This window comes from Bos javanicus, chromosome 4 (genome assembly GCF_032452875.1).
Source record: "Bos javanicus breed banteng chromosome 4, ARS-OSU_banteng_1.0, whole genome shotgun sequence".
Lineage (NCBI taxonomy): Eukaryota > Metazoa > Chordata > Mammalia > Artiodactyla > Bovidae > Bos > Bos javanicus.
The window spans coordinates 114,182,787-114,244,882 of NC_083871.1; the positions used below are offsets into that span (position 1 = coordinate 114,182,787).

A 62,096-nucleotide genomic window follows, 5' to 3' on the forward strand; every position below is an offset into this window, starting at 1 on the left:
TATTCTGACTCCTTGCTTCCTTCTCTGCATGTGTGAGGGTTTGGGGCTTTTTAAAAAGAAGCTCAATTATCGGGATTCAATGGTCGAATGGGAAGCACAGAGCAGTTCTTTTTGGCTTCCCACCCACTGGGTCCAGAGATAGAAGGCTTTTCTTTGACAGCTTCTCTTTGACGTCCTTTCCTCCTGAAAGGACGGCAGGGAATTAGGCCCCAGCCTCGTGCAAGGTCCACGTGGCGATTAGCCCAGAGGAGACCTCCACGGGCACAATGGAAACTCAGGAGGAGCCCAGAGCCGACCTGGGGGCTCTTGACCCCCAGGCCCCAGCTGAGTCATGAGGCACATGCTTTTGCTTGATGAGGACATGGAAAGAGCTTAAATCTTGTCACTCCACTCTGTAGGAAACATTTTTCTTTCTCTTTATCCAGGAAATCCTCCTATTATACATGTATTTAGCCTACGACCCTTGTATTGAGTTGAATAATGTTCCCCAAAGTCCAAGTCCACCCCATGCCTGGGACAGTGGCTTAATTAGAAATGAGGTCTTTGCGGATATAATTGTAAAATGAGGTCATAAACTGGATTTGTTGTTGTTTAGTCACTAAGTTGTTTCTGACTCCTTGTGACCTTGTGGACTGTAGCCTGCCAGGCTCCTCTGTCCACGGGATTTCCCATGCAAGACTACTGGAGAGAGTTGCCATTTCCTTCTCCAGGGGATCTTCCTGACCCAGGGATCGAACCTGCGTGTTCTGCTTGGCAGGTGGATTCTTTGTCGCTGAACCACCACAGAAGCCCCATCTTGGGTTTGTTGCTGTTCAGTCACTCAGTCACGTCCAATTCTTTTCGACCCCATGGATGGGAGCACGCCAGGCCTCCCTGTCCTTCACCATCTCCCAGAGCTTGCTCAAACTCATGTCTACTGAGTCGGTGATGCCATCCAAGCATCTCATGCTCTGTCATCCCCTTCTCCTCCTGCCTTCAATCCTTCCCAGCATCAGGGTCTTTTCCAATGAATTGGCTCTTCACATCAGGTGGCCAAAGTATTGAAGCTTGGGCCATAATCCAATGGCTGGTGACCTCAGGAGAAGAGACAAGAGAGAGAGAATGCCATGTGAAGACAGAGACAGAAACAGGAGCCACGCAGCCACACGCCAAAGACTGCTGGTCACCACTACAGCCAGGAGAAGAAATAAGAGACCCTTCACAGGGAGCGCGCCCTGCCAGCACCTTTGGGCTTCCAGCCTCCAGAACTGTGAGAGAATAAGTTTCTGTTGCTTTAAGCCATCTGCTTTAGGGTGCTTTGTTACAGCAGCCCCAGAAAAGTTAACACAACCCCTAATCTTTGTTACCTGTGTTCAGTGCATGTCTTTTTAGACACATTGCTCTGGAGAGGACATTTCTGACACACAGGATGCAGTGACTGGTTAGCTCTTCACCAGGTTATTTAAAATTTCTTAATAATTTCAACTAATAAAAAGTGTAGGAGATGAATATTAACAGCCTATATATTTTTAACATCCCCAAAGTGTTTGTGTTAGCCCCTCAGTCATACCTGACTCTTTGCAACCCTGTGGACTGTAGCCCACCAAGTTCCATCCATGGAATTCTCCAGACAAGAATGCTGGAGTGGGTTGCCATTCCCTTCTCCAGGGGATCTTCCCAAGCCAAAGATTGAACCCAGGTTTCCTGCACTGTGGGCAGATTCTGTACTGTCTGAGCCACCAGGGAAGCCCCAAGTCTCCACATAAAAAGAGGACAGAACTGGAGTAACAAAACCAAAACTTGGTGGGTGACATCTGCAACAAAAACAGTGACAAGGTCTCCACACACCCAGAATGTGTCTAAAGCCAAACGGCTAGTAGCTGCGGGGCAGTGTGAGACAAACGAGTGTGCAGAAGGATGCTGAGGAAAATCGGCTGGTCCTCTCTCTGCGGGTCCTGAGAATCACAAAACACAATTTAGGGGCATCCCTAAAAGCAGCAGTTAGGACTCTGTACTTCCACTGCAGAGGCCTGGGTTCAGTTCCTGGTTGGGGAACTAAGATCCCACGTAGCCTCACAGTGCAGCCAAAAGACACACACACACACACACACACAATTTACCTGATACTTTTCTAGGTACTCACTGTGGTCCATCTAGTCAAGGCTATGGTTTTTCCAGTGGTCATGTACGGATGTGAGAGTTGGACTGTGAAGAAAACTGAGCGCTGAAGAATTGATGCTTTTGAACTGTGGTGTTGGAGAAGACTCTTGAGAGTCCCTGGACTGCAAGGAGATCCAACCAGTCCATCCTAAAGGAAATTGGTCCTGAATGTTCATTGGGAGGACTGATGCTGAAGCTGAAACTCCAATACTTTGGCCACCTGATGTGAAGAGCTGACTCATTGGAAAAGACCCTGATGCTGGGAAAGATTGAGGGCAGGAGGAGAAGGGGACGACAGAGGATGAGATGGTTGGATGGCATCACCGACTCGATGGACATGAGTTTGGGTGGACTCCGGGAGTTGGTGATGGACAGGGAGGCCTGATGTGCTGCGGTTCATGAGGTCGCAAAGAGTGGGACACGACTGAGCGACTGAACTGAACTGAACTGTGGTCCATCTGAGGAAAGCAAGCGAAACTGAGAGGGGGATCTTGAAGGCTCCAAGTCACGGGTGAGAAGAGGAGCCACAGCACACCAGACGTGCCCAAGATGTGAACTCACACAGTTAATACCAGAGGCCCCTGAAAACCGAGACCCTGTGCTGAGCAGAAAACTGCTGCGGAAAAAGTCTGAACTGATGAGGTCAAGCCCACAGGGGCAGAGGGAAGAGAAGGCCCAGTGAATAGTGAGGAAGGCGTGAGACATCAGAGCCCAGCAAGCCATATTTTATAAAACTTCATAGCAAGTAAGAGACACAAGAGCTCTGGACTCATGAAGTTCGGGACCTCTCTCTCGGCCCAAGCTTCTCCCCTAGAAGTACAGGAAATTATTTTACTTAAACACAAGCAGCTGAAAAGAATTTCTTTCAGATATCACAGTAAGTCAACTTGAGGGAAAAGAGATGAGAGGTAATGTGAGACCACCATGGCCCAGGAAGACACAGCAGACTGACATGGCCAGACACAGATGAAAACGGGTCACTTCATATTTCAAAATGGGCTATAAAAAATAATAAAATGTAAAGAATATGAAAGAACATCACGAACTCAGAATTAGAAAAGCTCAGAAAGGAGGTGATTAAAGAAAAGGATAGCGTGGGCCCTTTCCTGGCAGTCCAGGGGTTAAGAGTCCACACTTTCAAAGCAGAGGGCATGGGTTCAAATCCTGGTCAAGGAACTAAGATCCCACACGCCATACAGCATAGCCTTAAAAAAAAAAAAAAATCAAAAAAATAATAATGTGGAAAAAGAGGGGAAGGAGGTTAGGTACGAAGTTAAAATGACTACTAAATGAGGACTAAGCCAGAATCACAAATACAAATACATGCAAAAGACAATGTCTTAAGTGAAACAGGTGAAAAGGGGAAACATTTTAGTCAAAAGGAAAGAGTAAGAAAATGGAAAGATTTCCAGAAAAAGTGGCAGGAGATAGCCAAGAGTCAAATCTTCATATAATAGGAAACCTCCAGAAGAAAACCAAAGCTATAAAACAGGATAATACTCAAAATTAAAGTTTAGAACATGTTTCCTGAAGCAAAAATACTTGAAACTTCACTTCAAGGGCACACCGTCCCACCCAGCACAGTCCACATATAGTCGAGATACATGCTAGTGGAGCTATCGAACTTTCAGGAAGCAAAACATCCTCAGACGTTGGTTACATAGTCCAAATCACTTATAAAGGAAAATGTGTCAGGGACTTCCTGGTGGTGCGGTGGTGAGGAATCCACCTTCCGATGCAGGGGATGTGGGTTCAGTTCCTGGTTGGGGAGCTAAGATTCCCACATGCCACACAGCAACGGACTCACAATGAAGAGCCCAGGCACAGCAAAGGAAACCCAGTGCAGCCAAAAAAAGAAAGAAAGAAAAAAGTATCAGATTGCAGTTAGACCTCTCAGCAGCCGTACTGTAGGCCAGAAAGCAATGGAGCAGAATATTTGCTAGGCAAGGAAAGAAAACAGGAGCCAAGCCAACCTGTAAGTGTCAAGACCATAGATAGATTGCTGTAAACAGTCAAGAGTCCAGGAGGCTTGTATTCTCACGAGCTCTTACTAAGGATCGACCCGAGAGCAAGCTTCAGACAACACTGGCTGGAAGGAGCTGAGGGGTCGGACAGCAAGCTTGGCGCCAAGACCAAGTGACAGTAATACGGGGCATCCCCAGGAAGGCGATGGCTGTGCCCTGACGCTGTGGATGCAACACAGTACTCACAGATGGGGGAGGGAAAGAGTGGGAAAGGTACATAAAACGCAGGACCAGCTTGCTAATTGCCCGATAGGAAGTGAACACGTCGGACTTCAAATTACACGCTGCGGGAGACTCAGGGGAGCAGGAAGAATCCACCAGCTCATTTTAATATTGCTCCTCGAAGGAAAGAGACATAAAATAGGCAAACTGTGGAGAACAGTATGGAAGGTCCTTAAAAAACTAAAAACAGAGTTGTCATACGATCCAGAAATCCCACTCCTGGGCGTATATCTGGATAAAACTATCATTTAAAAAGATATACGTACCCCTCATTTAAAAGTGAACATTAATTTCCAAATATATGGAATTTTTAAAGTATCTTTGATATTAGCTTTAATTTTTCACTTTGATATTAATTTCTCATTTAAATGCTTTCTTCTCTGCAATCACTCTGTTTTTTTCTTTTTTCAGTCTTCCGACTTTGCAGTTTTCATTGCCTAAGCTAAAGATGTCTCTAGGTAAATGTCCCGAATTTGTGGGTTATTTACAAATATCTTTTGATATTGATCTCTAACATAATACCACAATGAAAAGAGAACAGACTCTGTATGATTTCAATACCTTCAGACCATGAAATTTTTGTACCTGGACTTATGTCCCTGGGTATGTTCCAGTGTCTCCTAGTTTATAGTCTATGGGAACTTGAATTGAATTTGTACTCTACTATTGTGTGAAAATTATGTAAATCTTAATTATATTGAATTGGTTCACAGTACTTTTCAGGTCTACCATATCCTTCTACTTCTCTGTATATTCATTCTATTAATTTTTGAGAGTTTGATATTGAAACTCCAACTAAAAATCTTAATTTATCTACTTAACAATAATTGCAGTATATAGTGGAACTATATGTAACTTTGATCTATATTTTCCAAGTCTCCTGTAAATTTGTTTCATTTTCATAATTTAAACAATAAAAAATACCCAGGGATTGAACCCAGGTCTCCTGCATTGCTGGTGGACTCTTTACCAGCTGAGCCACTAGGGAAGCCAAAAAATATATATATATGCACACTCCAATGTTCATAACAGCACTGTTCACAGTAATGAATATATGGAAGCAACCTAAGGGTCCATCCAAAGATGAATGGATAAAGAAGGTGTGATGTATACATACAACAGATTACTCAGCCATAAAGAAAAAAAGAATGAAATAATGCTGTTTTCAGCAGCATGACTGAACCAAGAGATTGCCATACTAAGTGAAGTAAGTCAGACAAAGAAATAGCTATAATATCACTTACATGCAGCCTAAACAGGTGGCTCAGTGGCAAAGAACCCGCCTGCCAATGCAGGAGACGCAGGTTTGATCCCTGGGTCGGGAAGATCCCCTGGAGGAGGAAATGGCAACCCACTCCAGTATTCTTGCCTGGAGAACCCCATGGACAGAGGAGCCTGGTGGGCTACATACCCAGCAAGGTAGAGTTCAGGCCAAAGAGTGCTGAGTAAAACAAAGCAGACACTATAATCCTGAAGTCTGCAGGGCGATGACATTTTAACAGTAATATTGAGTATGCCTGCAGTGACTGAACAACAACTTTCACAAAGCAGAAACTGTAAGAGATGACAAGAGAAATACGTAGAAACGCGTTTGTTAAAAACCAAGACTATTTAGTACGCCTATCTCAAACTGAGACAGATCAACTAAATAGATAGACGAGAGAGAGAGAAATAAGACTGCACGCAGAAAACTTGAGAGAAGAAAAATCACCGAGGCGGATCTTATAGATAAACTGACAGACAAAGTGGGTGCTGGGACGTGCCACCCATTTTCCTTCAGAAAGGAGAGGTTTCGTTCCCCACCCCCCACCTACTGCAAGTGCCACCAGGAGATGGCCCTCAGCTGTCAGCACTCACGCGGGTTCATCTCAGCAGGAGAAAATTGCCTGGTCCAAGGTCACACCTCCTCCCAGAGCAGCCCTCATTCTACGACAGACGAACGTGGAGGATGAGCAGCCCTGCCGGTCATCCCAACTCAGAGCATCCCTGAAGGGCCTTCCCAGCTCCACGGCCCACTGCGGCCTCAGCCTATTCCGAAGCGTCGTGCGCATGCGCGGGCCGCGCCGGCCGCGTGGAGCCCCGGAACCTTTGTGCGGGGTCGCACGGGCCCGGCGGACAGGAAAAGCCACCAGGGTGGGCGGCGAGCCTGGGATCACCAGAGCTGTGATGTCCAGGATTCAGGTGTGTGAGCGGCCGCTGATGTTTCTGCTCGACACCCCTGGGGTGCTGGCTCCTCGGATTCCAAGCGTGGAGACGGGCCTGAGGCTGGCCCTGTGCGGAACCGTGCTGGACCACCTCGTGGGCGAGGAGACCCTGGCTGACTTCCTTCTCTACACCCTCAACAGGCACCAGCTCTTGGGGTATGTGCAGCACTACGGCCTGGGTGAGGTCTGTGACGACATCGCCAGCGTGCTGAAGCGGGTGGCCGTGAAGCTGAGAAAGACCCAGAAGGTGAAGGTGCTGACGGGCACGGGGAACGTGAATGTCATCCAGCCCGACTACCCTGCAGCCGCCCGAGACTTCCTGCGGGCCTTCCGCAGCGGGCTGCTGGGCCCCGTGATGCTGGACCGAGGCCTCCTGCAGGGCCGCTCTGCAGAGGAGTCGTGAGCTGGTCTGGCGGGAGGGCCTGGCCCCTGCCCTCAGCTCTGCAGCTGGGGTTGGATTCCCAGAGTCCCCACGCTGCTCACCGCACTGGGTCTCTGTTCCAGGAAGGAGGCCGAGTCGTCCTGCCCCACAGCTGGCCCCTGGTCCCAGCGGACAGGCCTGGGTGTGAGCGTCAGGGCGGTGGGCATCCCGTGTGCCAGGCCCGGGGTGGGGGGACACTCTCTGGTGTTCAGTGTCTCTCAGCTCCTTTCCTAAGGAGAAGCTGGCGTTTTCTCAGGAGTTGAAACCATCATCTGTAATTTTAAAATTTTAAATTAAAAGGCCTATCTCTGAATTAAAAAAAAAAAAAAAAAATACACTGAGGTACAATTTGTTAACCTATCAAATTGGGCACAAGGCCAAATGTGTGACTCCACGCTGTGTCGGCAATATAAGGTGAAGAAGCACTCCTACATTGTTGGTGGGAAATGTAGTATTACCTTACAAAATTACATATGCACTGACCTTTGGACCCAGCAAATCTGGGAATTTATCCCAAAGATATATTACATTAGCAGATATATGAAAAAATACATGCCCGAAGATTTATTGGAGCACAACTTTATAATAATAGCAAAGGACTAGAATACAATGGCAATCTGTAAGAGGCTGGTTAGGTAAACCAAGTATTATTATATCTGCATGATGGAGTCCTACATAGCCATGAAAAGGAGTGAAGGATATTTCTACATACAAACATGGATGCTTTCCAGATGACAAGTGAAAAAGCAAGGAAGGGAAAAATATGCCAAGAATGTTTTCATTCATTTTATTTAAAAAAAGGAACCAGATAGATAAATACAGATGAACAGACATTTGCTTATTTAAAAAAAAATATGGAAGTATGCACAAAAATACCGTAATGGTAGCATAAGAGGAAAAGGGAGACAGAATAGAGGGGATGAGGAGAGAAGCTAGACTTCTTTGAACGTACCTTGCTTTGTAAATTCAACCTCGGAATTAAACTTAAAAAGCAAGCCCTAAAAATGAAAAGGGGAATTATACAAATGAACCATAATTATGTAACATAACCACCGGTTGGTAATTTAACTACCCAAGAAGGAATTATTCCCACTGACTTAAACACAGTAATTTGACTATATATCCCTAGTGGCATACAGTCTCAGGACAAAAAGAACCTCAAAAATATCGCTGTTTCCTGTAATCATATTGTTATCGGTAGTGTAGGTTCGTATTGTTACTCAGAGACTGTTGTGTGTGTGCTGGTTGTGGCATAAAGCAAAGGAGTAATTACACTGGTACCATTTAGAGTCAGGATTTTCAGTGTGAGAAAAAGATAAAGATGTAAGGTCAATGAGGTTCAGTTAAAACTCTGCAGCTCTGAATTTGAATTAGTAACATCAGTAGGAACACACTATATATTTTGTCTTTTAAAAGTAATACATGTTTCCTAGCTATAGCCACTGAAAGGAACTAGAAAAAAACAACCAGGTTAGTAGCAATGAGCATCTCTGTCTGTAAATACACTTTACATTAAAAAGAAGCAGGATTCGTTAGAGAAATGGCTATTCCCAAGACCAGGACAGGAGTATACTGAGTAATTGGTTTGGAACGTCTTGTCAAATTGTAAAACAAGGAAACTATCAAGAGTACTGGGTTATATCAAAATAACTCAGGAACCAACCTGAAGAAGTTCCCACTGGCCAAAGATGGAAACATGTAAACATCAATAAGAATAATAACTACAAAAGATTGAAGCTTTTTCTGTGTCCATAAGTTTATAACGCCCCTAAAGGAAACCATTCATCCCTTTGGGGGCATGCCAAGGAGCCATATTTGGAAAAGACAGCAAAGAAAGAGAAAGAATCAAGGGCTGATAGAGCCTTTAACCTGTGCACTGTAGCTCTGGGTAACCAGAGAGGTGCTGAGTGTGTCTCTAATAAAAGAAGTCCAGCTAATAAACGGAAAGGGAAGGTAGAACAAGAACATCACCGCTTTGCAACCTGTGACGAATGAATGGATGTAAGCGTTGGTCATGAAAGGCTCTAATATCACAAAATGAGAGGCAAACAGCTATTTATGTGCCTGCTGTTGGAATAACACACCACTAACTAGGGAAGAATCCTGTCAAAAAATTAAATGAGTCTGATAAAGGCTATAACTTAATTACCAACTTACAATAAGAAAATATAAAGGACGGGAAAAAGCATTGAGTGGCCAATCTGATTTGCTAAGGACTTCTGGATTTGAGCACAGAGAAAACTGGCTCGATGGGTCACCCTACGTTATTGATCACCTTCGTTCACAAGGGCGAAATCAGCAAAATCCAGTTTTAGAAATTTCCAAAAGATGAACAACCTAGATCCTTCGATCAAAACCAAAAAAGTGAGAGAAAAATATAGAAGATTATCCTGTAGATTAAAAGGGACTTAAGAACCCCATCAATGAGTAGGCCTTATTTGGCTTCTGATTCAAATAATTTTTTTGCAAATGTGTATAAAAACTGAAGAAGTTCAACTACTAACCAGACATTTATTATATCGAGAAATTTTTATATTTTCAGTGTGGTAACGCAGTTGTGGTTGTTTCTCTTTAAGAGGCCTCATCTTTCTCTACTGCTGAGCGGCAGTAGAGAGGGAGAAAGTTGCTGGTTATCCAGGCAGATATCGGTCCAAACAGGGTCCACAGCCCTGTCTCCTCAGAGACGGGGACACCTCCAGGAGGAGTGGGTGGGAGGGGCCCAATCCTTCCCTGATCCCAGAGAAAGACCTCCAAGCACAGGCCATCCATCAAGAGTCTAGTGTGTTACCTTCATGTCCAAAGAGCAGCTGGGTTTTACCAGAGTGTGTTTCAGGGGTTGGCAGGGTCATGGGCTGGGCAGCCAGAGGGGTGGGGAGGGCAGGAGCCCCGTGTCCCAGACCTGCACTTATTCCCTGTCTGAACTTGACAGGCTGCATGTTCTCCCGGGACCTCAGCTGATTGTCTCTGTCATGAATGGATGGAACCAATGCTCTCCAAAGAGTCCTCTGGCTCTGACCTGCTGGCCCCACACAGCTTAACGTTTTCTATCAGCTACTCAGCCTATGCCACTCAGCGACAAGTGACAGTCACAAAAATGTACAAAATGAAAACATCTATTTCTCCTTCCTATCCTCAGGGGCAAGGGATGCAGGATGAGAGACACCCAGGTCTGCCATGGCCTTTGGGGCCTCCTCTGCTAGGAGACTTTCTCAGACAGCCTCCCACTTCATTTCAACTCCAATCTCAGCTCCATCGTCAAGGAATTTATAGTTGTGTTAGGAGGCAAGACTAACACACGTTTCTACTTTATTTGGCCAAAGGTGAAAAATGCCACCTTCTCTAGCAGAGCAACCAGTAAGATGTATCCCCAGAATAACTTGGCTTATATCAGGTCTGTTTCATAATTGTTAACCCTTAACATGGGCTTTTAAATTCTGCTTTAAATAGACACAGACATAGAAAACAAACTTGTGGTTACCAACAGGGAAAGTGGGGTAGGGGGGAGATAAATTAGGAGTTTGGGGTTAACAGATATACACTACTACATATAAAATACAATAAAGACCTACTGTATAGCATGAGGAACTATACTCAATATTTTATAATAATATAGAAAAGAATCTGAAAATTTATATACATAGATATAGATATAAGTATACTTTGGCCACCTGATGCCAAGAGCGGACTCATTGCAAAAGACTCTGACGCTGAGAAAGATTGAAGGGCAAAGGAGAAGAGGGCTACAGAGGATGAGATGGTTAGATAGCATTACCGACTGTGTAGACATGAATGTGAGCAAACTCCCAGAGATAGTGAAGGACAGGGAAGCCTGGCATGCTGCAGTCCATGGGGTCACAAAGAGTCGGACACAACTTAGAAACTGAACACTTTGCTATATACCTGAAACTAACATAGCATTGTAAGTCAACTAAACTTCAAATTTTTTAAATTTACCCCCCCACCAAAAAAAAAGATTTACCAAAAAAATAGGACAAGAACAAATTCATTATCGATAGTTCATCCCTGCTACCCTTTTTTCCTCCTCTGGGCTTCCCTGGTGGCTCAGAAGGTAAAGAATCTGTAATGCAGGAGACCCAGGTTTGAACCCTGAGTCGGGAAGATCCCCTGGAGGAAAGCATGGCAACCCACTCCAGTATTCTTGCCTGGAGAATTCCATGGACAGAGGAGCCTAGCAGGCTACAGTCCAGGGGGGTCACAAAGAGTCAGACACAACTGAGAGACTAACACTTCTTCCTTCCTGATGGAGAAGCAGGTATCTATCTGGTCCATATAGGGGGTACCATTTGTTCTAACTGGACTTCCTGCTCTGGTTAGTCCATTCTGCTGGAACTGAATATTTGTGTCCCCAAAATTCATATATGGAAACCTAATCCCCAAGGTGATGGTATTAGGACGTGGGGGCTGTGAGAGGGGATTAGATCATGAGGGTGGAGCCCTTGTGAGTGGAGTTAGTGCCTTTGTGAAAGAGGCCCCAAGACCTCCTTCACATCTTCAGACGTGTGAGGACAGCCACCAGGAGGCAGAACTCGACAGAAAGATCTGCCAATGCCTTGATGTTGGACTTGTCTGTCTCCACAACTGTGAGAAATAAACTTCTGTTGTTCACAGGCTACCCCGTCTGTGGTGTTTTTGTTACAGCAGCCTGAACAGCTGAGACTCCTCTAGCCCCTGGCAGTCCTCGGGGGCTGTTGTTTCCACATCTCTTCCCCAGGTGCCCTCACAGAGCCTTCAGGGCTGCAATTCAAGTGACCCCACACACACACACATGTGCAGGTGCCATCATGCATCAGAGTGTGACTTCAGGTGAACTGTCATCAGACTAGTCCCATCTGAGGAGCTGGGGGACAAATGGGACCCTGCCAGGTTCAGACTCCAGCTGTAGAGTCCTCCCCTATGTGGGACTCTTTGTGTCTGAAAGATTCAGAAAATGATTGAGCATTGCTGTAACTACAGAAGCCCCCCTTTCACGCTCTCCTTTGGAGTAAAGAGAATGCACCATCTGCCCAGAAAACTTCCACCCCGGCTGTCTCTGCAGCAAGAAGTGAAAGTTCAGTCCTTTCAAGAGTCATCTGGAGCCATCATCTGGGCATGGGGGTGGCAGGTGAGACCAGAATCTCAGGTAACCAGGTAGCACATGGGTGGCTCTGAAAGGAGGTTGCTTCTAACTCGAGTGTACCTCGATCCCAAGCTGCAATTCACACAGACCCCTGGTCCCACGGGAGAAAGGGACCTTGTGGGGAGAAAGGGTGGCGAGGACTTGGAATCAGAGACCCGACAGTCATGGGAGTCTCTGCTGCTGAAGAAGGGGTGAACACACCCCACAAATTACCAGCTGCACATGACCAGCGCAGAGCCTGAGGAAGAATAAGGCACAGATGCATCTGCCCACAAGTCAGGGGGCGTCCTGAATCCAGGGAGGAAATCAGGAACTGAGAATGTGAACGGGCCACACTGTGGATAGGCTGAACGAGGGGACTAGCGGAGGGGGCAACAGCCCTTTCTTGCTAGACAGCTAGCATCCCTATCTCCATCCGTGAAGACTTCACAGGGACTTCCGTCATGCATCAGGGCTGAAAAGATGTGCCTGTGTTTGGGAAAAATGTCAAGAGAGTGGGACTTCCTTGGTGGTGCAGTAGATAAGAATCTACCTGCTTATGCAGGGGACACGGGTTCAATCCCTGGTCCAGGAAAATTCCACGTGCCGCGGGGCAACTAAATTCACGCACCGCAACTACTGAGTCCATGCTCTAGAGCCTGTGCTCTGCAGCAAGAGAAGCCACCGCAATGAGAAGGCTGTGCACCGCAACTAGGGAGGAGCCCCACTCACTGAATCTAGAGAAAGTGCACAGGAAGCAAAAAAAACCCAGCACAGCCAAAAATAAAATAAATAATTTTTTAAAAATTCGGGGAGTGGGGAACTTCCCTGGTAGCTCAGTGGCTAAGACTCTGCACTCCCAATTCAGGGAGCACTCCTAATGCGAGAGGCCTGGGTTCAAACCCTGGTCATGCTGATCCCACATGCCACCCAGTGGAGCCAAAATAAATAAATATTTTTTTTTTAAGTCAGGGAGTGGACAGGTCATCATGGAGGAGAGTGTCTCCACCCCCATCAGAGGTGTCCCCTTAAACCCCAGCTCTGCTTGACCAACATACAGCTCTTACAACTAAGAGTCATCACAGCCCGTGCAGCATGTCCGTGCAGAAACGTCACGGACAAGCCTCCATGGAGCGGCCAACCATGAGGCGGGTCTTGGAGAGTGAGAAGGACTTGAGAAGGAATGAAAGAAGCTGTGTTGGGCACTCTGAAAGGGGAGCTTAATTATGTTCTTCTGCTTCTCCCAACAGTTTCCAAACTGAAATACAAGATCACTAAAGGGCCAGGTCTCATACAAGCGCTGTTGTGATCAACACGGCACCCAGCTTGCAGCGGGCTGGGGGTCAGGAAGCTGTGTTGCCCTTAACTCTCTAGCTCTTGGCCACATTGGGCCTCGTTCTCCTCCCCTGAAAATTAAGGGGGGTGCACTCTGTCTTCTAAGGAACTTTCTTGACTTTCTGCCAGTCTAGGGGATGCTCAAGAGAAATATTTTACTTGAAAACTATCCTGCTTTTGGTTGAGGTCAAGATAGGGGAGCGCAGGGTGGGAAAAACCACTACAGACAGTCGAGTTTGCTCTGCTTGGAGTCAGGTCAATAGGGTGGGACCCTCAGCAATGCAACCCAGGACCAGGATGGGGCTAAGCAGGGTCCGGAGCCAGGGAGACACCACCCGGCCACCCAGTGAGGACAGAGTTGGGAAGAGAAGTGCTGGTCCCATGGGCATCCGTTCCTTCCCCCTCATCCAGCACTTAGTCCACGGAGCTGCCCCTCCACCAAGGTCAGTCACAGCTCTTCTGCAATTTATTCCTTTCCAAACCACGAATTTCAGTTACCCAGAATATTCAATGTTGGTAAAAAACTAGCAGGAAGCCATGAAGATTCCGGCTTCAGCAAGCAGCCCTCTCCCTCAGGGCCGTGTCCGGTGTGAGGTGGATCTCTGATAAGGAGTGACTCCCACTGTCCCTTCCGGACCTGATCCTCCACCAAATGCCCGAGCTCTCACAAGCCTGGGCCTCCACGAGGGGAAGCAAATTGGCTCGTGGAGCAAATTTCCTGAGACCTGGGCTGAATGGCCCAGCCCCAAACCAAGCATCAGCCCCAGTGGCCCAAACCAAGCATATCCCCCAACCAAGCATCAGCTCCAAACCAAGCATTACCTCTGTGCCCTTCAGGACGCCTGCCTGGAGGGACAGTGACGGGAACCCCTGGATGGAGCCGAGCAGTCCTCAGACCTGCCCCTTCTGGCTCCCAGCCTCCCTCTCTGCTGTTTCCTTTGCGTTTTCCTCACCTCCTCTCTAACCGCCATCTCTGCCCCTGTTGTGTGCCCAGTCGTGTCCAACTCTTTTAAACCCCATGGACTGTAGCCCATCAGGCTCCTCTCTCCATGGGATTTTCCCGGCAAGAATACTGGAGTGGGTGGCCATTTCCTCCTCCAGAGGATCTTCCCGACCCAGAGATCGAACCCATACTCTTGCATCTCCTGCACCGGCAGGCAGTTTCTTTTCCACTTTGACACCCAGGAAGCTCAGATCTCTGCCCCCAGGTGCCTGACTGCTGCTAAGTCACTTCAGTCGTGTCCGACTCTGTGCGACCACAGAGACGGCAGCCCACCAGGCTCCATCCCTGGGATTCTCCAGGCAAGAACACTGGAGTGGGTTGCCATTTCCTTCTCCAATGCATGAAAGTGAAAAGTGAAAGTCAAGTCGCTCAGTCGTGTCCGACTCTTAGCGACCCCATGGACTGCAGCCCACCAGGCTCCTCCGTCCGTGGGATTTTCCAGGCAAGAGTACTGGAGTGGGGTGCCATTGCCTTCTCCAGGTGCCTCACTAGCCATTACTAATTACTATTGCAGGAAAACTGCTTACCAATCCAAAACAAAAAACAAAAAAAAGGGAAGGAAGAAAGGGAGGGAGGGGAATTCTCTGGCGGTACAGTGGTTAGGACTCTGCACTTTCACTGCCCAGGGCCTGATTTCCCTCCCTGGTTGGGGAAGTGAGATTCCGCAAGACAGGCAGTGCAGACCAAAAAAAGAAAGGAGGAAGAGAACAAGAAAGCCAGCTTTACCAGGGCCCCCTCTCCCTACTAGGGCCATGGTCAGCTCACTCTGAGTCCATCAGATACACATCTGGATCATGATGTCCTATAGCCTGCAAGAAGGAGAAGGGTGGAGCCCCGGGCAAGGTCAGCTAAGAGCTGACCAGAGACTCTTGAATGGATCTGCCCAAGGCAGTGAGGGGAAGCCTAGGGGCAGCCAGGGAAGTGGAGGAAAGAAGAGGCAGAGAAGGGTCTTCAGGAAGCAGAAACTGACCAAGAGGGTCTTGGAAGGACTTGGAAAGAGGTCAGCCAGTGAGAAAGGCACCAACGTGGAAACAGACAAGAATCCAGGACTAGGATGTCTAAGGTCATCTTTCAGGTTGTTTTCTGGCCTGAATGACTTCCCCAGCACTCACAATGACCCCCAACATCTTCACTAATCATCCACCATGGGCGACACCTCGGGTTAGTGGTACTTTGGGGAACAGGGTCCATCTGGAGTCAGGGTGGTCTGGAAGAGAGGTGGCAGCAGGCACAGGAACTATCCCTCGCTTACAGGACAGGTGTCTGCAGAGACAGAGGTCACAGGGGCATTAGCCCAGAACAGAAGCCTCACCCCCGCAGCATCCACAGAGACCCAGGGAAGCACTGGGCACACCTTCCTCTTCCCTGGTTGGGGCTCCAGCCACTTCTCAGCTTCCTACCGAAAGGGCCCCCCCCCTCCGGGGGACTGGTGGATAGAGGGCAGCTGGGTCATGGCGCTCACTGCTGTTTAACCTCGTTCCCCCACGCTCCTCCCATCGGCCCCGAGTACACTTCTTTATGGCCACTCAGAGTCGCAAGTAAAACCAAACATCCCTGCGGAACAGTTACAGGTCCAGGGGCCTAAGGCAGACTGACATGAAATAAAGCCCTCTAGGCTCACTTTCCCATCTGTTAACAGTTTCCTTTCACCTAGGCCTCTTAAATTAAAAGACACTTGCTCCTTGGAAGAGAAGCTATGACCACTCTAGACAGCACATAAAAAAGCAGAGACATTACCTTGCCGACAAACGTCCATCTAGTCAAAGCCATGGTTTTTCCAGTAGTCATGTATGGATGTGAGAGTTGGACCATAAAGAAAGCTGAGTGCCGAAGAATTGATACTATTGAACTGTGGTGTTGGGAGAAGACTCTTGAGAGTCCCTTGGACTGCAAGGAGATCCAACCAGTCCATCCTAAACGAAATCAGTCTTGAAAATTCATTGGAAGGACTGATGCTGAAGCTGAAGCTCCAATACTTTGGCCACCTGATGGGAAGAACTGACTCACTGGAAAAGACCCTGATGCTGGGAAAGATTGAAGGCAGGAGGAGAAGGGGACAACAGAGGATGAGATGGTTGGATGGCATCACCGACTCGATGGACGTGAGTTTGAGCAAGCTCCGGGAGTTGATGACGAACAGGGAAGCCTGGTGTGCTGCAGTCTGTGGAGTCACAAAAAGTTGGACCCGACCGAATGACTGAACTGAACTGACTGAAATGAGGCCTCTTAAGAAGCTTCCCAAGTGGCACTCGTGGTAAAGAACCCTCTGCCAATACAGAAGACATAAGAGATGCAGGTTCAATTCCTGGGTCAGGACAATCCCCTACAGGAGGAATGGGAACCCACTCTAGGATTCTTGCCTGGGGAATCCCATGGACTGAGGAGCCTGGCAGGCTAGAGTCCACAGAGTCACGAAGAGTCAGATGTGACTAAAACACAACACATGCAGGCCTCTTAAGACCATAAGATCAGACTCATTTGACCTTCCGAGTGTCCCTGGCCATCACGTTTCCTCTGATTTCCCAGTTGTCATCACCAGGCAGCGCAGAAAGAGGAAGCCAAGCCGTTATGTGCGGCTGCCCTGTTGCGGGAGCCTCTCCGAGATGTTTCCCTAATGACTGATTTTCTTGCCAGTTAGCATCTCAGCTTTTTGCAGCCAGGCCTTATGCTATTGCTAATTTTAAAATAATGGTAGGACAGTTGAGCTAAATTCTCCTGTTTGGGTTTCTAAGTGCTGGCTCTTGTTGACTTCCAGCTCACTTGTAAGGTGTGATTATAAAATAATGAAGCTAATTAGTTAATAAATGCCTTGGAACTAATTTGTTTTTGTTGTTTTTTTTTTTTTTTTTTGAAAGACAAAAGTTAGCTAAAAAAAAAATTCTTGACTTACACTTTTAGGAAATAAAGTATCAAGAATCACTTTATTTTAAATTCTACCGCAATAAGATGACCAAATTGAGCCTTTATAGCGTTTGATATCATACACCCATGCAGCTTAAAGAAACCTGTTACTATTCAATCTTTTACTGAATCCTCACTGATTTTTACACCAACCACTCTTTATGATATACAATTACCTGAAAACTGCTGCCAAATAGTCACTTTGAAAGGCTTTATGCTTCAAATTTGTTTCCGTGTTTTTGAGAACTTAAGATAGACTACACTCACTGCTTGTGTGCTTTCCATGACCCTTGTCCTGGTGGGATCACCAGGACTCCTACTCAGAACCTGTGTGAGCAATGGAGGCCACCCTGAGCAGCCAGGACGAGTGCCCTTCGGTTCCCACTGGACTGGCCACCACCTGGGGGATTGTGGGTACTGCAGACCTGAAGCTGGAACGGAAGAGCCCAAGGGGGACTTTCTCTCAGCCTTGACCATCAAAGGACAAATGAGCAGTCACAGAGGGCGGCGGGCAGGAGCCATCCACACAGAAGCCAGTTGGGAAGTGGAGACAGAGCAAGACACGCTGGCAAAGTGCCTGCCACCTCCCTGGCCCCACAACAGAGGCCTCCAGGAGACACACAGACCGCCAGTACTCTGCCAGTCCTTTCTCAGACGACAGACAGGAGAACGATGGGAGGTTTAAATCCACCAAGACACCTAGAGAGGGCCTCCTGGAGGAGATGACGTCTAAGCTAGGACTTGAAGTGGAAGGCTTTCTCTCCAGGCCGGGAAGGATAGAGTTTATTTCCAAAGAGAGGGAAAGATGGAAAGATGCAGGGAGAACTCGAGCACAGTGAACAGCACGGAATCTCACATGGCTGGAGCATCGGGCGTGTGGCAGCAGCAGGCAGAAGAGCAGGTGAGTCTGGAAAGGAAAACGAGAACCCTTGGTGCCAAGCTGACGAGGAGGGCTGCGTCCTACGGGCAAAGAGAAGGAAGCCATCTGTCTCTTTAGGACCTGGGCATGCTCCAGCCATCTGCTCCTGCGACGTGGGCAGGTGGGCTGCGGAAAGGGCCTCCTCGCCTGCCCTGTGGCAGAACAGAGCCTGGAAAAGTCAGGGAGCTACTGTGCTTGGAGCTACACCCAGGCTGAGGACCCGGCATTTGAGAGGGCGATGAGCTTGCTGTGATAAGAAGCAGAGGCGGGCCCTCCCCAAAGCCCAGGTGAGCAGTGGCCATCATGGGATACCCAGCTGTGCCCCCAAGATGCCCATCAGGAGGGATTCCAGCCCTCCAGAGCACCAGACTATTCCCTAATGCTAACTCAGACCAAGGGCGAGCCCCGCCAGCCCAGCGGAGCCAGCGGAGTGGGGCAGAAGATGTAAGCCACGTGGGCCTTCTGGGGTCATCCCAGGGGTACGAGAACCCGTGTCTGCCTATGGGCCGAGGAGGCTCAAGGGGTGCCAGTTACCCCAGAGTCCCTTCTTCAGCCCTGGCTGCCCAGGAAGTCACAGGCCCCCAAAGTCAAGCACACAGGCCCTTTGGAGGGTAAGGATTTTACTGCCAAAGTGTGAAAGTGAAAGTCACTCAGTCGTGTCCGACTCTTCGAAACCTCATGGACTATACAGTCCCTGTAATTCTCCAGGCCAGACTACTGGAGTGGGTAGCCTTTCCCTTCTCCCGCATTGCAGGCAGATTCTTTACCAGCTGAGCCACATTACTCCCTAAATCCAGAAATGCTCATTAAGTGAATAAATTATAGAGTGCTTGCTCTGGGGGAGCCACTGTGCATGGTGTTGGGGGACACAGAGGTGACGAGCCCCAAGACTCCGCAGTCTAGGGTACGGAGAACAGGCTGGGGAAGGCAGAAAAGGGTCCCAGCCCCGGTAGGGGGCGCACCCCAGTGTGTCCAAGGGTCACCCGAGGACCGGCAGGAAGTCACTAAACAAAGGGCCGGGAGGCAAAAGGGGCAGAAGGCACAAAAGCCTGCAGGGGGAAGAAGGTTCTAGAAATCTCAGACATGGGCAAAGTTCTGCCGGCGTTCACGTTCCAGCTCCTCCTTCGGCAGCCGTGGACCCAGCAGCTTCCGCCAGCCTCTGGGCGTCGGACTTCAGGCAGGCCGTGAGAACAAGGCTCACGACAAAGGATGAGCCCCTGTAAGATCCATGATTCTTATTTGAGACTGAAACGTGAGCTGCTGGGGCGGGGCAGGGGCGGAGTCCCGGTAAGGACAGGGCGGGGCGAGTTTGCACCTGGACCCCGCGCAGCGAGTCACGAGGCCGGGACACACCCAGAGTGCTTCTCTTCTCTCCGCTCCTGGATCTTTAGGAGCAGTGGTGGGGGTCGGGGGAGGCAGCCCAAGCCTGGCCACAGGCACCCCTCCAGGTCCCGCCCCACCCCTCTGGTCCTCTTGGTTTGGGAGAACACTGAGCTCTAGACAACAGCCCCCAGCAGTGGGTGGCCGGCCCTGCAGGAGACAAGGGAACTGTTCCCCACCACTCTCCGCCACCAGAGTCCTGTGTCCCTGGGAGCCCAGGTGACAGGGAAGGCCAGGGAGCGGGTCTGGAGCAGCAGGCAGTTGCCACAGAGCTGGGCAGCACAAGCTTGAGGACAGGCATGGAGGAGAAGGTGGTGACCTGCAGGCCCAGGGTGAGGGCCCAGAGCCCTGGGCAGAGGCCCACTTCAGCTCTGCCAGCCACTGGAGGACTTCCCCACCCTGCCTGCACAGCCCAAGGGTCTCTATCCAGCCCAAGGGTCTCCATCCAGCCCGAGGGTCTCCGTCCCAGGGCGAAAAGCAGTGTTTGCATTCCTTCCTTCCTGCCTTCCTTCCCTCCTTCCTTCCTTCCTTCCTGCCTTCCTTCATTCGGGAAGCACTGAGCATACCCCAGTGCCCAGCACTGTTGGGTCCCTGCAAAGTCAAACAAGCCTCCCTGCCCCTCCTTCAACAGAGCTAATACTCATAGCTCATTGCCTTGGGCCAGCAGGGAACGTGATTCACTCCCTCAGCTGTGGGACCGGCCCCTGGGGGCAGAGGGGTGCACACTGGTTCCCACACCTCCCTCTTTCCTCTCTTCCTGAGCCCCCCAGTAACAAGATGCCCCTCAGGCTCACAGGCTACTGGCTTCTGAAGGTCCTTCCTCTCCTGTCCAAAGCATTTTCACTGATGATTTCTATTAAAAAAAAAAAAAAAAAGATGAAGTTGGACCTTAAAGGAGTGGGTAATGCACGGTGGTGGAAAATAGCCTGCCATACCCCCAGCCAGCCCCCAGAATTGCCCCCCACACGACCTAACACACCTGAGAACCTGGCCAGAGACACAGCAGGACCCCCTTGAGGTGCAACCAGCCTAGAGTGGGGGTTAGGGTTAGGGTTCATATGGTAAAGCATCTGCCTGCAATGTGGGAGATCCGGGTTCGATCCCTGGGTCAGGAAGATCCCCTGGAGAAGGAAATAGAAACCCACTCCAGTACTCTTGGCTGGAAAATGCCATGGACAGAGAAGCCTGGTGGGCTACAGACCATGGTATCGCAAAGAATTGGACACAACTGAGCGACTTCACTCACTTTAGGGTTAGGGTTAGGGTTCTTGGGCAGGGCCTGAAGGCTACCCCACTGCTACCCCACTGCTCTAGGAAGCCTTCAGCCTTGACCCTACCCAAGAACTTAATGCAGCCCAGCAGAGAGTTCCCAGAACACAGGCATAGCTTGGGTTTATGCACTACTGGGTTGGGTGGAGCCTGGCCTCCTGACTATCAGGGGGAGAGTGCTACCACCTGGCCAGGGGTGGGGAGGACAGAGCAGGCTGAGAATGGACAGTCTCTGTGCTGGGCTCCATGCTGAGCTGTGATGCCCATTCACAGCACCCTCGCCGGCCTCTCAGGCCCCTCCAATGCCCAGATCTGAGCCCACACCCTGCAACTGGCCAGTGTTGGCCCCAGTGTTGCATCTGAGGGTCACCGCCACCCTCCTGTGCAACCTGGAGCTTCACAATGCCATCTGCCTGCAGCATGACCCCTGGCCAGTCACTGACCACCCTGAGATGACTATCCTCACGTGGACTAGTGACACCTCCCTCTACAGGCTGTCAGGGGTTCAATGATGCAGCTGGACAGATGGAGCTGTCAGGAGATGGAGCCACCGTGGCTGTCGTCCCCCACCCAGCCTCTCAAATCTCAGTGGCGGCTCCTGGCAGGGACCTGGGCCTGGTGTTTCAGCCACGCTGGAAGCTCCTTCACCCGGACGGAGTGGACCGAGCCCTGGGCACCCATGTGCTTTCACTGAGGACAAGCACTTAGAGGTTCTTCTCTGCTGGCCCCGCCCCCACCCTGAGCATAGACATGTTCACTTGCACGCACACACACACACACACACACACACACACACACTCATCCTGGAAGCGCATACATCAGGACTCCAGGCCAGGCAGCTGACCGTAGGCAGCTAACCAGGGGGTTGGCATGTGCTGAAGAGAAATAACCACCATTCAAACCTGATACAAAGCCCAGAGAGCACACGTGAAGTTCTCCTCTCCTCTGCTCATCAGCACACAGTGCTGATGCACTGGGCTGGCCCCTAGCCTCTGTCCCAGGCCCCCCCGGGCTCCCCCAGCCCTTGCCCCCCATCCTTGGACAGAGTGCTGTGGATCGGGCTGAGCTCCCAGAAGAAGGTGCTCTAAGGACAGGGGAGATGGGAAGAAGGACGGAGGCAGGGACTCGGCCCAGCGCTTTGGCCCGTCTGGGCCAAGCAGAGTGAGCTTCGTCTGCACCTTCACTTCTCGCCATCGGCCTCGCAGCAGCCTCTGACCATGTCTGTGTCCTGCCCTGGGCTGAGATCCTGATGCCACCCGCTTGTGCCCGAAACCCGTGATTGAGGGCATTGCCCCAGCTAGAACTCCCACCCTGCACCCACGCACATCAGTCCACCAGGGAGGCCTGCGTGTGAGCCACGAACAGATGCGTGCTCATGTTTCATGTGTAGACCCCTGAACACGTGTGCCAGATCCTGTCACACAAAGCTACCTTTTCTGCCTGGCTCCCTTCTGTGTCACCCCTCCCCACACCCCAGAGGTCTAAACCTTCTCCCCACCTCTCTGCCCCATGCCCATCTTCCAGGTCCCGAACCCCAGGGCACACTGAACTCACAGGGGCCCCTTGCTGGTCACACGCTCTGGGAGGGGAGCCTGGGCCCTGATGCAGGACCACTGGGAACGTCTCTCCTACCCCATCTGGGCAAAGGGCACCTTCAGGTGGCTCAGAGACCAGGGTCTTCTCCCAGTAGCCTCCTGACCCCAGGCCTGAGATATAATGCGTTTTCTTCAAAGCAAGGTTAACCAACCCAGCTCGAAGGCTCGGGGGTTGTAGGATTAAGTGGCCCTGGAGGCCTTGGGCAGCAATGATGCCCATCAGCTCCTCCTGCTTGCTGCAGCTGCCCTGACTCGGCCACTGAATGGCAGCTCCTCTGAGAGGCTGTGTGGTCCCACAAGACCAGCAGCACGTGCACACACAAGCACAGACGCACATGCCCTCCACCCTTCACTGACCCCAGGACATCTGACTTCTTCCTCCAGGGATGGGAATGAGCCACCCTGAAACTTCCAGCTCCTCTGGTCAAGGATCACGGGTGACCAAGGGATGCAGGTGGATGAGGCCCGTCTGCAGGCAGACATCAGTGGGCCTCTGATAGGGGCTGAGAAAACCAGCGTGCCCAGAGTCGGTTCACTGTGGGAGCCCAATCATACAGGATCCACATGAGGCTGAGTTAAAGGTCAGGATAAGGGTTCCCAGGTGGTGCTTGTGGTAAAGAACCCACCTGCCACTGCAGGAGACATGAGAGACTCGGGTTTAATCCCTGGGTCAGGAAGATCCCCTGGGGGAGGAAATGGCATCCCCCTCCAGTGCTCTTGCCTGGAGAATTCCATGGATAGAGGAGCCTGGCGGGCTACAGCCTATGGGATGGCAAAGAGTCAGACACGACTGAAGGAACTTGGCATGCATGCGAGGCCAAGTTGGGGACATGGCCAAATATAACAGCATGGGCTGGGCTCAAGAGCTGTGTGTAGGGGAGAGCATGGCTGCATCAGCCGTCATCGTGGGGTCAGTTTCAGGGGCCAGTGTGCCAATCCATTAGCCACCAAGGCTCTGAAGTGTGGGACCCCAGGCCCGGCATCTCATTAGGACAACCTCTACATTCATTGCAGTCCAGGTAACTCTTTGCCATCCTGAATCCAGGACCACAGGGAAGCAGGGCCCTCCGGAGGCAAGAAGCCCTGAAGGTGATGTGTATCAGCCCCAAGGGAGCACCCCTCACTGCACCCACCCCACACCCATATGTTGGAGCTGCCCCTGCAGGCCCGGCGCACACAGACGGACTGGCCCATGCCCACAATGCTATGGCCACGAACACAGGATACAGCAGGTAGCTATTACACTTCCCAGCACCACTGGAGTCTCCTCAGGATAATTATTTATTATTCATAGTCATCAGCATCTTCATTAATTATTCATATGATCCTTAATTATTATCCTTAACAATAAGAGCAGTAAATAGCAGAAAAGTCCTTGAGGTGCCTAAGGCCCAGGGCCGGGTGCCTCCGGGCAGTTAGACCAGCTACTGCCCCAGGGCAGTGGGGGGACCACAGACCCCCATCCACTGCCCGGCCCTGTCCCTGCCCCTGTGCCCCCCCACACCGGGGCCCCTGGGGACCTCAGGAGGAGGTGGGCCCCCAAGGGCTGGGGGAGGGGCCGTGCCTTCCTATTCCTCTCCCGTCGGCGGCCAGGGCCTCCCGGGCAGGGCCTCCACGGGGAGGGGCCCAGGCAGTGCACTGAACCCTGGGTGAGCCACGTGTCCACACTGGGCAGCCCCACTAACTTCCCGGGTCTGAGCCGTGTCTGTGCAGGGGCTGGGAGGTTAGGGCCCCCAGCTGGCCCGGCAGGGAGAGGCGTCGAGCGGGTCCGTCTTGGGGCAGCTCCTCGCACGCCATGAACTGGGAAACCTGCGGAGAAAACAAAGAGTGTGGGGGGCCCAGAGTCGAGGAGCGGGAGAGGGAAAGGGTCAGAGAAGAGAGAGGGTCTGGGAACTCTGGGGCCAGACAGGAGGGGGTTTGGAGGAGACAGGAGAAGAGCTGAGGGAGACAGAGCAGGACTCCAACTGCCAAGGGAGGGGGGCAAGACTGGACGTGGAGGTATATGGTCTGGGTGGACAAGAGCCAGGCCGGGCAGCTGGGGACCCCGAGGCAGCATCTGTCTGATCCTGCAGGGAGCCCCAGACCTCAGCCACTTCCCTCCTCAGGGAACCTGGCCGCTGGATTCAACGCCGACGCAGAATAAGGGGCCCTGAGCTGGCACCAAAGCTAGACAGAAAAAGAGACAAGGTTCCTGCCTGCAGTCTCGAAAGGACTCCGGGACCTAGAAACAGAGGCAGGCTGGCGGCCAGGCTTCGGAAGGCCAGGGAGAGTGCCAGGGCAGGCGGGAGGGGCTTTGTGGGTGCTGACGAGTCTGCTGTGAGATCTCTGCGGGGGAGGCTGTGAAGGGAGACTGGCACATTTGCTGACGTGGGCCCTGGTGTCGGCAAACAGGAGCAGGCACCATATGGGAGGGGAGCAGATGCCGGGCTGGGGGGCGGGGGGCAGCGGAGTCCAGGCCACCTCGGGGTGCCCGAAGGACCCCCAGCTTGAGACCCAGACACCACTGCCCTATCAGGAGGCCAGGAACACACAGGTCCATTCAGGAGAGGACAAAGGATGACAGAGGCCCACCTCTAGCAGTGGGGGAGACAAGCCGACCGGAAAGGCCACCCTGGGGCTTAACCAAAGCCTCCGGGACAACCCTGCAAAGTGCCAAGCATGAAAGTCATGGATCGAGTGGAGAGTCAGACCCGGGGGTGTCAGCAGGGCCGTGAGACTCTGTCCCAAGGGCGCACTGGCACCCAGCACCCACCACCAGCCCCCCCAGGGCTCAACAGTCTCCTCCACATGCAGCCATGGACACAGGCACCCTGAGTAGACCCGGCCCTTCAGGTGACCCCAGGGGAACGCAGACCACTCGGCCTGCGGCCTGCGGGCTGCCTTGTCCCAGCCTCTGCGTGCTTTGTGCTCTGTGCTCACAGCTCCTCCTCCTCCAAGAATACTGCCTGGGAGGAGGGCAGGGATGGGGGAGGGGAGGAGGCTGGGGCCCAAGGCCACAGAAGGGGCAGCAAAGCAGGCCTGGGGTGAAATCAGTGTAGAAAAGGCAAGGCCGGGGGTGCTGGGAACTCACCTGAGAAAGCGAGTCCAGGGTGAGGGTGGGGATGGGGCCTGCGGGCAGCAGGGGGGAGGTGGAGGCGGGGCCGGGCCCCGGGGTGGTCACAGCACTGTAGGCTGGCGGGACCAGCGTCATCTGTCTCTGCAGCAGCTGCAGGACGGTGGCCATGTCTGCACTCAGCCGGGTCTCCAGCCTGGGCGAGAAGGAGGAGGATGCTCTGGGTCTCAGAGAAGTGGAGACACCAGCAACTGTGACTTCAGGACCGCCCTGTGGACAGCCAGCTGGTCAACCCTCAGGCCAACTCTCCGTCCTAGGTGTGGCAGCCCCAGCTTGTCTCCGAACAGAAAGAGAGGGCTAAGCCGCTGGGACACATGCACAGGTCTAGATGGAGCAAACAACCCCCACCCCACCGGCACCCGACAACACTGCCTGAAACCCACAGATCACACTGCAGCACTCCCCTGTCCAACACCTCCTAGCCTGTCCCCCTGGACACTCACCTATTGAGCTGCCTCTGGAGGGCGTCCAGCCTGGTCTCCACGTCTCCCCGCGGCCGACGGCCAGGGCTGGAAAGGGGGATGTTGAGGAGGCTGGGGGCGGGGGCAGGACAGCGAGGCAGCTCCTGGTACTGGCGGCCACGGCTGTCCCCCCAGAAGCTGAAGATGTTGGACACTCCTGAGAAGGCGCCTGCAGCCAGAGAGCAGGGTTGAGGCTGGAAGAGAAGCCCATGCCCCACCTGCCGAGCAGAGGTAGGGGGGTGGGGGGGCTCACCCTACCTGATAGTGGGTTACAAGTGTCGCTGCTCTTCTCGCCATCCTCGGTCAGGGGGTCCCCACCCGGCGGCTCTCCGGGGGGCCTGGGGCTGGAGAAGGGCACCAGGCGGAGGGGGCTGGAGCTGCGGCCTGGGCCCTCATCCTCACTGCTCTCGGAGCTGGAGGGGCCGCTGGACAGGCTCTCCCCCCACGGCCCCCCCTGCCGGCCCCGGCCACTCGGCCCTGCCCCCGCCCGGCTCGGCCCCAAGGCCGACACCTCCCCTGGCTGCTCCGGGTCTGTGGGAGACAGAGAACGGGCCTCAGAGAAGGCAGGAGGTGGCACAGAGAGGAGGGGAGGGCCGGAAGGGGAGGGGAGGGGACCGGGGGCAGGACGCCCTGGGTTGTCCCCAATCCTGTCTTGTGCTCTCACCCACTTCCAAGAGGACTGAGAACTCCGGGGGCGGGACCAGATGGGCTGTGACCGCTGGCTGCCCGAGCTGGGTCAGTAGCACTGCTGGGCGGGGCTCTCTGGGACCCCGGGCCCTAGCCCTCCCCTGCCATGCTGGCCACCTCTCCCTCCTTTGCCCTGTCTTTCCTCCCCTCGTTGGTTCAAAGCAGCGCCCATCAAGACGCCAGCCCTGTGAGGACCCAATATACTCAGGCGCGCCCCTGCCCTGGAGTGTGGAAGAGGGCTTCCTGGAGGAGGTGACATTTCAAGTTGGCCTGAACGGATGGAGTGAGAAGGGAACGCTGATGGTAGGGGACGGAAGGTCTGTGGGGCCTGGGAGGAGCAGACCCACCGGCCCCGCCCTCTGCTCCGTCCCCCTCTGGGCCACGCCCCCGCCCGCCTTCCGGCTTGCCTGGGCCCCGCCCCCTCCCCTCCCCCGCCTCACCCTTGTCCGTGCGCCGTCGGAAGGACAGCTTGCGTTTGCGTTGCCGGTTGAACCCGCCCTCCAACTCCGCGCTGCCCGGAGAGCCGGGGATCATGTTGGTCTGAAACCCAAGAGCGGTGTCAGGGCCCTTCCGCGTCCACCTGCCCTGCCCGGTCCCGGGGAAGACCCTCTCATGACCAATGGAGGTGGAACAGGGCATGCCCGCTCCGTGGGGTGTAAGCTCCGCCGCAGGACCAGGGCTGAGACTGGCACTTTTCACAACCTGGTCTGCCCCAGATACCATTAAACAAGCCCAGAGAGAAGGTCCCGCGGCGAAGGGACAGCCACCCAGCAGGGCGGTCGGCCGCATGGCCCACTCACATCCCGCAGGTTGAAGGTGATCTCCAGGCTGGACCAGAAGTGGTCAGAGAACTCGGGGTACATGTCCAGCACCTCCAGCAGGTCGTCGCGGTGGATCTTGTGCAGGTCGCAGTAGGTGAGGGCCCGCACGTCCCCGTTGGACTTCCCAGGGCGCGCGTACAGGTTCAGAGGCTCTCCGAAGATGTCGTTCTTCCCTGGAGGCCACCGAGAGGGGGGCTCAGCCCCGGGGGCGGCAGCGGAGGCAGCAGGCACCTGTCTTCCGTGCATTGTCACCCTGGCCAGGCACCTCCCCTCAGTCTGCTCACGTGTTGCTCAGCCCCAGCCCCCAGGGCCAGGGGGGCACCAGCCAGCCCGTCTGCCCCCAGCTCCCAAAGGCAGGACAGGTGCAGTGCGGTGCCCTGGAGGAGAAGGGCCAGGAACCCGTGCCTCCCACCTACTGTAGGGCCAGCCAGCAGCTCCAGCCTGGATGCCCAGCTCTGCCCAAGACCCTGGCTTCCTCCTTAGGTTCTAACTCCTCTGGTATTGCGCCCCCCCCCCCACCAAAGCCCATTCCCAAACACCCCCTGGCTAAGCACTGCACCCCCATGAACATGTTCTTCAAGCTACAGATCATAACACAGTAGTGAATCAAGACCAGCATTTTGTTTACTGAGAGAAAACAGGATAGCATAGGTAAGCACAGGCACAGAATGGAAAACACCGGGATGCAGTTAAAGCAACTGCAGTTTAGCAAAACTTTGGTTCCAGTGGTGTTTGGGGTGCTTGCGGCACGAGCATTAAGCCCCACTGTGACACATCAGCCCTGAGGTGGCCAGGGCCAAGGGGAGGACAGGCAGAGGGCAGGAAGTCCCCAGCACCCAGGCACACCTGTCCACGTGCACAGGTAGGGCAGAGAAGAAGGGATGCGAGGGGAAGAGGGGCAGACTCCCTCTGCTCTGGAAGTGAGGGTTTGGCTGTACCACAGGGAACTGTGTGGCCCTAAGTGGGAATCAGTCACACAACCTCCCCCACTGCCTACCTTGGAGCATTTGGATTTGATCCCATTTTAAGAAACAAAGAGTGTCGCAGCCCTTGAGGAGACCCCCAAAGGGGAACCGAATTCAGAAACCTCCAGAATTCAGCAGCATCCGCCCCACACCCCCACCATGTAGGGCTCCTCTCCCCGGCCCCCTGGGAGGGCCTGAGCTTGGGTGAATTAAAGGAGCCCAAGGCCCCTGTGGGCAGTCACAGGGCCACAGCCCCCAGGGCTGTGTCCTTCGAGGGCTGGGCCTCTGCAGCTGCGGCAGGGACTCCGGGCCCAGCTCCCGGTCCCTGCCGTACCCAGGATGGCCACGACCACGTCACCCCGCAGGATCTCGATGGAGCCCCGGGAGATGAAGTAGAGGGCTGTGAGCAGGTCCCCGGCGTGCACCAGCGTGTCTCCGGGCGGTGCGTGCGTCGTCTTGAACTTCATGGCCAGGGCCCGCAGGCAGCCCTTGGTGGCCCCTCGGAAGGGCTTGCAGTGCTGCAGCAGCGAGCGGTTCAGGTGCAGACAGATGTCAGCCTGCAGGCACTCGGGGAAGCCCTTCAGCACCTGGGGGCAGGGGGCGGCTCAGGACGCCCTCTCCTGGGAGTCCACTCCCACCCCCCACCTTGGAGAGCCAGCAGGGAGCACCAGGACGTCCAGGATCTATCAGAGGAAGGCCCTGGGCGTCCACGCCAGCTCCACCCCTCCTCCCTGCAGACTGTGCACCCTTGGGACGACACCTCCCGGCTTTCACCTCCACCTTCTAGTGTGTGAGGCATGGAGACCATCTGCCTGGGGCTGTCCTGTGGATCAACCACGGATCACCCAGAGCCTGCCCCAAAGTGAGAACTTGCCCAGGAAATGAACTCCACGGGCAGAGGGAGGGTAACTACCTCTCAGGGTCCTTCCAGCACTACCTGGGCCCACCTGGGCCGGGGTTGGGGGGAGTGTGACTCTGGCGAACCCAGAGGAGTCCCCACCGGCACCCTGCCCCCCAGCCCAGCCCGGGCCCTCACCGCATTCATGTCGATGCCGTTGGTGTAGGACCAGGCATGCTGGAAGTACTCCTCAAGGCGCTGGCGCAGCGGGTTGGGGATCTGGTGGAAGCGGATGAACTCCCGAACGCGGAGCATCTGTGTGTGGTAGCGCGCCGTGCCCGAGTATAGCCGCTGGATGATGGCCGACACGTTGCCGAAGATACTGGCATACATGAGGGCTGGGGGCAGGGTGAGTGGGGCCGTCAGCCTCCGAGGGACCCTGTCCACCCCAGCACCAGGTCAGTGCCAACACACACTCCCGCCTCAGTGTGAGCACACACGTGAGATGCATGCACAGAAGCCCGGGCACACACGCTCCTCAGCCCCTGCCTTGTGCCTCTGCCCTGGTGTTCCCAGCACTGTGATGGGGGCCCCTGGGGGGTGGGGGGCGCCCACTCGGGCCCCTCTAACACCCTCCCTCTCCTGTGTGACTTGTGCCCACACCCGCCCCCAGGGGTGCACTCACAGCCAATGAGCATGACACAGATGGAAAAGATCTTCTCCGAGTTGGTGTTGGGGGACACGTTGCCGAAGCCCACGCTGGTGAGGCTGCTGAAGGTGAAGTAGAGGGCGGTGACATACTTGTCTTTGATGGAGGGGCCGCCCAGGCCGCTGCTGTTGTAGGGCTTGCCGATCTGATCGCCCAGGTTGTGCAGCCAGCCGATGCGGGAGTCCATATGCGGCTGCTCCATGTTGCCTATGGCGTACCAGATGCAGGCCAGCCAGTGCGCGATGAGTGCGAAGGTGCACATGAGCAGAAAGAGCACGGCCGCCCCATACTCCGAGTATCGGTCCAGCTTCCGGGCCACACGTACCAGCCGCAGCAGCCGCGCCGTCTTCAGCAGCCCAATCAGCTACGGGGAGCAGCAGATAATCAGTGGGGTGAAGTGGGGGTGGTGATGGATGAAGCATGGACGGCACTGCAGCCCTCAGTGCGGAGGCAGCAGAGGGAAGATCCCCAAAGACTCTCCCCAGAACCTCCTCCTAATATCAGTAGGAGCACCTCCCACCCGCTGTGCCCGGCAGAGTCCCATTCCCCTTTTGTGCCACTCCCGGGTGGCTCAGACAGTAAAGAATCCACCTGCAGTGTAAGAGTCCCAGGTTCAATCCCTGGGTTGGGAAGATCCCCTGGGGAAGGGAATGACAACCCACTCCAGTGTTCTTGCCTGGAGAATCCCACGGACAGAGGAAACCTGGTGGGCTACAGTCCATGGGGTCACAAAGAGTCGGACACAACTGAGCGACCAACACTTTCACTTCACAGTAACAAATGGCTCACAGTTCCCCACAACCAGGATGAAACAACTGGGGCTCAGAAAGGTGCACCCACCCTCAGGTGCCTAGCCAGAGCTCCACCGGCTTCAAGGCCTTTTCATATGAATCAGAAGGCAGTGGCCACTCTGGACAGACACACTGGGAAAAGGCGGGGCCCCTGGACCTTTACAACCAGGAAGCGGCTCGCACGGAAAGGGGTGCAGGCAGGGCTGAGCTGGGGGCCCCGTGCGTCTGCCACCCCCTCACCCCACCCCCTGCTGCCCTCCCCCCTGCCCCCATGCCTCCTGGCCAGCCCACCTCCTCGGAGCCAGAGCCGAAGATGAGCAGGTCAAAGGGGATGGCGGCCACCATGTCAATGAGGAACCAGCCCTTGAAGTAGTGGACGGCGATGCGGCCGGGGTGGCTGACCACCTCCTCGTTGGCGTTGACGTAGGTGGTGCGGAAGTTGATGAGGATGTCCACGATGAACATGATGTCGACGATGAGATCCACCACGGCCAGCGGCTGGCAGGCGTAGCCACAGTCGGGGGCCAGGGGCGCCTCTTCAGTCTCCTTCAGCAGGAAGGCGGCTGAGTAGGGGGTGAAGACCGCGGTATAGATGACCAGGAGCAGGATGAGCCAGTCCCACACGGCCTTGAAGGGGCTGTAGTGCAGGATGGTCCAGCGGTGGATGCGGGGCGCCTGCAGCTTGTACTCCGGCAGCACGTCAGCCCCCAGGGACAGGACCTGGGCGGGCGGGGAAGGTGGCGCTGAAGGGTGGGGCGGGGGAGGGCAGGCCACCGGCCCTGTGACGCCTGGGCTGGGCCCTCAGAGAAGGGGCCAAGCAGAGTAAGAGGAGGGGGTGTAAGAGGGGATCTATAGGAGGGGGGGTGTAGGAGGGGGGCCCACCCAGCCCACCCTCAACCGCGTGGACATGGCTGCTGACTGCCATTCCCCATGTGGCCTCCTGGCTGGCTCTTGAGTCCAGGGCACCTCACAGTAACGCCCACAAGCACGACTCCCCACCAGCGATACAGACCCACAGCTGTGGATATAACTTCCACCTTGCTCACCCCCATGGCAACCACACACACACACACACGTCCCATATACACCACTGTGTCTGCCAGCAAATGCTCCAAGGACTACAGCTTCCAGCCCAGGGCGATGTAAACAGCGGTAGTCACTGTGGTTCCCTGCAAGTCCCGTTGCTGGTGGCCCAGGGACTGAGGGCCTAAGTATCCCTTCCTGCCACTGACCCAAGGATACCAGCCACCCAGACTCAGGTCCCTTGGCACCCAGGAGAGGAGACACCATGACACTTGCTCCCCTCTCCCTACTCACCCTTGCCTGGGGCCGCCACTCAGACATGACCCCCAAGCCCACCCAGGCTCATCTCTCATCCTGCCCCTCATCACTCAGGCAGAGGCGGCACGCCACCCAGATCTGCGGACAGCAGCCACCACACCTACCCCCACCCCCAAGCCAAACTAGGAAGAGCTGTGACCAGCTTTCCCACGCCACCCTGGGAGCCTTGGCCTGTCCCCTTGGGGCCTCCCCCTGCCCCCACGCAATCCCCAAACTCTCCCAGCCTGGCTCTGCCATCCTGGGCAGCCAGGTGCAAGGCCTCACCCACCCTCCCCCTTAAGAGCCAAGGCTGCCGGCCCTGCAGGAACAGCACAAAATGCCAGGGCCCACATCCTCAGGCCTTGTCCTGGGGAGGGGGTGGAGCCCCAAAGACTCCCATTCACATTCATGCTGGGGACCCCCCCTGGAACCACCCTTACAAACAGATGGACTGTTTGGAAGGCACCTCCTTAGCAGAAGTAACTGGAAGTTAAGACCGGCTGCGGCTGGGGGTTTGGCCACCCCGGGGGTAACCACAGGGGCTCTCTGGAGGCACGCGATGGGGTCTGGGGCAGGGGAAGGAGTCTGTGGCTTCGAGGCCCCAACTTCTGCCCAGACTTCGGCCCCAGCCACTCGCTCCTTAAGGCAGAGAACATGGGGCAGTGACCTTCCTGGGATCAAGAGAGGGTTGAAAAAACAGAACTGACCAGGGACCCAGCAGACAGGAGGCAGAAGAAGGCTCCTGCAGGGGGCTCCTCACCCCACCTGAGTGGCCAGGCCCCCTGGGCTGGACCACACCTGATAAATGTGATCCTGCCCCCCCACCACCCCCCGCATCTGCCCACAGCAGGGCCAGCCCCGCCCCAGGCACAAGCACACGCTGGGGGCAAGCCCAGGGCACCAGCCCGGGACCCACAGACCCCATCTTACAGGCCCCGGCCCAGCTCAAGTCTGCAGCCAACAGCTCAGCACACCGCCTTGGACTTGGGTGGGCGTGTAACCTCCCCTGACCCACGGTCACACAGAATGCTAAAGCTCTTTTAAGCTCAACCTGAGCTCAACCTGTGGCTGAGAGAATCCACCCCCCCCCATACCTGTCCCTGCACTGGGGGGAGCGCAAGAGCCAAGGCAGAGGGTTCAGGTGCCAGCAACAGAGGTAAGGGTGCTCAGACCGCACCCTGAGCCGCCTCCAGCTCCCCCTGCCATCCTGAGCTGGCCCCTGGCTCTGTGACAGAGCCCCTCACCCCACCCCGCTGCCCCTGGGTGGGGGGGATGTGGAGAGGTGGCTCCCCAGAGGTGCCTACCAAGTTGTCAGCCCGGGGGGACAACCAGCTCTTCAGGTTGGACCAGGTGCCTGGTTCAGACGACCCTCTCCGCTCATCCAGTGGCCTCTGACCCCCAGCCCCCAAACCCAGACCCCTGAAGCAGCCCATGCCTCCCTCACCCCCAGAGTCCACCCCCAAGGCACAGAGTGCTAGCGGGGTGGGGCCCCGGGCCTGGGCGCCAGGCCCAGCTGCTGCCTGCGCACCAGGGGAGGTGGGGTGGAAGCCGGAGTGGCTCCCCTCCTCCCCGCCCCACGCCACCCCCAGCTCCCCGCCGAGCTCTCTGGGGCACACACTTTCCTGTTCTCCCCTCTCCTCCTTCCGTGTATCCAGCTAGAAGGCCAGGCCAGGAAGGCCAAGGAGGAAGGAAGCCCTGGCAAGACAAACACTGTCCACCTAGGCCCGGCGGGACTGGAGAAGAACAAGCTGGAGCCAAGAGTGGGACAGGCCGGGCCACAGCTCCCGGGGATTCCCCGCCCTCAAAACCATCCTGCACCTCGGAAGCCCCCTCCTGACCTGGAGCCAGAGCCCTCAGAGCTGCGTTGGACCCGCAGGAGGGTGGGGGGCGGGGGGAAGAGGGGAGCTGGGGGGAACACCTACCTCCTGGGCCACCAGGCTGGAGATGCGCACGGCCCGTCTCACCCGGCCTTTCTGGGCCCTGGGCTGCAGGGCCCCTGTCCTGCTCGCCTTCCCCGACGGGGCCGCCATGGAGGACTTGGCTCCCCCCAGCCTGCCTGCCCTGGGGCCCCAAGGGCCCACGCCAGCACCTCACCTGCACCCCAGAGGCTGGCGGCCTGGCTCCCAGGGCAGCCTCTGGCCTGGCGGCCAGGGTCGCCGGGGCTGGGCCTCAGGGCTGGGGTCACCCTGGCAGGGAGTGTGGCCAGCAGCCCACCTGGCTAGGGCGGCCCATGGTTCCTCCCGCAACCCCGGTGCGGGCCCCACGGCCGGCCGGGAGCTGCGCTCTGCCCGCTGCCAGCCCAGCAGCCGGCGCCCGGCGCTCTCGGAACCTCCAGCTCCTCCAGCCGGCCCCTCCTCCTCTCGGGTCCCCACCCCCACCCCGCCCGGCCGGCCGGAGGCCCCCTCCCCCGCGGCCCCCGCCCGGGGCTCCTGCTGCAGCCGCTCCTGCAGCCCGCGCCCCTCCCCCGGCCCCCGGCAGCCCGGCCTGTCACTGCAGATTAATGGGCCCTTCAACACCCCCGCCCCGCCGGCCAGAGTCAGACAGACACCCAGAAACAGAGAGACTGCCTGCCCGGTGACCAGAGAGCCCAGGAACACACCCGCACACTGGCACACACAGACGCGTGCGTGTGTGCGCACACACACACACTGAGCCCACAACACAACAAACAGCACACCCCGTGGGCACGCGGGAGCAGGGTGGCAGGCAGGGCTCCAGGTGGGGCCAGGGGAGAGGGCGGTGGTGGGGGGGAGTGGGGGTCGGCTGCCAGATAAGGGGCCCAGCATGTTGGGGGAAGGTTCTGGAGTCAAGGCCAAGGGGCTGGAGACCTGGCAGAGACCCAGAGAGCCAGAGGCAGCAGCGGGAGCAGGGCCAGGAGGAGGGCTGAGTAGGCCCCGGCAGACGGACAGCTCCCTCACTCGGGTCACTGCTGCCAAAGGGGCTGGAGGGGGCAACAGGGTCGCTGGCTGTCTCTGGCTCCTCAGTCCTGACCCTCCCCTCCCCCCCAGGCCAGGATGGGAAGGGGCTGGGATGGACTGGGCAGTGGCTGGGGGCGGAGGGAGTCGTGCAGATATGTGATCTTGCTGCCAAGACGAGGCAGGACACCAGGCTGGTTCTGGCACTGGGCAACGTTGGGCAGTTTCCCCCCAAGAATGGCAGTCTTCTCCAGCCCAGGATTCAAAGACCTGACCCTCTCTCTATGTGTTCCCCAACCTCCATCGAGTCCCCTCCCGACCTGGGAAGGAAACTCTCCTCTTCTGTGGCTTGCAGACAGGGGTGGGCACCTCTGGGTCATCCTGGCACTGGGTCCCCAACCCCAGCCTGGCTCATCACATTAGCCTAGAAGAATCAGGACCCCCCAACCTTGACCTCTGGGTGTGTGAGTTGCTCAGTCCTGTCCAATTCTTTGCTACCCTATGGACTGTAGCCTGCCAAGCTCCTCTGTCCATGGGATTCTCCAGGCAAGAACACTGGAGTGGGTTGCCATTCCCTTCTCCAGGGGATCTTCTGAAGCCCAGGGATCGAACTCGGGTCACACGCAATGCAGGCACGTTCTTTACTGTCTGAGCCACCAGGGAAGCCACCTTGACCTCTGTGGCCCCTTCTGATGTGAAGCCTGTTGGTTTGCCTCCAGTATGTCTTTACCACACCCTGTGCGCAGACCCCCTTGTGCCTCATGGTTGCCTTCTCCCACCCACCTTGACCCTACCAGGTGCCCAGCCTCGACTGCCCTGTCCTCCCCAAGCCCCATCCACCTGTCCCCTGTACCTGCCCCCTCCCCGGGCTTCCCCACTCCAGGCTCCCTTTCTCCAGGAGCTCTCAGACTCTTCTCTCGTCCCAGCACTGAAACACCACCCCCACCCCCAGCCACCACCTTCAGGAAGCCCTCACTGACTGCACCCCTCCATCCCCTCCAAGCTCCTCCCAGGTGAGTGGGGGGCCAGGCGCGCCTACCTGGGTGACCTTCTCGGTGACGTTGTGGGTCCGCTCCTTTATCTTAGGGGCTATGATCTCCCTGTCGCTGGTGGGCGAAGCCAGGAAGGGGTCGCCCTTGAGATCCACGAAGTTGAGGGTGATCTGGGGGATCTTGCTGATGGTGCGGTAGCGCACGAGGTCCGAATCAGAGGTGGAGTTAAGCAGGCCGCTGCGCAGGGGGTGCATGGCCCCTGGGGTGGAGGGGAGAGGCTGTCAGGGCGGCAGGCAGGCAGGGGCAAAGGCCGTCAGGTCGACGACTCAGAGCTGGGCAGTAAGGCAGGCCAGTTCAGGAGACGGGGGGAGCAGTGTCCCTGAGAAATAAATGAGGCCAGAACCCCTCCCCACTTTATGGAAGCAGCCCCTGAGGCACTAGGAGAAGAAGAAGGAGCAAAAGCCTTCACTGGGGTCTGTTCAACAGGCACTGGGAGCCTGCCCCAGGCCCAGGTGGTGCGGCAGGGCCCCTGAGGCCTCTTCAGCCCTCCTGACTCCCCCGTGGGCATCCCGGCTGCAGGCAGGCTTGGGAGTGCCAGCTCCTGGCCCACACCGGCTCCCAGAGTAGAAGAATGCAACAGGGATGAATGCACGGTTTAATGGAGTAAAAGGCTACTTAATGGGATTAAATAAGTGCTTAATAGGATTTCCATCTCCCAGGCACACAGGACAGGGCGGAGAGGGAGGAAGCTGAGGTACTTCGGGTGGGGACCCGGCGGTGGGGCAGTTCCTGCATGGGGTGGGGTGGGGGGCGACCCTCACCGGTGCTGGCGTGGCGCGGCGGTGGCGGGGGCAGCGCCCCGGTGCGCATGGCCTCGATGTCGTCGGCAGAGGAGGCCCGGCGCACGCTGGCGCAGCTCTCTCGTGAGCGCGTCCGGGCCAGACTGCAGCTGGAGCCTGAGGCATCAGGGTTGAGGCTGTGCGCCCGGGGCGATGGATGCGGGCCTGGCACACAAGCCGGCAGAGGCGGCGGAGGAGGCGGGGGCGGCGGCGAGCCGGGACCCACCAGCGCGCGCCGCTCCTCCGCCGCCCTCCCCGCCACGTGGTTGTCCATGGCCGTCACCTCATCCAGGGCCAGGGACTCGCTGCTGGGGATCGCGGGCGTCAAGTCCACGTCCACCACCACGGCCCCCGGGGCGCCCGCACCGCCTGCGCTACCCGGCCGCACCGACGAATCCCGGGCAGTCAAGGCCAGCAGCGCGGGTAGCTTCAATCGGAAGGTCTTGGCGCGGCCTGCGGGTGGGGGGCAGAGGGGAGGTGCGTGGCCCCAGCAGCCTGGGAGAGGGCAAGGCCTAGGAGCTGGAGCTCCAGTCACCAAGGGGAGGAGGAGGGAAAGTGGGGGCCCCGATAGCTGGAGGGCACCCCTCCACCCCCATCCCTGCTACACAGGACTCAAGTCTCCAAAGAAGTTTAGAAGAGGGGTCCCCAACCTCGGAATCTAATGTCTGATGCCCAGAGGTGGAGCTGATGTAACAAAACAGAAATCAAGAAACTTGAATTATCTGGAAACCACCTCCCCTCTCCAACCCCTGATCGGTGGAAACCCGTCCCTCATGCCACAAAGGTTGGAGAACACTGGCCTAGAACACAATCTTATCTAAGACTCCAGCAATAATAAACCACTGTCTTTTGAGCCTCACATCCCCCGTGAGGGGGGTTCTCCAGCAAACCACCTGTGACTCTCCCAACTGCGCCCAGTGGGTGTCAGTATCTCCACTTTTTAGACTGGAAGAAATTCAGGCATCAGTGAGTTCTGTCATTTGTGGGAGGTCACACAGAAGCTTTTGATGCTTTTGAACTGTGGTGTTGGAGAAGACTCTTGAGAGTCCCTTGGACTGCAAGGAGATCCAACCAGTCCATCCTAAACGAAATCAGTCCTGAAAATTCGTTGGAAGGACTGATGCTAAAGCTGAAACTCCAATACTTTGGCCACCTGATGCGAAGAACTGACTCATTGGAAAAGACCCTGACGCTGGGAAAGATTGAAAGCGTGAGGAGAAGGGGACGACAGAGGATGAGATGGTTGGATGGCATCACCGACTCAATGGACAGGACTTTGAGTAAACTCCGGGAGTTGGTGATGGACGGGGAGGCCTGACGTGCTGCAGTCCATGGGGTTGCAAAGAGTCAGACATGACTGAGTGACTGAACTGAACTGAACACAGGAGCTGGCAGAGCCTGCATCTGAGTGGAGAAGGAATGATGCCACGGGTTCCTGCTGTACCCCGCCACCTTACGGGTGGTACCCATGGGAGAGGTCGGGCCAGCTTTATTGAGGCTGCTGTTTTAGAGCTTGAGAAACCAGAGGCGGTTTCTTTTGCCCTGACTCTGAGGGAACATTTAAAATTAAATCCAAAGAGGCCACAGAAGGGGATGGGCGGGGTGGTGTCTGAGCCTTTGAGTCACAGGAGGATGAGGTGAGGCCTCCCTGTCTCCAGCCCCAGGAAGCAGTCCCCTCATGTTCTCAAGTATCTGGGAAGCAACCAGTCCAGAGCTAGGACCAGTGGCAGAAACGTCCCAGAGCTGAGTCCATGAGGGAGACGAGGCCTTCTCATGAGCAGTGGGAGCTGCCCTGGAGTGACCAGGGCCAGCCAGGAAGGGGGAACCCCACCGTCCCTGGGGCTGGAGAGAGGACCACTCCCAGGGGGCTGCTGGAGGGGGAACCCAAGCCGGTAAGGCTGTGAAGCCAGTTGTGATCCTGCCCCCGAAGGAAAGCGGAGTCTGGACTCGGTCACTCCACACCATCTGTCCACGCTGAGCCGCATGGGACTGGCCATATCCTTCGTGTTCACTCCCCATCTCTGAAAGGTGTCCCCCTGAACCTGCCTCCGAATCGCTGCCTGCAGAACCTTGGCCTTGGGTAGCCTCATGACCCCAGGGGAGGGAAGCCATATATTCCTGCACCAGCCAGACAGCACCGCTGCACTTACCGGCGGCCAGCCAGCTGGTGGGAGGGGCGCGGTGGTTGGTGTCCCGGGCCGGCGACCCCACCAGGCCCTTCTCCATCACCACCTCAAAGTTGAGAATGAACATGATGACGGCTCCATCTTCATTCTTCACAGGTACCACATCCACCAGGCACAGGAAGCAGCTCCCTGCAAAGTGAGGACACGGGCCCCTGTGCTCCCAGGTGGGATGGACACCCCCGCCACCCCACCCCACTCCAGAACCTGAAGGGGCCTGTCCGCTTCTGACGCCCCCACGGCTCCCGAGCCCAGTGTTGCCCCCTCGTCTCGCCAGCGTCTCCTGCCCCACCCTGCCACCTCCTACCACGTGGCAACCAGAGCCGCCTCCCTGATGGGCCATGCCAGCTTTCCCCTTCCAGAGCTCTCCCCTCCTCTCTCTCTGCCAGCCATGCGGCTCCTGGCCTCTCTCCCCGTGTGCCTTCTCCTCGCACTGCCTTCTGCTCCTTCCTTTCTTCCTGCATCACTTCCCCTCTCCTCTCACGCTGTATCTCTGCTCTTCCTCAGGCAAGACGGTGCAGCCCAGAGGGGACGCCCAGACTTTAAGCCCAGGATCTCAGGGTCCAGATCCTAGCTCTGCTGCCTAGTCACACATGCCTTTTCTTCCATGTTTACCCTACTTGTACTTCATTTTCCTCATCTCAAAAATGGGAACGATGACCATTCTCTCCTCATGAGTTGTGGCCAGTAAGTCAACACGTGCCAGGCGCTTAGTGTAGTGCCTGGCATGCACTGAACACTACAGGTTAGCCGGCACCCTGGCCCCTTGTTCTGTTTTTGCTCCTCTTTCTCAGTCCCCAGATGGTGTGTTGCCCACAAGAAGTGCAGAAGTTGAGAGCTAGAGTTTCAAAAGCTTTACAGCAATTTGACATTGCCACAATAGCCAAGCATATGGTTTTTGCATTTCACACCAGTACTGGTCTGTAAAGAAGGCTGAGCGCCGAAGAACTGATGCTTTTGAACTGTGGTGTTGGAGGACTCAAGAGTCCCTTGGACTGCAATGAGATCAAACCAGTCCATCCTAAAGGATATCAGTCCTGAATATTCATTGGAAGGACTGATGCTGAAGCCGATGCTCCAATCCTTTGGCCACCTGATGCAAAGATCTGACTCATTGGGAAAGACCCTGATGCTGGGAAAGATTGAAGGCAGGAGGAGAAGGGGACGACAGAGGATGAGATGGTTGGGTGGCATTATCAACTCAATGGACATGAGTTTGAGCAAACTCTGGGAGACGGTGAAGGACAGGGAAGCCTGGCGTGCTGCAGTCCATTGGGTCGCAAAGAGTGGGACACAGACGAGTGACTGAACAACAAGAACTGGTCTGTAACACATTAGAAATTCACCAGAGTCAAGAAGCACTGTTTCTAGATCTTTCATCTCTGACTCTGGTGAGAGACATCTGTCTTTTTCTCTCTTCTTGACTTTCTTTCCCCTCCCAACCTCTCTCTGGCCACCAGGGCCCCTATTCCAGGTGATGTCAGTTCACCAGGCCAAATGTACCCAATATGCCTCTGCCCTGACCAGGACCCGGCCCACTCACCCTCCTCTCTAGTTAGTTCTGAAAGAGACCCTGTGGGCTTTCAGGCTCTGCCTAAGGCCCAGCTCAGAATCGCCCCCTGCAGGAAGCCCTTGCTGTTGCAACAAGAAGGTGCGTTAACATCCCATTCCTCCTCCAGGGACCCAATGGGAACCAAGCATACTCTTCATCTCCTCTTCCAGGGCAGAGACTTCTTTCCTGGTGCTCATCTGTGTCCTGTGAACTGCAGGCACCTAACTCGCCAGTGTCTGTGTCCCCTCTGACAGGCCTAGCAGCCAGAACAATGCACCAGGGAGCAGGCGCTGGCCAGAGGGCTTGGTGATGGGGTGGTGCTGATGGTAGGGGAGGGGTCAAGGATGGGGACTGGATTCTGGAGAGGCCATGGCTGGGGTGAACTAAGTCAAGGCCAACAACCTGGAGGGGCTGGCGGCTAAAAAGGCCTGGGGGGGCTATGTCTGGGGAGTACAGCAGAAGCTTCACCAAGAACCTGACAAGTCCCAGCACAAAAGGAGAGGCTGGCCGGGCTCAAGGAAGATCTGCTGGGGACAGGGCTAAGAGAGGCAGCAGAGCAGCGATTCTAACAGCTATGGGATTAATCTCGGGATGGAGATTCTCTAAAACCAAGGGAAACAGGAAAGCACTGAGATGAGGGAGGCTGGGCCAGGGGAGGGGCTGGCCAGGAATTCTCCGCCCCACCCCAAAGCCCTTCCACTCACCCAGGCCCTCATGGCTCAGCGCACAAGACCTGACCTGGGAGGCTCTGTCCGGGTCTCCCCTCCAGTAGCTGCTCCTGTCCTCTGACCTCCGGCCTCTGACATGGCCCGGCTGAAGCTCGGCCGTGGTGTTGGGAGCTGCAGGAGGCTGGGCCCAGCTGGAGACCGTTTGGCACCCAGACAGCCCGCCTGGAGTTTATGCCCTAATATGGTGATGGCCGGCAGCGGCCTGAGCAGGGACTGGCCCTCACAAGGACTAAGGAGAGGCCAGAGACCAGGAAACCCTTAGCCCTGGAGACCACCCCCCAACACCCACGCCTTGGGAGTTCAGTGATCCAGGCCCTGAATCCTCATTCTCCCCTGGGAAACTTATCTAAGATAAGTCCAGAGCCTGGACCCTGGATGAACCCAACCTTCTGGATGGCCTGGGGAATTCTGCCCCCAGGACACCAGCTCAGGATTCGGAACCTGAGGCCTCAACACCCCATGCCCGCTTCAGTTGCAGATTCTCAGCCAGAGAGGCCAGAACTGCACTCCGCGGCCCAGACAGCCCAGGACCCAGACATCCCCGGATCCTGACAGCCCAGGGATGTCAGAAACTCCAGATACAAGCCCCCCTTACAGCGCAGGCCCACCCCCGGCCCCTGGACACACAGACACTCGGAGCCCCCTTGGTCCTCTCCCTTTGTCGATATTCAAGGAATTTTTCCCTTTCAAATAACTTTATAAAAGCCCTTGTTATTCCAAAAATGTGAACTGGAACCCTGCCTGATGGCTTGTAGGGGGGAGACGAGGTGGGGGGGCAGCATGGAGAGGCTCTGGTCGCTGTCTGTGACGGGACATAATGGAAGGAAGGAAAGCAGGTGGCCCAGGTTGGCCAGGGCTGCGAGAGGCTCTGCCTCCCACCACCCTGCCTGGCTGGCTGGGTCTTCTGTGGGCTGCCATGTCACACATACACACACACACCCGGCTCTTGAAACAGAACTACCAGAGGACCCCATCCCATCACTGGCTGAAATGATGGGGGGTTGGGGGATCCCTGTGGGCAGCTGAAAGTCAGCAGGCCAGGGGTGGGACACAGGGACAGCCAGGACTGGGCATCGGGCGGAGAGGGCAAATCGCCGCCTGCGGGGCGGTGTGGCCGTGACCTTCACGCAGCTCAGCAGAGAAGAGACACGGAGATTCGGCGTCCCGCTCGCCCCCAGGGAGCCCTGCGCTGGCGCACCGCCCTACGGAGCCGCGCCTTGCCCTCCGCAAGCCCCGCTCCCCTGTACTCCAGACCCTGCTCATCACTCTGCGCCCCTCCTCCCTCCGCCTCGCCCCGGCCCCGCCGAGCACCTCCGGGGAGGGAGCCGATGAGGACTTCGGCCCAGAGCCGGGTGAGGCTGCACTTCCGCCGGGGGCCGCTGGGTGGCAGGCGCGGCCCGCGCTCCCGAGGCCGCGGGGACCCGGAGCGCTGGCGCAGGACGGAACGGGTGGGAGAGGTTCCTGCCCAACCCACCGAACGGCTGTGGGGCTCCCGGGCGCAAAGGTCGCGGTTGGGGAGCACACCGTACGGAGTTCATCGGCCTTTGCTCACTGCATCAGAAGGACTTTGGGCAAGTCCCCTGCCCACCCCACCCCCCAGCCCCAAAGAGCTCGTGTGCAACATGGGGCGATGACCATGCCCCATCGCCCCATGTCACGGTCTGGAGGGATGGATGACGGGGCACTGTGAGGCAGGAGAACCCAAGAAGGTCTTGTTTGTCTGTCTGTTTTGGACCACCAGGTGCAGCATGGGAGAATCTTAGCTCCCCAACCAAGGATAGAATCCTCGACCAACCTCCCAAACCACCCCCACACCCACCTCACTCCCGCCAGGGAAGTGTGGAGTCTTAACCGAGGGATATAATCCTCGCTCCCTGGACAGAAGTGCTGAAAACCGGCAGGGAAGTCCCCAGGGAGGTCTGTATAACTGGAGAAGGAGGAGAGGGAGAGGGCCAACCTGGCTCACATGGCTGATGCCAAAGAACGCCTGACTCACACCCCCGGAATCCCCAGCCCCAGCTGTGGCGCCCAGGCTCCTCTGCCTGCCTCCTGGGCTCAGGGGAGGTGCCCTGGGCCTGGAGGGGATGACCAGGAGAGGAGAGGCAGTCACGGACTGACGCCACACAAGGACAGGTTCCTCTGAGCCTCGGATCATAAGGGCTGCAGAGGTCACACGGCTCACTGCAGGCCACTGAAAGTGTGAGAAGGGGGGCAGGGCAGCGGGAGGGCCCCGGGGGACCAGGCCTGCCCCCGCCCCCCCCAGGTGCAGCAGGTACAGCTCCTCCTGCCCCTGGGGAAGGGCACTGTCTTCATCAGAACGCAACACTGGCTTGCTTCCACCTGGTTCGCCCGTGCCCAACAGTGTACCTGGGTATCATCACTCCCCTACCTCCCAGCCCATCCAGGGGCCCCACTCACAGTCCCAAACCCAACTGCCCACCTCTAGGCACTGCCAGCTTGGCCCCAGGCAGGAGCTGCCCTTGGCTTTCACAGGGGCAGGCCTTATCTCTCAGGGCAGCACCCGCTGGGGGGCGGGGGGAAAAGGGGGGAAGGGGAGGGCAGCAGGTGACCTGAGTGTCTTTGGACAAGCTCCCCAGAGTGTCTAGTGGCTCGTCTGCAAACTAGGTATCATCACAGCTCCTTCATCCCCCTAAAATATTCACACACATATGAACAAGACAGGCTGGGCCCCCAGCCTCCCTGGGTCGAGGAGTCAACGGAACTCCTGGTTCGGGGTCCAGGCTGAGTTGACAGACAGAGGAGTTCTGGGGAGCTGAGCTGAGCTGATCTGCCCCCATCCTCAGGGGACCGGACCATTGCTGTGTGACTGTGGCCAGGTCAGCCACCTCTCTGAGCATCAGATTTCCTCTGAGTACTGCAAGGACAAGCGACTCCGGCCCCGGGTGCCGGATGAGATGACAGATGGCCTGTGGAAGCATCCGGAGCAGCATCAAGGCCGGGGGCTGGGTCCTCATGGGGAGGGAGGCCTTGAGGAGGCAGCCGTCCTCGCCCGGTCACCGGCCTGCCTTGCTGGAGCGGGAGGAGTTGGGCCCAAAGTCACGCCGAGGGCAGGAGGCTGGGGCTGCAGTCAGCCTGTCCGCCCCCGGCAGAGGCTGTCTCTACGGCGGCCCAGGGCTGCGCAGTGTCAGGTTATATTTAGCCTGGTGGCGGCGACAGGAAGATGCCGTGGGGAGCCGGTCCTGGCCGGGGGCCACCGTGTCGCCAACATCCCTCTCTTGGGCAGTGGGGGCCCAGGGAAGGCCAGGCACACTGCAGGCCCAGGGGACGGCGCAGGGGAGCCTGAGAGGCCAGCCAGTGAATGAGTGTGTGCGTGCGTGCGTGTGTCAGTGTGTGAGAGAGAGAGGCGGGTAGCCAATCCCCTGACTCCAGGAGCTGAGTGGAACAGACCCCCCCCCCCACCACCACCACCGGGGAAACTCGCTGCAGAGGCCGGGCGTGGGGAGCACGGTCCAGACTCCAGCTCACACGCAAGGAGCATCTCCAAACAGACCCTCCACTAAGCCCGCCGGCCTAACACCTTCCCAGGGATCTGCAGGGCTTGATGCAGGGCCTCAGGGGGCCTCTACCTGGCATCCAGACCCTGCCCAAACCCACTGCTTGTGGCCTGTCTGTGCTACTGTTCCCCAGGGTGGCTGTGATGGCCTCACGAGGAGAGCTCTTTCTAGAAAAGCCCCGGGGACGCATCTGTAAACTGGGAGTCACAGCCCTGCCCTGTGCCGCAGCAAGGCCCGGGAAGGTGAAACCAGGCCATGTTTATCTGGGGGAAGCTTCACTTTACGGGCGCATCCCATGCCCCTCCTCCCTGAAGCCTCTGCCCTTAACCTCCCTCCTCTGGCTTCCTGGAGCCTGGCCCTCCTCAGCCCTCCAGAATCCCCTGTCCCCAGCCAGGTTGCATGCTCAGCTGCCCTCCCAGCCTGGCCTCCCACCGAGACTTGCCGAGTCCCAGGCCAGCTGGCCTCAGAGCCCCCTTCGGTGGACCCCAGCTTCACAGACCCTCCCACTGCTCACAGACACACCTTGCCTCCCTCTCTCTAGGTGCCCAGAGGACCCCCTCTACCAGAGCTTTCTTGACGGCTCCATCCGGGCCACAGGGATGTTTCTCATTGAAAGCTCATCTAAAATGATTGAGATCAGTTCCTTCCCTCAGTTGTGTCCGACCCTTTGCAACCCCATGGACTGCAGCACGCCAGGCTTCCCTGTTCATCACCAACTCCTGGAGCTTACTCAAACTCATGTCCATCGAGTTGGTGATGCCATCCAACCATCTCATCCTCTGTCATCCCCTTCTCCTGCCTTCAATCTTTCCCAGCATCAGGGTCTTTTCCAATGAGTCAGTTCTTCCCATCAGGTAGCCAAAGTATTGGAGTTTCAGCTTCAGCATCAGTCCTTCCAATGAATATTCAGGACTGATTTCCTTTAGGGTGGAGAGGTTGGATCTCCTTGCTGTCCAGGGGACTCTCAAGAGTCTTCTCCAACACCACAGTTCAAAAGCATCAATTCTTTGGTGCTCAGCTTTCTTTATGGTCCAACTCTCACATCCATACATGACTACTAGAAAAACCACAGCTTTGACTAGACGGACCTTTATCAGCAAAGTAATGTCTCCGCTCTTTAATATGTTATCTAGGTTTGTCTAAAACTATTGGGCTGGTCAAAAAGTTCATTCTTTTCTATCTGGCCAACTCAATACATCTCTAATGTAGGAGGTAACTGTACCCCGGCTTCTTGGGGAGGGCAGCTTTCTCCCTCTGCCCAGAGCCAGAGCCCTGAAGCCAGGGCTAGACTACAAGGGAAGTACTGGGTAGGCAGATGTCTAGTTGATCCTGGGCTCAGGGCAGGGACCCACGCTGACAGCAGGTGGGGACAGGGCTGTCTCCCTCACCCTTTCAGCTCCCTTTCAGATCCAGGGGCACTGACTGTCCTTTCCCAACAGGATCTGCTCATTTCAAACCCACCCTGAGTCTGGACAGCAGTCAGAATTCCCTAGAAATTATTTTCCCCCCTAGGGATTCTGATGGGAAGAACTGACTCATTGGAAAAGACCCTGATGCTGGGAAAGATTGAAGACAGGAGGAGAAGGGGATGACAGAGGATGAGATGGTTGGATGGCATCACTGACTTGATGGACATGAGTTCAAGAAAACTCCGGGAGATGACTGAAGGACAGGGAAGCCTGGCCTGCTGCAGTCCATGGGGTCACAAAGAGCTGGACACAACTGAGTGACTGAGCAACAGGTGGCATCTTCTGCTGAAGTGTAGGGTTTCCCTGGTGGCTCAAAGGATAAAGAATCTGCGTAAAACCCGAGAGACCTGGGTTCGATCCCCAGGTTGGGAAGATCCCCTGGAGAAGGGAATGGCTACCCACTCCAGTGTTCTTGCCTGGATAAGCCCATGGACAGAGAAGCCTGGTGGGCTACAGTATACAGGGTCAGAAAGAGTCAGACATGACTGAGCAACTAACACTTTAACACTTTCTGCTGAAGTGCTGTTCTAGTCAATCTAGTCAACAGTGAGCACAGAACACCGAGGCTGACAGCCCAGAAATCTGGGCAAGGAGGTCGGGGTATCTCTGAGCCTCAGATCCCCACCAACCCCTCTTCATGAGGACCCCTACCCCAGCTGGCACAGGAAGCAAGGGCACACAGAATCAAGGCCCACTAGGACAGCTGGGGTCTCTGCCCCCATCCAGGGCTCAGCAAGCTTCTAGAACAGCTCTCCCACCTGGCTCCTGACATACCCTAGAGGGCCTGTCCCAAAGGTCACCCAATCAGGGAAGGGCTGGCTTCTCAGTCATTAAATGGAGACTTGCACCCCTTCCCTGACTTGCCCACCTCCCAGGACTCCAACAGACAAATACATGTGCATGTGAAAGCCTGCTGAAAAGGCAGCTGGAACGTTCCCACGTCGACACATATGGCAATGACCCAGACATAAACAGAGAGAAGCAGTGTTATTCAGATGATAGGATCATCTCCCTAAAGGACCAATAAAATCAACAGATAAACAATTAGAACTAATAAGAGAGCTCATCCAGGGAGGCTGCCAAATACAAGATCAGCCCATGGAACATACAGCATTTCTCTCTACCAGCATAAAGCTATCAGAACATGTGTGTGCTAAGGCGCTTCAGTCGTGTCCAACTCCATGTGGCCCTATAGATTAGAGCCTGCAAAGCTCCTCTGGCCATGGGATTCTCCAGGCAAGAATCCTGGAGTGGGTTGCTGTGTCCTCCACCAGGGGAATCTTCCCGATCCAGGCATCAGACCTGTGTCTCTTATGTCTCCTGCATTGGCAGGCAGGTTCTTTACCACTAGCGCCACCTGGGAAGCCCATTAGAATAAGTAGCCAAAGATAAGATCTCTTTTACAACAGCAACAAAATCTGAAGTATCTAGGAAGTGACCAAGAATGCACAAGATCTCTATAGGGAAAAAAAAAAGCTTTAAACTAATACAGGATGCAGAAATAATCTGATAAATGGAGAGTCACTCCAGACTCTCAGAAGGGACAGATAATCTAAAGATGTCAATTCTCCCCCAAATTAACCTATAAAACCAATCTAATTCCAGTCAAGATTCTAGTGGCATTTTTCTTCCCAGGAACTTGATAAACTTTCTCTAGAGTTTGTAAAGGAGAAGATAGGTCCTCAAATATGTGTGTCAATCTTTCAACAGAACATGGAGGGGACTTCCTGGTGATCCAGTGGTAAAGCATCCGCCTGCCAGTGCAGGGGATGTGAGTTCAATCCCTGGTCTGAGAAGATTCTACATGCTGGAGGGCAGCTAAGCCTGTGTGCCACAACTCCTGTGCTCCGCAGCAAGAGAAGCCACTGCAATGAGAAGCCTGTGCACCTCACCTAGAGAAAGCCAACACACAGAAACAAAGACCCAGTGCAGCCAAAACGAAATAAATAACATTTTTTAAGAAAAAAGAACAAGGAGGGAAGATGTGCCTTTCCAGATACCAAGACATACTAACTGCCATACTTTTAATGGGGTTTTGATGCATGAACAAATAAATACTTGAAACAAAACAAGAGAGCTCAAAGACAGACCCATAGACACATGGGGAATTAACCAGTGATAACAGTGGCCCCACAAATCAACAGAGAAGAATAGGCTGTTTACTGATGTGTTGGGAAAACTGGCTCAGCACACGGAAAAAAAAAATACAGCTTGATCCCTATTTGACACCACAGACAGAGGTAGGCTCAGGATAGATTAAAGACTCGACTGAGTCTTTAAGTGAAGAGAAAAAAATGTAGATCTTTGCAGCCTCAGGATGGTGAAGGGTTTCTAAAAACTTCAAAAGCATAAAGAAAGCTAAAAAGATCTGTGAATTTGCTTGTATCAAAATTAAGTATCTTTGTGGGATAAATCTGACAGATGACTGAATGAGAGCAGATATTTGCAATATCTTGAGTCAACAGGGATTAACATCCAGAATACGCATTGAATATTTAACTGTATGCATTTGTATTTCCAGAATCCATAAGCAATTCTTACAAATCAACAAGAACAAAAGACAGCAGTTTCATGGAAACGTGAGCCCAGGATATGAGCAAGCAATTCACGGGAAAGAAACCGGAACGGTCACTTACAAGATGCTCGGGACTCAGGATTCGCATGAAATCAAAGAAATGCAAATTAAAGCAGTAAGATATCACTTTCACCTATTACACTTGCAGAAATTAGCAAGGTGGCTAATGCCAAGTGTGTCAGAGATGCAGGGGAATTCTATGCTCTGCTTAGGAGGGTGGTGTTAGCTGTAGCCCTGCTCACACACAGCCTGACAGTGCTGGGTTGATTAAGTGTCCACATACCCTGTGATCCAGCAACGCCACTCACCCCTGGGGATAAATCCCAAAGATGTCCTCACATGAGTCCAAAAGGGGCCACGCGTGAGGATGTCCACTTTAACATCCTTTATCGGGACAACCGCAGAGCCCTCCCCAAGAGGGGACAGGTAAAAGGAGCGGGGAGCACACCAGAGAATATGGGGCCCTAGACTTAGTGTCAAGTAACAAGCTGGCTGGACTCAGAGGCGGACTCCCGGGCAGCAAAAGTGAACACCAGAATACAATACACAGCACATATCATTTACATAAATTAAACCTATACGCAGCCAGACAAAACACACATTCTGCAAGAACATATGCAAGCAACACATTCACAGGAAGTACATTTGAATGGCTGCCTAAGGGAACCGTAATGGGACTGGGGACTGAGAAAAACGGAAAAGAGGAAAAAACCCATGAAAAGAGAAAGAGAAGGACTTCCCTGGCGGTCCAGTGGTTAAGAATCCACCTCCCAATGCAGGGGGACACAGGTTTGATCCCTGGTCGGGAATCTACATTTTGTTCTATTAACCCAAATGTCCCAGGGGCTCTGGGCCTATTGCTGCCCCACATGGCCGTCTGGAAGTGAGGTGGGAGTGGACTCTGGTCAGAAGCGGGGATGGAGGGGTGCAGTCAGTGAGGGCTTCCTGAAGGTGGTGGCTGGGGGTGGGGGTGGTGTCTCAGCCCTGGGAAGAAAGAAGAGTCTGAGAGATAGATCCTGGAGGGGGAAGGCCCTGGTAGGGGGCAGGTGCAGTGGACGGGTGGATGGGGCTTGGGGAGGACAGGGCAGTCGAGACTGGGTGGGAGGAGGCAGCCATGGGGCACAAGAGGGTCTGTGCACAGGGTGTGGTGAGGAGCACGCTGGGTGCAAACCAACAGGCTTCACATCAGAAGGGGCCACAGAGATCAAGCTTGGGGGTCCTGATTCTTCTAGGCCAACGTGATAAGCCAGACTGGGGTGGGGACCCAGTGCCAGGGCCTGGATGGCCCAGAGTGGGCAGTGAGGTTCTGTGCAGGGCAGGACTTGAGTGGAAAGAGGAAAATGGCTGGAGCTCCCACTCAGGCCCCTGCCAGCTGCTTGATTCCCCTTAGCCTTTCTGAGTGAGTCTGGCACCTGGGGAGGACCCCGCTAAGGACCACCTTCCCACAGCCTGCGTCCCAGCTTGCAAACGGTAAGTGCAGTCACAACAGCGAGGGTGCCTGCGACACTGCCCCCTGCCCCAGCTCAGCTCCCCCCACCCAGGCCTCCTGGGTCCATCTCTGGGAAGACTGAGAATCCCCAGATGCCATCCCTGTTCCCCAACAATGACGCCCCCTCCCCCGCACAGCAGGACTAGGGGACTGGCTGCTCTAGGTGGCCACCTCGGGCCACGTCTCCCTAGCCCACCTCCCTCTGGCTCTGATAGCCTCCCCATGCTCTTAAAAGGTCCCTCCCAGCCTCGGCATTCTGTTATTCTAAGGCTCTTCACAGAGGGAGCCACCGCAGCCCAGAGATGGGAAGTGATTTGTCCAAGGTCACACAGCCCGCCTATAACTCAGCCAGAGTCTTTCGATCATTCATTTGTTCAGAGAGCAGGAACTCAGCTCCCTATGTGGCAGACACTCAGTCACAATGGGGCACGAAAGAGGCCGCCGTCTGCCCTCCCAGAGCTTACAGTCTAGAGTGGGGGCATCGGACGCGGCAGCCTCCCCGAGAACTGTGAGCCGGGGAGATGGGGGTTAAGGAGAAGACGACACCGCCTGGCCCTCAAGGTGCTTCCAGCTCAGTACACACAGGACCGAATTCGGAGAGGGGCCGGATTGAGGCCAACCACGAGGCACAGCGGGAGCTCTTTATGGGCCCTGGGCTAGGGACAGGAAAGGGCTTTAGGGGGACAGTGGTTCACCCCAAGCCTCCCCCATACTCAGCACTCATGCCGGGTATCCTTCTGCATCCCCTCTTCTGGCCCTGACCCCATGGGCGCCTCCCCCCACATCAGGGGGGAAAGTGTCAGTGAAAGTCTTTCACACTGATGGTGAGCCGTGTCCACACTCCTCCCCGCTTACAGGGCAGGGGTGACGTGAGAGAACGTCTTTATAAAGAGAAAGTTTCGCTCTCCACCCAGGCGAGCAGATCCCAAAGGGAGGCCTTCCAAGCCCCCTCGGGAGGATGTTTAACTGTGAAAGGACCGTCTCAGGCTCTTTGAAGCCCTACCTCCCTGGAAGCCACCTCTGGGCAGAGAAGAGAATGAGGCTCACCCTGTCTCACGCCCCCCAGCTGGCCCTCCTGCTGCCCACGGCCCCCCTCCCCAGAGCCCAAGGCCACCATCAAACTCTGCTCCCATCCCAGACGCGCTCTGCACAAATATTTACATAGCTCCTCTCGGGGGCTCCAGCAGACACAACACGGAGGAGCCGCCCTCCCGACACTCTCCAGACCCCAGAAGAGGCCAGGAGTGGCCTACATCCTCGGTGGAGGCAGGCCCGCCTGGCCCCCAGGGTGGGGCTGGGACACGAAGCCCCCCACGCCGGCCAGGGCACCCTGCTCCGGCTCCGGAATGATCCCTGTCTGGAGCTGTGGAGGGAAAGGGCTGCTGGGCTGTGATGCAGCACCCCCCGCCCAGCTCCCAGCCACCATCGTGCAAGGGCCTCATCTGCCCGACTCCAGCCTGACCCAGGCCCTGATCAGAAGGCCCAAGGTGGAGGGGGGCCCCCAATGGCTTCCCCAGCCCCCCAAGAAAAGGGCTGTCTGTGTCTAACCTCACTCCTCTTGGGCTCAGCCTGGTCAGCTCCATCTCAAGGACACAGAACACAAACCCAGGCACCATCCTCCATCTAACCTGCCTGCCAGACTCAACCTACCCCAGGGCTCCCTCACCAACTACCCTGAGTGAGGGGAGTCTGAGGACCTGAGGATTGCAGCTTGGAGGGGACGGGGTGGCAGGGAGCAGGTGTCTGAGCTTGGGGCCATGATGGAGAAGGAGGTGTGTCACAGTGAGGAGTCGGCCGGCCTTCAGGGACCAGGGAAGAGATAATGAAATAGCCCGGGATATGGCTTCCCAGGTGGCTCAGGGATAAAGAATCCACCTGCAGTGCAAGAGACATGGGTTCGATCCCTGGATCAGGAAGATCCCCTGGAGGAGGAAATGGCAACCCACTCCAGTATTCTTGCCTAGGAGAATCCCATGGACAGAGGAGCCTGGTGGGCTAGAGTCCACGGGGTCGCAGCAGTTGGACATGACGTAGTGACTAAACCACCACCACGTGGCCAGTCACAGGAGGCCCAGAGGAAGTATCACTGGAGCTAGGGGTGCCTGCACAAGCACCTGAGGAGCTAAAGTGTGAGTCTGGGGACCGCAGACCAGTAGGCATGGGGCCACTTCTGGGGTTCTGGCTCACCACGGGTTCTGGGGACCCTGGGGAGCATGCTGGCCTTCTGATCCCCACCCCTCCCCCAGCCCACAGCTCAGCTGTTACAGTGGGGGCCCTCTGACCCTGTTACCATGACAACCAGCCTGCAGCTGGAGTGAAGAAGCCGACAGACTCTTCTCTAGAGACACCCCCATCCCCACCCACGCACAGGCTCCCGGGGACACGGGGACACAGAGACCAGGCCAGGACGGACAGAGAACTTGGAGTGCCAAGAGGCGAGGCCACCAGGGCAGAGGGACAGAGGCAAGGAGGGAGGCTCCGGGGTGCCGAAGTGGGGAGAGAAAGAGAGACAGCTGCGGGGGGGAAGGAGATGAAGACCACAGGGACAAGGGCCGGCAGGCGGCAGAGACGGAGAGGCGGAAACAAAGAGCTCAGGGGACAAAGGAGGGGCCGTGCTGGAAGGGGCCGCCGCCCTCCGGGGTGGCCTGGAAAGCAGGTATGCCCCAGCATCGCTCCCTGCCCAGGTAGCACCCCGAGCCCGGGGCGCGGATGCCGGCCATCTGCCCGCCCTGCACTGCTGGGCCCTGCCCCCAGTTCCACCTTAATCCCCAGCCTGCCGTGAAGGGGCATGGACACAGAGCCAGAACACCCCCGGCACCCCGTGTTGCTCCCCCACCCTAGTCGGGCCTCCCCACCTCCTAGCAGTCCCAGCAGCTAAATAATGGGGCTGTCTGGCTCAGGGCCTTGATGCTACACAGAGCTGGGCTCGAGGCACCGACACAGCACAGCTGTCCACAGGGGCGCCTGCCAGCAGGAGGCCCTGCCCCCCTTTCCAGCCACCCACCTCCCTGGGGCTGGAGCTCAGGGACCCACTCTGCCCTGGACGGCCTGGGCAGAGACCCTGAGAAAGGCCTGAACAGAAACAAGAGGCAGCACCGGCCTCTCCTCCTCTGCCCATGCACCAGGCTGTGAGCTCACAAACAACACACACACGCGGCCCAGCTCAGGCATGGAGATCTGCCCAAGGGGCTGAGCAAAGGGACAGGGAGAGGCGGCAGAGGAGACCTGTCTGCACCCTGGGCCCCGAGTGCCAGGACAGGCAGGGGCCCACGTGACCAGAGGGCCCAGGCCAGACTGTTGGCCACCAGGAGACACCTGAGCCCCATGGAAACTAGTGAGAGCAGAGAAGGGGACAGGCAGGCAGGCAAGGCTGGCATAGAACCTTCTGGGTCACAGCCCCAACTGGAGTAGGGAAATAACTGGGGTGGGGAAATAACTTGAACTTGGGTGGGAGGCCTGTTCCAGTCCCATTGTCTCCTTTGATTCACGGGTAACTTGACCTCTGCTTCTACAGTTTTTCCATCTGTAACTTGAGTAGACTGGATTAAGTGATCTGCAAGGTCACCCAGATTCCATGATAGCACCTCAGCAGAAGGGGTCCCAGGGCCATCCTCTCCCCAAGGAGCCAGCCTGGGGCAGGAGGGACGGAGGGCCAGCTCCTCACACACTACGGCGAAGACGGAGGCAGTCGGGGTGCCACCGAGGAGCCCAGCAGGCACACAGTCCCAGAAGTAGAAACAGGCCCGAGGCAATAACCAGCTTGGTCCATATCGCAGAATTTCTGGTGTGAGTCCCAAATCCAGGACTTATATATTCATTCTTCACAGGACACTAGCGGTTTGCACACTTTCCAAATAAAAGTGTGCATGCCACAACAGGCAGTCTATATAGACACACCTGTAACTATTGTGTGTCATTTTCAACGCATGACAGCAGAGCAGAGTGGACAGGGCTCTGATGGGCCAGACATGGTTCCACTCCCAGCTCTGCATTCTCTAGGGAAGTTTCTTGGTGGAGGTGGTTTAGTCACTAAGTCGTGTCCCACTCTTCTGACCCCATGGACTGGAGCCCGCCGGGCTCCTCTGTCCATGGGATTCTCCACGCAAGAAAACTGGAGTGGGTTGCCATTTGCTTCTCCAGGGTCTCTTCCAGACCCAGGACTCAAACTTGGGTCTCCTGCATTACAATCAGATTCTTTATCTTTGTTTAAGGGAAGTTTCTTAATTTCCCTAAACTTCAGTTTCTTTATCCCACAAAGTGGAGAAAAACTAGCATCTACTTCCCAGCCTTGTGAAGATTCCACAAGAGACAGCAAGTGAAACAGTCAGCCCAGGGCCCAGTGCATAGACAGCACCCACTGACATTAGCTAGTACTAGATCGCCAGGCAGATAGATATAAAAGCAGACCTGCTCACCTGCTCTGATTAAGGTTCTGGGGAGATTTGAGTGAAGAGTCGGAAGGAAGACCCTACCTTCAGAGTTTGCATCTAATCTTCCCAGCCCTTGCCTCCCAGCCAGCATGCCCATTGTGCTGTGAGCAAACCCTCTTCCACAGGTCCCCATGACCATATGCCCCTCTGATTCTGTCCAGGGATCTCACAGCTAGGCACGCTTGTGAAAGACCACCTGGGGATCTAAGCCTGTGCAGGGCAGTCTTAGTGAACCCTGAGCAAAGGCCAGGGGCACACAGAGGCTACTGGCTCAGTCTGCCCCCGGGGGCGGGGGCGGGGGCGGGGAGGGGGGTGGGGCGGCGACAGACAGTGCTGTCCACAGCGGGTAAGCAGGCCGTGGGCAGGAACCCCTGGTCTGGTACCTTGCCCCATCTCCAGACCTTGCTTCATCCGGCTCCCAGGGGTTCAGTAAGTGCTGGTCACATACCACAGGGCAGCAGCACTGTGGGCAGCCCAGTGGCACCACCTGGAGCCCCTCCTCAGCCCCCTGCTACCTGTGGGTCCCCCAAAGCCTTGCTGCACTGGCCTCCCTGAGCAGGGCTGCACCAGGCCAGGGCAGGAGCGGGTGTGGAAGCAGTCCGGCCCAGGGCTCTGTTTATCCGCTCTCCGGAAACCCAGAGCAGCTGGGCGGGGAGGCGGTGGCTGAGCAGAGACACCTGGCGCAGGAAGGGGTGCAGGGCGGGGCGCGCAAAAAGATGAGACAAAGGGAACTGAGGTTGTGGGGAGAGGCACACACCTCCCGCCCAGGTGAAGCGGGGAAGAGACGGGGGACAGCAAAGGGGCGGCTGAGAGCCAACCAGAGTCCTGCAGCCCTTCCCCGCCTCGCCTCGAGGACAAGGCCCAGACCAGTCACCTGGCAGGGACTAGGGTGACTGGAGGCCTGTGGCCAGAGGTCAGCGCCCACCCACCAGCCTGGACTTTCATTACCTCCGTCCGGGCACGCATATTGCCATACCAGGGCCGTGCCGTCAAACTCCAACCCACCCAGCTCAACGCGCCCACATCTGCCCAGGGAGGAAGGAACCAGAGGCGCCAGACCACAGCCAAGCAGCACCCTGGCCACCCCATAAAACAATCCCAACATAGTGCTTGAGGCCAAGAGATCCAGACCGCCCAGCAGCCCGTGCCTCCCACCTGGCGCACAGGTCCCGGCTGGGGTCACGCCCACCCCCAGGCCCCGGCTGGGGTCAACGGCCGGGACTCCGGCCAATCTCTGGCCGCCCCTCACCCACGGCCCCGCCCCCACGGCCTACCAGCCCCGCTCCCGCCATGGCCCCGCCCCTCCCCGCGGCCCCGCCCCGCCCCAGGCCGCACCTACCATCTTTCCGGTAGAAGGCGATCTCCACTTTGCGCTCTTCTGCGCCCAGCAGGGCCTGCGCGATCTGCGCGGCGGCCCGGCGCTGCGTGCGCGGCCCGTGCAGGAAGTCGCAGGTGCACGGCCGCTGCATCACCTCGGCCCGCGAGTAGCCGCACAGCTCGCAGAAGCCGTCGTTGCAGTAGATGACAGCGCAGTTCTCCACCCGAGCGTTGGCGATGATGAACTTGCGGCCTGGGGTGGGCGGAGGGGGGAGAGGGGGCGGGGATAAGCGGGCACGTGAGCAGGGACCCCTGCCCCCCGGGGTCCCCAGCCCTCGCCCGCTTTCTCTTGTCACACCCAGTTGCCCGCCCAGGGACTCCCCACCCCAGGAAGCACAGCGGGGCCTGGGGTCCCCAACAGGGGACGAACGCAGCTGTGCCCCGACACAGGTGCCTCGGCCGGCCCTGGCCGGGCGGCGCGCCCCCTTCCCCCAGCCGCCTGGCCCGCGGGCTGGCTGCGTGGCTTCCCCGGGCAGACTGCCAGCAGCCCGCCGCCCCCTCCGCGCGCCCGGGGCCGAGGCCAGTCTGGGCGGGTGTCGGCAACGCGTGTCAGCAGCCGCGGCGGAGGGATAAACACTGAGCCTAGAGACGGAGCCTGGGAAGGGCCAGAGATGGCGGCCAGCCTTCCCTTTTGCACTGGTTCTGGCTTCTCTTCCTGACCCCGGCTCTCTAGACTTGGACCGGGGGGGTGGGGGGGGGGGCACTCCCTATCCCAGGGATCCCTAGGAAATCACTTCTCCAAGTATCAGCGGCCCCTGCCAGGTCAGCACTTCCCGGGACTTCTGCACCCACTCCAAGGGCAGTCAGGGACTGGGGAGTGGGCGCACCGAAAAAGATGACGACGAGGAGAGAGGTAGTACCACGTGAGCACCTCAGCTCCCTTCTCTCATTTAATACTCTTGACAACCCCATCATTATCCTCGTCTTGTAGGTGAAGAAACAGAGACTCCAAAGAAGTTCGTGCCCTCATCTTGCAGCCTGTAAAAGCTAGGGCCAGCTTTTGAACCTAGGTCTGGCAGAAGGTGAAGAATCAGCGGAGGGTCATGGGCAGAGGCCCAAGGTCACAGGGAGCAAGGAAAGGGACCTACAGCTCCAAACCCTGAAAACACCCAGAGCCCAGGGCCAGCCAGCATGTAAGCAGACAGACCCCGGAAAGGGGCTTTCCCATCAGGGATGCGAGGTTTTCCCCACTTTGGTCCCATCAAGGTGACTGCCCCAGTGGACCCGCTGCCGCTAGACTGGGGTCATTTCCTCCACACCTGCCCCAAGAGCCAGACTGGTGGGTGAGCAGCAGGCAGGCAGCGGCACCAGCTTGTGCCAGGAAAGATGCTCTGAGGATAAGAGCTTTTTATAAACACAGAAGTTTCCGGCCAGTTTAGCCTTTAATGCCGGGGCTTTCAGTAGCAGTGGGAACCCTGCCCCCTCCCTTGCCAGTGGGCACAGCCCTCAGGCTGCAGCCCTGGGCGATCCCATGGGCAAGGCTGCTGCATCAAGAGCTGGCCTCCTCCTGCCTTCCTCCCCTCCCTTGCCCTCAGACCTCCAGGAAGTTACTTTTTGAAGTCGGGTCATCTTTAGGTCAGTTCCCCAGGCCCCCCCCCCAAAAAAATTCCCAGGCAGCCCTCAACCCTAGAGGCAGGGTGCCCTCTCACAGGAAATGATCCCTGACTGAGCCTCCGTCTCCACCTGAGCCCAAGGCAGTCCTGGGTGCCAGCCCCACACGGAGATGGAAAACCACCTGGCCCCCACTCCCAGGCCTGGAGAGAAGAGCCAGTTTCTTCGAAGGCAGTCCCTACCCGCCCCCCCCTTCACTGAGCTCCTAGAACCATCGAGACAGAAAGGACCCGAAAGGCCCCTTTGGCAGACCCCCCCTACTTCCCAGATGTGGAAGAGAATTGCTCAAGGTCACGTAGCAGTCAGTGGCAGAGGTAGGACCAGAAGGCAGGCCCCTAGCTCCCAGCCCAGCTGCTTCCCAAGCCCCCTGAGCCTGTGGGAAGGGAAGACCTGGCCTCAGCACCCTCCACCACAGCAGTCTCCTCCCCCTAAGGATCATCTTGTTCCTCCGCTTCAGACAATGCTGCCCATCGAATTGACCCCTCCCTTCCCCCACCTCGGTTACAAGCACATGTCGTCCTGTGCTCACAGGGTCATAGGCAAGGAATGTCACCCGCTCCCAGGGCCCTTGGCAGTCACACCCACCATGGCACATGCAGCCTTGGGGACAGACACACGCATGCCAGGAGGGTGCAAACACCCACACGCAGAACGTTCACCTAGCCTGGGACACTTCTGAAAACCTCTCCTACCATCCGGCATTAGGGCTGCTGTAGTCCCCACCAAGGGGCTCAGGACAGAAAAAAAAAACAGCAACATAGGGTCGTTGCAACACAGAGCCTACTTAGACCCGCAAAAACCTAGCCTGGGCCCTGGCTCCCTGTCACCTCCAAGGCCCAGAGCTCACAGCCCCCAGATACCTCCCCACTGCCCATGCAGGGTCGAACTCATGGGTCACACACACACACACACACACTCCCAAGACCACATGAGGCGCTGACCCTATATGCTTGGCTTCCAGTCTCCAGAAGCCATCAGGACCTGCACAAGCACAGTGGTCTTAGGGTCCCAGAGTTCCGGCCAGGTACATTCTCCTGTTCTCGGTCCACACAGCCCCATTCACACCCAGGCCCCCTGAGTTAGATACCTGCACACTCCCATCCTACCTCCCTTCCCTGCACACTCAGGGTGTCATACTCACACACTCCCCCCCATCGATGGATCGTAGTCTAACCTGAGCCTCCTCCTGCGCGCCCCAACCCCAGGCCCCTTGGCCCCAAGCCCACGGCCCCCCAGCACCAACCCCGGCCCCTGCGACCCCTGGTCAGGGTCTTGGGGTCACCAGCCACCACAGACTCACTTGCCGGCTGCACACGGCCCGGGCACGCCCCCCCCCCCATTGACTCTCCGGAGAGCTCGGCCCGCCCCCAGAGCCCCCTCCCCGCCGGCCCCCTCCCCCACTCACTCTGGCCCTCAAACTTGCGAATGATGGTGTCCAGAAAGGTGTTCTGCGGCGCGACGTGGCCCCTCCGCACCGGCATCCTGAGCCCATGGGCGGGCCGGGCGGGCCCCCACCCACCCCGGCCCGGCCCGGCCCAACACAGGCTTCGGGTGGCCCGGCCCGGCCGTGGTCCCCGCACCCCGCGGCCAGGCAGAGCACGGGCGCGGCCCGGACTGGGTTGCGGGCGCGGGGTCCCTCCGCTCGGCGCCGGCTCTGGACCGCGGGCCCGGCCTGAGCTCCGGCCGCCCGCACACCTGTCTGCCGGCCCCAGCCCGAGCCACGGGCCCCGCTCTGCCGCGTCCCCGCGCTGCGCTCCGCCCGCCCGAGCGCGCCGGGCTCCCAGCTCCCGCCCGCCGCGCCGACAGCCGCTCCGGCGCCCGCGGCTCGGGCTGCGCCTGCGGCTCGGCCCGGCCGCGGAAGGGTTAACGCGGCGCGCGCCCCTCGGGCTCCGGCCCCCGCCTCCCGGCCCCCCTCCCGCCCGCCGCGCGCCCGCAGCGCCGCCCTCTCCCCCCACACACCCCGCGCGCCCGCCCTTCCCATTGGCTGAGCTGGGCCGAGGGCTCCCCCCCTACCCCAGCCCCTTGCTCAGCCCCGGAGCCCCCGGGACTCGCGCGCCCCAAGAGGGGGAAGGGACCCTTAGGCAGGGGAACCGTGAAGACAGGTGCGAGGGCCGGCCTTGAGGGCGCCAGGGAGGAGACGGGGGCGGGGAGGGGGGGTTCCGCCCGCGCCCCGCTCTCTCCTGGAGAGACTGAGGGACCTGACCTCTCCCCTAAGGGAGAGGGCCGGCCCGGACGCCCGGGTCCCCCACCTCGCCGAGCACCGGCTCGTATACACACGGCGTGCGCCCAACGCCCAATGTCGGCGACACGGGCGAGGCCTGGGCCCTGGCGGGACGAGGCCAGGGTCAGGGGAGACCCGAGAAACGTGAAGGGCCAGACAACCTGGAGAACACCCGGCCACCGAGATCTGAGATAAGGGTGCATGAGATTGGGGGGGCACGCACCCAGGGTATGGGTGCTCCCCAACACACACACACAGCCCTTTCTGGGGGTGATTTCAGGCTCTCCTGCCCAAAGAGGGGCATGGTGACAGCGGTTTCGGCCTCCTCGCTGCGGAATCAAAGAGAGGCCCCCGAACGCGAGATTCCAGCCTTGGGGATCCCCTTGTGCGAAGGGCCCGCCCTCCCGCTGCAGCGCGGGGCCGGCGGTGCAGGCCCAATCGGCAGGCTCGGGGCCCTGCGGCGCGGCGGCTGCCCAGCCCCTCGGAAAACCCTGGCCCAGCCGCAGGCCCCTCCCCGCGGCCAGCTGGCTCCCTCCAGCTGCAGCTCCCTTATTTAGGCAAGGAGGCCCCGGGATGCTCAAGGGCAAGGCAGGGTGGCCGCCGCCGCCTGCCCACCGCCCGCCTGGGTCTGCCTGAGGGTCTCCGGGGCGCAATGTCCCCGGCCGGAGCGACCAGGCAGGGCCTCAGAACGGCCGGGGCCGGCAGGCGAGTGTTGACAGCTGGGCTGGCCGGCGGGGAGGAGTTGGCGAGGGAGCCGCCGCCGTTCGCGGGTCCCCTCCCCTGCAGCCCAGATCACAGACCGGGCGAGATGGATGGGGCCATGTGGGGGGCCCCTGAGGCCTTGCAGCTGCCTCTGTCCTTGGAGCAAGGGGGTGGGTCTTGTCACCGGGGAGAACCATCATGGCATGTGGGGGGAGGGGAGGAACAAAGGGCAGAGGAGGAAGCAGAGGCTGGAAAGAGACAGGCCCGGGGGAACAAGGTTTTGCGGAGGCCACCCTACCTAGACTTTCACCTTCCACCGGGGAGCAGAAAGAGGCAAACCCTGGGGGCCGGATGGGGCCACTAGCCAGCAGATGACACCCCTTTTTAATTTGCTGGTGGGTGGGCAGTGACTCAGGGAGGCAGCCAGTGGGAGAAAAGGAGGTGGCTCCACCAGCTGATGCTAAAAAAGACCAGAGGCTCTTGTCTGTACAGTCATCCCCTCAGCCCTCACCACCTCCGGCAGCTTCCTCACTCACCCTTCAAGGTGCCCAAGGCCCTCGGTTGCACAGGCGACCTGTCTTCGGTAACCCGGCACGAGGCACATCCATCCCTCAGGGTGCTGGGAGGAACCCAGTCAATGACCGACTACCCCCTAGATGCTGCTTTGCCAGCCCTAAGTCTAGGGTGATCCACCTCCAACTGGGGTGTCTTCCCCTCCAGGTCAAGGGACTGAGAGAGTGAGAACGGGCCTGCAGTGAAACTGGGCATGGGGGAAGAAGTGCAAGGGACATCTCCTCTGGCCTGGCCAGCTGTCTACCCTGAGGCTCCCGTGTTCCCAGGAAGATGAAGGAATCAGAGAGACCAGTGGTCCTCCCAACAGAGAGGACACCAGGCACAGGGTAGCCCCGTCCTGTGCATAGAGACAGGCAGGCAAGGAGAGAGCTGTGGCCTCAGGCTAAGGAGAGGCCAGTCTTTGTCTCTCTCTGTCTCTGTGTCTCTCTCACACACACACACACCTCACTCAGAAGTCACAGCCAAATGCAGGTTACTGACTTCCTGGAGGTCGAGCAGGAGAGAGCCTGAAGGCAGCCCGGTGGAACCATCCCTGCAGCCCAGGACAGGGATCAGGAACAGAGACTGTGAGATATGGAGGAGCTCACGGCATAGACACCCTTCCTGCTGCCACAGGTGCCAGGCCCCCAGGAGGTCAGGGGCAGCAGAGGAGGTGGTAGAGAAGCCGCCCCCACCCACCCACCTCCACTGACC

At 57.0% G+C, this 62,096-nt stretch overlaps 1 protein-coding gene across 5 annotated transcripts; it reads right to left on the bottom strand.

The window, feature by feature from the left end:
- Window positions 1-23,791: 23,791 nt before the first annotated feature.
- On the bottom strand, window positions 23,792-59,690 carry KCNH2 (potassium voltage-gated channel subfamily H member 2). 5 transcript variants are annotated; one of them, XM_061415175.1, is made up of 16 exons: window positions 59,313-59,684; window positions 56,259-56,489; window positions 39,129-39,293; window positions 36,961-37,431; window positions 36,187-36,398; window positions 31,204-31,632; window positions 30,340-30,485; window positions 30,098-30,183; window positions 29,611-29,810; window positions 28,909-29,161; window positions 27,589-27,782; window positions 27,229-27,328; window positions 26,360-26,632; window positions 26,084-26,270; window positions 25,599-25,776; window positions 23,792-24,337 (listed from the first exon to the last, which is right to left on the bottom strand). In XM_061415175.1, the coding sequence occupies exons 1-16, from the start codon at window positions 59,386-59,388 to the stop codon at window positions 24,209-24,211; spliced, it is 3,330 nt and encodes a 1,109-aa protein (XP_061271159.1). In that variant the 5' UTR covers window positions 59,389-59,684; the 3' UTR covers window positions 23,792-24,208. The 5 variants fall into 5 exon arrangements, with proteins under 5 accessions (XP_061271159.1, XP_061271157.1, XP_061271162.1 ...); XM_061415173.1 differs by having other exon boundaries at window positions 30,098-30,485; window positions 59,313-59,679; XM_061415177.1 differs by lacking the exons at window positions 23,792-24,337; window positions 25,599-25,776 and having other exon boundaries at window positions 26,184-26,270; window positions 26,360-26,445; window positions 30,098-30,485; window positions 59,313-59,686.
- Between the last annotated feature and the right edge of the window lie 2,406 nt (window positions 59,691-62,096).

What these genes read in the sequence shown, in the direction of transcription:
- KCNH2 (XM_061415173.1), bottom strand. Translation starts at nt 59,388, where the DNA reads ATGCCGGTGCGGAGGGGCCACGTCGCGCCGCAGAACACCTTTCTGGAC. An exon ending in CCGACGGCGCACGGACAAGG is followed by an intron (nt 26,633 to 27,228) that starts GTGAGGCGGGGG and finishes TGTCTCCCACAG; the next exon opens with ACCCGGAGCAGCCAGGGGAG. An exon ending in CCCTGGACTCGCTTTCTCAG is followed by an intron (nt 24,338 to 25,598) that starts GTGAGTTCCCAG and finishes TTTTCTCCGCAG; the next exon opens with GTTTCCCAGTTCATGGCGTG.